This window comes from Rhododendron vialii, chromosome 5a, assembly GCF_030253575.1.
Source record: "Rhododendron vialii isolate Sample 1 chromosome 5a, ASM3025357v1".
In the NCBI taxonomy this organism is placed as follows: Eukaryota; Viridiplantae; Streptophyta; class Magnoliopsida; order Ericales; family Ericaceae; genus Rhododendron; species Rhododendron vialii.
In genome coordinates this window covers 24,493,951-24,554,560 of record NC_080561.1, presented here as the reverse complement: position 1 = coordinate 24,554,560, position 60,610 = coordinate 24,493,951, and the positions used below count along the sequence as shown (strand labels likewise).

The following is a 60,610-nucleotide window of genomic DNA, read 5'->3' as shown; positions in this document are numbered from 1 at the left end:
TGGAAGCATAAAGTCAGGCTGGTGAAGTGTTTTTATGATTTTTACAGATGCTGCAAATGATGGCTTGGAACCAATTGTGGAAAGCGCATTTGAAAATGTTGAACTGGGTGAGCACCAAGTTTTCTTCTTTAACTTTGTCCTCCTTGAGAGTTTCTAGCTATCGTTTAAGAGTCATTTGGTTGGTAAGTCATGGAGGCTCGAAAATGAGTATCTTTAATAGGAGATTGAGACCTTAATCTTTTTATGAATTTGGTGTTTTCCTTCCTCTTGTCACTTCAACAACTACTAATTGCCAAAAAACTATGCAGTTATCTTGGAACATTTTGAGCAGGTCGTTGGGGACTGCTTTATGGATTGTGTCAATTGTCTTATTGGGTTTGCCAACAATAAAAGTTCCCACCGGATAAGCCTGAAGGCTATTGCTCTCCTGCGCATATGTGAGTATCGGCTCGCTGAGGTACTCATTCCCGTGTGAAGTTCTAGTTTTCCCTTGGAAAAATCATTTGCTCTAGATGACATATTGGTTTGCTGGCTATTTCTCATTATTGTTACACATGGATGATAAATGTAATTCATGTCGCCTCGACTAAAGTAGGGCGACTTCTGAATGTCGAAGTAAACAAGACAGAACTTGCTCAACACAATTTTTCTATCTAGAACTGCATAAATTAAGGCGCAGTGAAGTTTGACAGCTGACAATTCCCTAGATTTTGTCTTTCTAACTTTGAGTAATCATTCATCAAAAATAGGGTTCATAAAATCTACTTGAACAATGGAGGAGTTTTGGATGTGTTTCTGAAGTGAATTTTGATGAATACTTTCCTAAGAAATCAAAAGAAAAAGTTATGAGCTGCACGCTTATAAGAGTGTGTGCACCTTATCATACACATGCTGCTGTGTTAGGGGAGTAGCATACTTATGTTAAGTTCGAAGGAAGTGGGTGAAAGTGAGAAAAATCAGCGAATATGAAAACCATATTGAGAATGCAAAGGAGCTCTGTCATATGTCCTTTGGGTTGTGACGCAGGGGATCTTATAGGAAAGGATACACAAGAACAACTCAAAAGCAAACACTGTAGAGAAAGCTCTATATTTTTTCTTATTAATTAATACCCAACCAAGTTATCTGAAGGCTTTTTATTTGGTTACAAATTATAGTGTTTTCAAATCGGGATAGGTATCGTGTATCGTTTATTTTATTTTATGAATCGTATCGGGATATGTACGATACGTTAACAAAAGCTAATATAAATAAAATAATAGTTATACTTAATTACAATCAAAAAATCTATTGCATATATGAAAAATAAGTGTTTTATATATGAAAATAGGCTTTTTAAGATGAAAATTTTCAATTCTCCCAAGTATGGTCTATCACATTGAGGCTTTCTGGTGCTTGAGTCAAGGGAAGAGAAAAAGTGACCTTTTCTGATTCATGCAAAATTAAAATTTATTTTTTATTTTTCATTTCCGTCCAAATTTTTTCCGAGCTAAATTCTGTCCACGTAATTATTTTTAGTGGTGAAAATAATTCACCGATTAGAATTATTACTATTATTTATAGTCGTTCATCAGTTACTTTTTCCCTCAACGGTCAGATTTTTCCAAGTTGTTCCAAGACTCCCAACTTTACTCTCTCTCTCTCTCTCTCAGCACAGCCCAAAGTCCAAACCAAAACCTTACCAGCGTGAAATCACAAATCTCACCCGACGGAACCCAATTGAGCCATGAAACCTCAACCCACATGCACACACACACACTCTCTCTCTCTCTCAAGCCCAGCCATGAAACCCAGTGTGAAATCACACTGGACCAAACCCTCGTTCCACTGTTTCAGTCGCGATTCCGGTGACCCGTCGATCTCCCTCTATCTCACTGGCGAGATCTTTCTCTCACCACCCTCTATCACTGGATTCTGGCGTTGTTTGGTTACTGCGGCAAGGAGTTGCAGAAATTTCCAGATTCCGGCAATAAATTTTGAAATTCCGGCCAACATTCCAGCTAATTCAGGTAACTACGGCCGTCCATTTTCTGGTAGAATCAGTTGGTTTTTGATGATGTGGCATTTATAGCTTTAGTAATTTGGGAATAGATATATCCATACATATCCATCTTTGCCATTTTCCATCCCCATTTGAGCTCTGATGTTTGCATTTGGGGATGGAAAATGACTATCCATCCCCCATTGGACTTGCTCTAAGTTTGATCACCACCGACTCAAAATTCAAAAAGCCTTTTTATGGGCACGTTAGAGTTGTTTGTCATAGAAGCACTCTCTCTTCCACAAACCCTTTGGAATGAACGATTTCCAGACCAAAACCCTTGAATTTTTCCGCATGCAAACCATTGGATTCAACCCTCCAATCACCACAAACATGCAACCATTATATCACCTCTTGCTTTTTGCTACTACTCGGAATAAATTGAGGCCTTTGGGGACTTGACTCGACATAAGTTCAGATGAAGGAGGCGATGACGATTACGACCGGATGGCGGAGCTTCTCGAAGAAGGCTCCGACGATGTCGTGTTGCTAAACCCTAAGCTGATGTCGTTTTGCTAAACCCTATGTAGAGGCCGACACTAACAGCGGCGAAAGATTTGGACAATGACTTTGTGGTACTCTTGGAGAAGGTGAATGTAATTGAGAACAATGCGGCTAGTGAGTCAGACGATGCTGGCGAGAAACAAACTATTGTTTCTTGTGGCGGGCATGACTCAGTAGAGCGAACCAGGTGAAGGCCACGACACGATGACTAGTCAGGTCCATGGACTTAAGGGTTGGATGGACCGGCGGTGCATAGTAGTCACTTTGCCTCTGCCAGGCCAATCTTGCCGGGCCAAGTTTGTTCACCCGTGGAGGAACCATGGACCCGGATGCGGGTTAGGTAGTCATAACTTTTGGTTCGGCGGCGTCCCACTAGACCAATTAACAACTCTACTATAGTTCGAATATAGCCAGGCTATTTCGATCGGCAGAATTGACAACCACCGAGCCACACCTGCTCCCTGACTTGGAGAGGAAGTCAGGAAGAGTCGGGTAGGTGTGGCAGGTGGCGTGGCACCGTTTCCCCTATTGTAGGAACAGATCATGGAGATCATGATAGGGCTTAGACTGCAGGCCTGATTTGGCGCCACGATTGACGAACCAATCATCGAGCGCGTGGTGCGTACGCATGGGCTGGTCTTCGCGTTTCCTTTGCCTTGAGGGAAAGGTAATTGATTCTCTCTCCGAAAACCCTAAACATAATCTAAAAAGCTCCTCTTTCGTCTTTCTTACTTGACCATCGGAGTGCCTATCCCGGACTTCCCACGATCCGGGTTTGGCACTAACATGGGTGCTTAAGTGTGTAGGTATCAACCATGCTAAAGATACACCAACCTAGCCACCATTCAGGAAGGTTCTACTGGAGAAAACACAGCACCACAATTGGCGACTCTGCTAGGGAGCAACTTGACTTAGATCTTGTGGTGAACTCTTTCTCCTCGCTTCCTTTCTCCCTCTCTCCTTGCCTCGTTCAAAGATGACTGGTGCGGACGGACGACTTCTCGGTTTCGCGCACTTTGTTTCGAACTTCCAAGCTCACTAGGCCTTCCCAACAACTCAACAAGTGTGGACAGATTTGGGGCTTGTGGGCACCCTTGCTAGGGGACCCGATGGGTCCATTATGGTGGGGTCACCTGTCGCTGGGACGAGTAACCTTGTTGCAGGAGCGGTTTTGTTCCACATCAACGGGGTCAACTGCACGGTGGGCAGCCTTAACTCTATTGCACCTCCTTCGCGAGAGCTCCTAGTGAGTATGGCAGAGGAGTTATTGCGTTAAAGGACACAGGTGCAAGAGCTACGAGAGCACTATGAGGCACCTCTCGTTTCTAGGTCTGGGGAATGACGCCGAAGGAGGAATGCGGTCCATCCATCCCAGATGGTCAACACTGCTAGGGCCTCCGCCTTTACAAGGCTAGGCCCACTATGTTGCCTCGATGCCCATGGACGCATTATCTGGAGTCCGGACACCGAACGGCTTCTCGTAACGGACCTTCCGGCGATGGCCGCACTCACCAAACACTACAACCTGAGACAAGCACCCCAGTCTCGAGTGCTCGGACGAGAGGATCCCATGAGGGGCAAACAGCGACCGAGGTGGCTCGCCGGACGGGCAACAGGAGGAATGTTGCATAAAATTCCCAAGACAACCATCACATTGGGTCTCAAGACTGCTGGGATGATCGTTACGCACCCAGGTCTAGAGATTGGTGGAATGAAGACTGTAGGAAAGGAGTGGCAACTCATTCCCAACAGCTTTGGAAGTATGGTAAGAGCTTCCTCTTCGCCGTGACCAACGCGAGTGCCAATTTCTCGATTGGCATGTAGCGGGTTTTGTGGGCAATAGAGTCTTGCTGATGTAATAAATTGGCTGCTAGTTATTGCCATGCTCGGTGCCCTCTTGCTGAACCAACACTACACTCGTGGCATGTTCGGATACGGCGAGGTAAAGGTAGAGCTCTTCCTCTTCCTTCGGCAAGACGAGTAAAGGGGCTCGGGACAAGCAAACTTTCAGCTCAACGAGAGCGTGATCGCATTTCGCTGACCAGTGAAAGCTTCTCCGGCTAACCAAACCAAACCAAACCGAGCCTTATGTCCCAATCACTTGGGGTCGGCTACATGAATCCGTTTCCTCCATTGAGCTCTGTCAAGGGCCACTTGTTCACCTAGACCCATTATACTCATATCTTTGCGCACTACAGCATCTAATGTCAATTTAGGTCTACCCCTTCCCGTAACATTACTACCTAGAGCTATCCTATCCACTCTCTTAACTACTGTATCTTTTGGTCTACGGTAGATATGCTTAAACCACCTTAAGCCTATTTTCCCTCAACTTCTCCTCTATAGGTGCTACACCTACCATCTCACGAACTGTTTCATTTCTAATCTTGTTTCGTCTAGTCTTACCACACATCCACCTAAACATTCTCATTTCCGCTACACTCATTTTGCTTACATATTTCTTAATAGGCCAACATTCTGTCCCATAAAGCTTCTCCGGCTATTACCCTTAATTGATTGAAAAATTACTACCCGAGACAAGTACCACGGTCTCGAATGCTCGGACGAGAGGATCCCATGAGGGGCGAACAGCGACTGAGATGGCTCGTCGGACGGGCGATAGGAGAAATGTTGCATAAAATTCCCAAGACAACCATCAAACTGGGTCTCAAGATTGCTAGGATGATCGTTACGCACCCATGTCTAGAGAACAGTGGAATGAAGACCGTAGGAAAGGAGTGGCAACTCATTCCCAACAGCGTTCGTCGGGGCACTCCACGCGTTATTCCCAATAGCATTCATTGGGGCGCTCAGCAGGTTATTCCCGACAGCACTCACCGAGGCATTCCGTGGGGCCGTCCCAAGCGCACAAGAAGGATAGACAGGGGCTGCTCCCGGAGGAACGGTGTGAAGTCAACAGCGGCGGCGAAGCCTTACCAGTGATAAACACCTAGACCGGTGAGAGAACCACCTACTGGGTGGCACAACAGCACATGGTTTCCCCCCCAATGAAGGAAAATATAAAGGCAGCATCAGGGGCCAAAAGACGGCATTCACTCGAGTAGAGTGTCGGCAGTCGAGGACCCTGGATTCTGCTCTCCGACAAGCATTTGAGGGGTGCCATCCCCGAGAAGTATGTCGCACCGTCGGCAGTCATTGTGCCAAACCCTCAAGTTATGGCTGTGACCACAACTGAAAACTGGGATTGCCCTTCTCCCTAGCCAGTGTTTTAACAAACGCATGAAGCACGCGCTATAGCGCGAGGCGCATCGCAGCGCGAGGATTGCGCTTTGAGAATGTGGGCTATAGCGCGGAACCCAAAGGCGCATGAAAGGTGCTGAGGTGCGCGCTTTTTGTTTTGAAGTAAAAAATGATCTCACACCTTGCCAGAGGATGCGATACACTGAATAATTTCTACCTTTAAATCGATCTCAACCCTATTCTTCAGATCGAGCAGCCTTTTCTTCAGATGATTCAGACTAGGACTCAGGATGCTTCTTCTTCTCCCTCGTTGATTGTCGTTTGTCCAGACTTCAGGTAACGTCGTCTTCTTCTTCTTCTTCTTCCTCCTCCTCTTCCTCTTCTCACCGTCTCACTTCTTCTTCTTCCTCCTCTCGCCATCTCACTTCTTCTTCTTCTTCTTTCTATTTTCCACCGACCCACCTGTTTTTTTTCCAGTCACAGTGACACTAACCTGCTATTTTTTTTTCCAGCTCTGTTTAAAGTCTTTGTTTAGTTTGTTGTATTTATTTGTACTTGTTAATTGTAGATGACATCTGAAATTTCTAGTAAAAAGGACCATGGTTGAAAGTATTGTGAAAAGGTTGATCCACACAATTATTTCCTTTAATCATTTTGTTATGTCTCTAAGGCTAAACATTATTATGTTAGCTTTTCATAGATGGTATATTATGTTTAGTGTTTGGTACTTTCGTTTAACCATTGACATGTTATGTTTTATGACATTTGAAAGTTTTACAAACGTTTGTTTGTGTTAAAAACTTGTTCTAATAAAATTTGCCTCGTTGCAAAGTTTTTTTTTTTTTTTTTTTTGCACTTCCCATCAATAAAGCTCGCGCCGCGCCTTGCGCCAAAGCCCTAAGGGACCGTTGCGACTCGGTTCGCCTTTCGCCATTTAAAACACTGTCCCGAGCTGTCGCAGAGGAAGTTCCCCCTTCTAATTTCAAGGTCCCAAAGTTTAATATCTACAATCCCAAGTCGGACACACCTATCCACGTTCAACAATTCAGGTCGATGTCAGCTTTTTGTGGACTCAGCGAGGCCATGATGTGCCGAACGTTCTCCCTGAGCCTACCTGACGCTGCCATGTCGTGGTACACCTACTTAAACTAGGATCTATCAATAGTTTTGTACCTACTTAAACTAGGATCTATCAATAGTTTTGGGGAATTGGAGCGTTCGTTCACGGTCTGGTTTGTAGTGAGCAACCAGCAGCTGAAGACAATTGAAGCATTGACGGATTTATGGCGGAAGGTCAGCAAATCCTTGAAGGACTACTCTGAACACTTCTACAATGTCTACAACTTGGTTGAAAGTTGTAACCAAAAGACCGCTGCTATGTGTTTTAAACGCGGTATGGATCGGTCCTCGGATCTCTCCAAAGAGTTGATGCTCCAGCTGCCGAGCGACATGTCAGACCTTATGCACACTCTGTTGCCCATTATATTGAGCTTTAGGAATATATCGGGGGCTCCGGTGTTGCGGAGGTTGCCGACTCGGCTAAACTGGCAACGAAGGAAATAAAGAAGCAAGTCAACACCGTTGCCAAAAGGGAAGGCACCGGCGTTGGCGTCAAGATGTGGGACCGACCACCGAGCGATGGACTGGATCATCCTGCCATTACCACCTACTCCAAAGAGCCCATTTTTTGTATGCTCCGTGAGTGCAGACGGTTGTCTGGATTCCAATGGCCAACAAGAGCAGCGGAAAAACTAGGGACCGCGGATGGGCGTGAGTCGAATCAACGCGTGTTCTGCTCATTCTAAAATGAGCAGGGGCATTATACGATGGCATGTCAGTCGTATAAACTCTATCTTGAAAAGCTTGTACAACAAAGAAGGATGGATCGGTGGATCGACCAAACCAAGTCGCCAGACGCAGGGGTCCAAGCGCGGGCCAGGGTCCTAGACGGTGTTGTACATTGCATACATGACCCAATGGGTCAAAACCGAGCCAATGAGCTCCATAGTGAGCTTTATCGGCCTTCTACTACCGAGATGATGGTGATACAGCTGTCTATGAAACGTAAGATGGATGTTCGTCACATGTGGGAGATCACGTTCTCCGACCAAGACATGGAGGGGGTGTCTTTTCCCCACAATGACGCTTCGGTCCTCTCAATACCCTTCAAACAGAAGTTGGTTCAGCGAGTGTTGGTTGACCAAGGCAGCTCAGCGCAGATTTTGTATTACTCAGCGTTCAAGGCCATTGGCCTCTCCAAGGATCAATTGTCTCCGATGGATGCCCCTCTAGTTGGTTTTACTAGGATTTCGGTCTAACCGATTGGCAAGATAGTACTCCCAATTTTTGCCGGTTCGGTGCAGCTCGAAGTGGAGTTTATTGTGGTCAACTCGCCGAGCCCTGATAATGCCATTCTTGGCCACAATTGGTTGCACGACATGAAGGCTATCGCATCTTCCCTCCACCAATGTGTTTGATTCATCGGCGAGTCTGGTCGGCAGGAAACCACTAAGGGGGATCAAATGGCTTTTAAAAAATGCTTTGTTAATTCCGTTTGCAGAAAAGGCAAGGCAAAGGAAGTCTAGTGGATTGAGGTCCTCATATTGCCGGACGGAGTATAGCCCGATAATGCCATCAAGGAAGCACTTCAGGGACCAGATGAAATTGGCAGACCGGCCTGTGATAGAGCCGTGGAAGATCTGGTATGGATACCAATCGATGAGGATAGAACTCGGTACTTTTTGGTTCGCTCGGAACTCGATGAAGTCGAACGCGATCAGTTAGTCCAGTTCCTCAAGGATAATATAGAAGTCTTTGCCTGGACTCGTACGTGATGTCGGGCGTGAGCCCTAATGTGAAAGCATTCGTTGAAAGTTGATCCAGGCAGGATGCCCATCATTCAAAAGTTGTGCCGAGCCTCCGCGACGCACGCTGACTCTGTGAATGAAGAGGTTGAATGCCTTTTGGATGCCGGATCAATCCATGTGGTTCAGTATTCAGCTTGATTGGCAAATCCAGAAGAAAAAATGGCAAATGGCGGGTATGCATTGATTTCACTGACCTAAACGAAGCGTGCCTCAAGGACTATTTCCCCTGTCCATGGATAAACCAGTTGGTGGATGCCACCACCGGATACGCATGATCGAGCTTCATGGATGCTTACTGGGGCTATCACCAAATCGCCATGGATGAGAAGGACCAGGAGGAGACAGCCTTCATAACCTCCAACGGCACTTATTGTTACCTGATGATGCCTTTTGGGTTGAAGAACGCCGGGGTCACGTTTCAACGTATGATAGCCATGGTATTCAAAGGATTGCTCGGCCGGATAATGGAGGCATATATCGACGATATGGTTGCCAAGAGCAAGAACGCAGCCGACCATCTCCTCCATCTCAGCAACATATTTGACGTGCTGAAAAGGTTCGACTTGAAGCTTAATGCCGAGAAATGTGCGTTTAGTGTTGGGTCTGGCAAGTTCCTTGGCCATTTGGTCACGCATCAAGGGATTGAAGCCGACCCAAGCCAGATCAAAGCCATCCAGGATCTTAGGGCTCCAGCCACGGTGAAAGAAGTCCAGCGTCTCGCCAGCATGGCAGTTGCCCTTAACCATTTTATCAGCAAATCCTTGGATATCTGCCACCCCTTTTTTCAATCAATTAAGGGTAATAGCCGGAGAAGCTTTCACTGGTTAGCGGAGTGCAATCACGCTCTCGCCGAGCTGAAAGTTTGCTTGTCCCGAGCCCCCTTATTCGTCGTGCCGAAGGAAGAGGAAGAGCTCTACGTTTAACTCGCCGTATCCGAACATGCCACGAGTGCAGTGTTGGTTCAACAAGAGGGCACCGAGCATGGCAATAACCAATAGCCTATTTACTACATCAGCAAGACTCTATTGCCCACCGAAACCTGCTGCATGCCAATCGAGAAATTGGCGCTCGCGTTGGTCACAGCGAAGAGGAAGGTCTTGCCATACTTCCAAAGCTTCACTAGTGTGGTCATCACCAAGTATCCGTTGAAGACCGTCCTCCGGAAGGGGGACTTATCAAACCGGCTTTGCAAATGGTCCATCGAGTTGGCTAATTTCGATACTCAATACCAGCCCCAAACGGCGATCAACGGACAAGTGCTAGCGGATTTTGTCGCCGAGCTCTCTCTCTGCCTAGTCCTAAATGAAGACGAGGGTGAATCCACGCCGATTGATGATTCTGCCGCGCTAGCTCTCGGATCTCGGTCGAGCCACCCAACGCACGCTGAATTTATCACTAAGTGCCCCATCCCCCCTCACCGAGCAAAGATTTTTACTGGCCACGCCTAGCGTCTTCACGTCGACGGTGCGTTTAACAATCGAGGGGCCGGCGCCGGGATAGTGTTGGTATCACCAAGCGAAACGATGCATGAGCATGCCCTCAGCATTGGCTTCCTCGCTACCAACAATGAAGTTGAGTACGAAGCCCTAATCGCTGGGCTTAAACTAGCCTGGCATATGGGAGCCGTAGAAGTTCAGGTTTATAGCGACTCACAGCTTGTAAACCAGCTCAACGACGATTATGAAGCCAAGGATGCGCGCATGAACAAGTACATGAGCCAGGTCATTGCTTTGACTTTGCTTTGACTGGTTCGCTTCAAAATGTGTTTTTTGATCATGTTGGCAGGGATCTTAACTCGCATGCTGATGCTCTGGCTAGCCTCGGAGCGTCTGTGTCGTGCATGACTGCAGTCGAACAATAGTCCTTGGCGAGGTTCCTTCACTGAGCTTTGAGCCAAGCCTAAGTGAATTCATGGACATCCATCCGGTGCCAAGCTGGATGGATCCTCTAATCTCCTACTTGAAGCATGCCACCCTTCCTACTGATCGCAAGAAGGCTCACAAGATGCGCTGCCAATCCGCCTCCTATTTCCTCGATCCCTCTGGCGCTTTGTACCGTCGATCTTATATGGGTGAGTTTTGAGCTTTTCTTTAGATATTTCCCAAATTACTTATGTAAAAGTCATAATTTTTTACTTTTCCGATTCCTCTCATCCTTACTCACCCATATCACATAAAAGTTTGGCGTAAAACTAACAAATACCAAAAAAAATTGAACAAGTTTGAACTAAAAAATTATTTTGCATAAGTTAATCACTAGTGTAAACACGGCGGGCCCAGTAATTAATTTATGTAACATAGTTTTTTGGTTTTGTCCTTATTCAATTTTTTTTTTTTGCGTTTGTTTGATTTACGCCAAATTTTGGGAAAATACGGATGAGCAAGGTCAAGAGGAATCGAAAAAGTAAAAAAATTATGAATTTTACACAAGTATTTTGGAAAAAATCCAAAAATTGACTTTTTGAGTTTTTCTTTTGATATTTCCCAAAATACTTGTGTAAAAGTCATAATTTTTTACTTTTCTGATTCCTCTTAACCTTACTCACCCATATCACATAAAAGTTTAGTGTAAAACTAACAAATGCCAAAAAAATTGAACAAATTTGAACAAGAAAATTATTCTGTATAAGTTAATCAATAGCATAAATAATTGCCACAGTTCTCAGTCACTTCTAAACAAGGAGAATAAAAATGAACTACTAAACTAAAATTATGCTTTACCCCCTATGTTTTATATAGACTTACACTATATTTAATTATTAAGGTAAAATACTAAATTGGTTAAAAAAAATTAATTGTCCTGACAATTATGTATATATATGCATATATATTTTTTATTTGTATAAAATAAATATCTCACGGTTCGGTTTGGTTAATTCACGATTTTGTAATGAAAATTCGTGGACCGAAACACGAGTCACGGTTTTCTAATTTTTCAATCCGTGTCCAGACCATTAATTCATGGACAAAATTCAAAAGGTACGGATCGATTTAGTCCGGACTGATTTCACGGTTCACCAGATTTTTTGCATAGTCCTACTAACGATTGTAGATGTTACTTTCATTTATATGCTTAGACATTTTCAATAGAAACCGTATTGTTTTATGGAGTAATAATAATATGGGCAAATTTCACTCAGACCCCCTGAGGTATCTGACAATGACATAAGGTACCCCTCAGTTTTCAAAAATGACAGAAACCTCCCCTATTTCATAGTTTGGGTTTCGTTCCGTTAGTTTCGTTAGTGAAATGAACGGAAAATGTACGGATATGTACAGAAAATGAAATCTTCAATTTTATTTAGTTCTACAGCTATCTTAGGGCTCTTATTGAAAGTCCTAGAGCAAAAAATTAATTATGACCTTTTAGGATAAAATGATCAGAAAAATAAGATCTTTGCACCGATTCAAACGGATTAAAAATTGGAGCACTTAAGTATCTTCTCTTCATTTGGTTCTATGGCTCTCTCAGGGCTCTTATTGAAAGCTTTGGGGCCAAAAATTAACTATGACCATTTATGATAAAATGATAAAAAAATAAAAATTTTCGCACCGATTCAAACAAATTAAAAATTGGAGCACTTAAGTATCTGCTCTTCAATTGGTTCTATGGTTTTCTTATGGCTCTCATTGAAAGCCCTAGAGCAAAAAAATTAATTATGACCATTTAGCATAAAGTAATCAGAAAAATAAGATTTTTGAACCGATTCAAACGGATTGAAAATTCGAGCACTTAAGTATCTCCTCTTCGTTTAGTGTTACAGCTATATTAGGGCTGTCATTGAAAATCTTAGAACCAAAAATTAATTAGGGAGATTTAGTGGGAGGTCCAGTATAACAGTTTTCTAAACCTTCGGGTCCACAATGTAATTTTGTAATACATCCAGTCCCCACGCAAGTCGTAAAGACAAAAATACCCCGGTTTTTTTTTACAGCAATAAACTCTGTAACTTTCTCAAAATCAATCGACCTACTGTTCATCTGTTCACATCGGAGAAGAAATGACTACGCTAGAGAAGAGACGACTACTCACATCGGAGAAGCTCAACGGATAAGCTCAACGGAGAAACTCAACAGTTGGTTAATCTCTGCCTAGAACGCAAACGTCTGGCCATTCTCTCTCTATTGTTCCTCAGAAATTGAGTTTTTCAAAACCTAGAGACAAGACGTATCAGGTAACAATTAGTTTTTGAAAATCGTGATCTTTCTCCGTGAACTCATCAGCAACTCCTACGGTTTAGGTTTTTGAGTGCCTTTGTAGAGTTTAGGTTTTTAGGGTCACATTTTAGGGGTTTTTAGTGCCTTGTACGGTTTTGAGTCCCTTCCTTAGGGTTTTGCTCAACAACTGCTATTGTCAACAATGTAGATTACCTTTTGGCGGATTTGAAGCTGAAAAATTCATCGTGACATCTCTGAATTTCACATTGTGCAAACTCTTGCAAGCCTTGCTGTATTGACAGTCACAATGAAGAAGAAAAGTATGTATAATAGTTTTAAATTCAGTTTTCATTCATCATTATGTACACTATGCATCAGCAAAGTTTGTGTGTAGATTGGAAAGTTTATGTGTAGATTGCAAATTTGTGTCTAGATTGCAAAGTTTGTGTGTAGAGTGCAAAGTTGATATCTAGACTGCAAAGTTTGTGTGGAGAGTGCAAATTTTGTGTCTAGAGTGCAAAGTTTGCGTGTAGAGTGCAGAGCTTGTGTCTAGACTGCAAATTCCATCAGCTGTCCCAAAAAAACTTTGTTTATAGATTGCAAATTTTGGAATTTAAGTTTAGAATTTTACTGAAGTTTGTGGTGCTTTTTTATTCTTATGTTCTTCTTTGAGATACATAGCTTAATGTTTTTCATGAAGGGAGAACACATAAGGAAAACTCATATTCTGTCATTTAAAGCAGTTTCGTTGGAACGAACTTGTTGTGCCTTAAGGTGAATGAGAATGAAGGACTTTCACTTTTGATTAGTCTTAGTATTGAGAGAAGAAGAGTTTAGATAAAAAGTGTAGATTTTGGCCCGATGAAGTATTAGGATTTAGGGAGTTTAATGACTTTGAGGAGAAAGGAGAATGTTACAAGTTCTTGCCTACTAGGTGGTTAGTCTTACATTTCTACTTCCACAAGCTAAAAACCCATTTAGTCTAATTAGTCTCTCCCTGATTCAACACTTTGAACTTGGCTTGAAAAATTTTCAACATTTGATGCCTGCAAACAACAAAGCCGGTCATTTAACATTGTTAATCAATATTGCATTTACAAAGATACAAAACTACAATTGCTGCACAAGTATTCTTTTCATCGATTGAAATTTTGAACTATGGACCAAGTTTTACACATCACAATTTCTGTCGTGTCCTCCATGTGTGCCTAGAGTGTTCCCAAATCCCAGTAAAACAAGTACAATTAGAAACTAGACACTTAATTTGGCGTGTTTGACGTGTGTCAAGAGAGTGTCGTGTCCATATCCGACGCGTGTTAATAATTGAACAAAATTGTAGAACCTCATTTCAATCCTCCTCCTCTTCTGTTGGTTAACAATGTTAATTGAACAAAACCGTAGAACCGTAGAGAAAGTATTATTCCAAACGGTATTATGAAATTTCATTAACCAGTGTTAGAGAAAAGGGGAAAGAGTGCCAGGCAATTAACACTGTTAATTAAAGGAGAAAGTTATATCATAATATTAATTAACAGTGTTAAATGACCAGCCTGAATTCATAGCCCTTTTTTTAAATGATCTGATCTTCTCTTTTGTAACCATTGGGATTGTATTGCTTGCAGTTTCTGTTTAATCTTAACATTTTTTCTTTCAAAACTCTTGATTAATTTTTGAAAACACTTTGCGATATGCAGGGCTGTAATATGGAGTTCTGAAGCTGACATGCTACACATTGAAGTTGAAGACATACAAAATCTGTTATTTGAAGATGCAACATCTAACCGGGTAAAAATATTAAAACGCTTTTCTTTTTGTGTGTAGACTGTTTGTCTAAACTTGCTCTCCAATACAAAGCTAGATGTAAAAATCTTGACGCGCTATTCTTTTTGTGTAGATGTAAACTGTTTGCCTGAACACGATCAAGGGAAGCCAGCTGGTGGATTGCAAGCACAATGACCCGGTTCAAAAGTACGTATTTTAAAACATATTATCTGTAATTTTAACAAGTTGCATAGTTCTTTGAGTGGTTGTCGTTCGCTAAAAGACTTCTGCAATGTCGTTAATTTTAGGGGGTTTGCATAAGACATGGCGAAGAACATAGGCTTGTGAGGGTTTGTAACAGTGTTAATTAAGTTTCATTCATAAAAATGAGTTATATGCTATTTTGTTGTTCTATTTTCTCTGAACTCCAAATTGGAAAAGATTTTCTCTCCTTCATTCTCATCTATAAGAATAGGGATTTGCCTATGATCTCAGGTTCCTATCAAACTTAAGAAATTTCCATTCAGTCTGTAACTTGACCTAAAGACTCTTGTTATGATCTCGGGTTTTTGTGTAGTCGTGGCAGTTTTTTTTTTTTTACGTACTATCGTTCATCGCATGGATCCCATTGATGGGCTATCCACATTTTTTTTTTCACAATGTGGCCCTGTTAATTGAAGTGATGGGAGAGATAAGATTGGAGATATTAAGCGTTGAGAAAGGTAAGCTTCTTTGTAAAGGCATACGATTAGTGATCAAACTTACTTAAAATTGAGAGGATTTGGAAGACATAGAAATGGCTGTGAAATAGTTATCAGTATCACAGACTTGAATTTGATGTTTTAGTTTGGAATCTGTCTCATATGTTGAGTTATTAATTTGCACCTTGTGTTATTTGTAGCACTGTCATGCACCCATACCTGAAATTCGACAGGGCATGGGATCAATCATCGATTTTTTTAACTGAGTTATGTTATGTTTCACCACTGATTTTATTTTGTGCGTATAGACTTTTTATTATGCTCTCACAAGATCTCCTTTAAAACTATGCAGAGCGGGCAAGGAGAGATCTACATTCAAACAGTAAAAAACCAGCAGAAGCATCAGATTCACAACAATATGACTCGAACTTAGATACACCCGGTGTGATCAAAACCCCAACAACACAAGCACATGTGTACGAGTTGAGGCAAAGAAGGGGTACGCAGCAAGGCACACCAGTTGAAGCTCAAGCAAACCAGCCCAAGTTAGTTCCATCCGTTACCATCAAAATTCCAGAAAAGTCTAGAGCAAGAGGAGCAACACAAACTCAGTATGAACTTAGAGCAAGATCAGAAAAACAATTAGGAACAAACATCGAAGAAGAAGGATTGATAAGCCGGTCACAACCGGTGAAAAAAATGTCAAAAAATGTGGCTGAAAAAGAGAGCACACAACAACGAGTAAGCTTGAATAGGTCCAACTTGCAAGGTATGATTAGATTGATTGGAGATACTAAATTCAGTCCCAAACATATAGCTTGCTTAAAAAAAACACCTTTTTGGTTATTAATTGAAGCAATTGTGAGCAAGAAGTTGGTAAGTAATCATTGCAGAAAGTTTGATGAAGTTGTTGTGAAGGTTATAAAGTCCTATGATGAACGTACAAAAAGTTTTCGATTGGGTGACAAGAAAGTGAAGCTCAAGGATAATCATGTAAAGTTGATTTTGGGAATATGCTGTGGAAATGAAGAGATGGTAGAAACAAACATCAGCAAAGGAGACACTGCATTAGCTAAGAGGTTGTGCATCAAAGAACCAAGGTTAACAACTACAACAATGAAGGAAAAGATAAAAGAACTAAAGAGTAGCAACAAGCCAGAAGATATTGAAGACGTTGTCAGATTGTTCTGTCTTTTCCTTTGTTGCACATTGCTCTTTTCGACAAGTGGAACAACGGTGAATTGGTCGTTTGTTTATTACATGGAAGACCTAGCAAAGGTAAAACAGTACAATTGGGCTGGAGCTATTACAGATTATTTGATGAAGTCCATTCACAAAAATCATAAGGAGGTCAATGAATTGCATAGATGTTCTTTGCTTTTAATGGTATATGCTGATCTTTTACGATTTCATTATTATTATGGATGGTGCTATGTGATATCTGAACATGCATTACTAAATAATTTTCTATTTGTAAAGTGTATTAGAATATATCTAAACATGCATTACTCAATGAATTGCCTAATGTACTTTGATTATTGGAGCCCCTCTATTTGTAAAGTGTATTAGAATATATTTTTTTAAGGTCATTTCTGTGATTCTGAATAATGCAGTTTTAAAATTTAAAACTTTCAGCTATTATGGATTTATCAGTGCTAAACTATGGCATTTCTTTTTGCAGTTTTGGCTTTGTGAGCAGACTAAAGTTCTACAACAAATGAATGCAGATGCAGTTCCAAGATTACTTAAATGGAACATTTCAGAGCTTCGGGACGTACTTAGGGATTTTGATCAATTGAACCAACTTCCGGCTGATCAAGTAATACTTAGTTATTAATCATTATGTTATCACCATTAATTGTTAATTGTCAGTATTAACTCCTTTTCTGTCTGAAAACACTTAAAATTCTCTTTGACATAAGTTAGAATGCCAAATTGTGTTTCACAGGTAAGTGATACCAAGTTGCGAGAAACAGATAAAGAACAAAAGATCTACAGCGATGTTGGAAGTGAACAAGAATGCGGAGAAATAGAACCTGTTGAACTGGAGGTTGAAAAAGTAAGAATGAATGTTGATGGTGAATCTCCTCAACAAGCTAAAGGTTCTAGAGAAGCAAGGGTTGAAAAAAGGGCAGAAGAAGGAAATGGACAAGGGCTAGATGATTTTAACACTCCCTCCAACCCGTCATTGGAAGTTGATTCGCCAATGTACAAGTCCACTATGGTGCATGACAGCATTGGCCTTAAATCACGAGAAGAAGCAAGGGTTGAAAAAGGGGCAGCACAACTCAAACAAGATGTCACATCAGAAAATGGACAAGGGCTAAATGATTTTAACACCCCCTCCAACCCTTCATTGGAAGTTGATTCGCCAAAGTACAAGTCCACTATGGTGCATGACAGCATTGGCCTTGAATCACGATAGGATCATTTGTCACGAACAGATTCCGGTTCAACATTAGTTCCAAATACTTATAATGAGATATCGTTGGATAATATTTGTGGAACAATATTGCACCAATCAAAAAAGGATGCAATTGCAGTTATTGATGAACTGAACAAAAGGATTGAACTCTTGGAGAAGGAAAAGAAGAGCATGGAGAATGAAATCTTGGAAGTTCATGAAGAAAAGCAAAAAACTCTTCAACATCAAAAGGAGAAAATTGAAATTCTGAAGCGGAAACTTGAAGAGAATGATTTGTACATCTCCAAATTATGCAAGAAAAATGAAGCTCTTGAAAAACTCTACAAGCAGTATGAGGAACAAGTTCAACATTATGAAACACATGAATTAACATAAGGATATAATGTTGAAACGGAAAGACAAGTGCATCAAGTGACACAGAAGGCCACATTTGACATTATAAAGGAATTGCGGGAAGAGAGAGATCAGTTGGAAGGGGAATTGATAAACATTAAAGTTCATGAAATAACACAACAAGTAAGGGCTGAAAAAGTGCTTCAAATTTCAAAGAAGAAAAGTCCACCATCAAATTTTAAGAGAGTGAAAGAAAGAGATGATAGGAAGACAAATTTCTGTGAGAACTATGTGTATGGAAAGTTAAAGAGGAAAAGTCCGCAAGTAGAGTTTGTTGATGTAGACGACTTGCAAGAAACTTCTTTGGCAAATCAAGTGCAAAAGCCAAAAAAGAAACTGAAGGACTTGAAGAAGTGCAATACTGAGATGTCAAAACTCATTCGTAGAGAAACTTGGTTGGCAATTGAACAACTTTGGAAGACAGGAAATTCTAGGTAAATTTACCTTTAAAACTATTGCATGTTTTTAATTTGAAATGTTTATATTATGTTAATTGACGACATGACTAAGGCAAAACTAAGTTGGTACCTTTTGTGTTCTATATCTATTGCTTGTGTCTTGTGTGTCCTATGTCCTATTCTACCTTTTGCTCGAGCTGCTCTCATGAAGTGTACACCAAATGACAAAGTTAGTGTGTCTTGTATGTATCCTGTTTCTTGTCCTATTATTAACAGTGTTAATAATTGAACAAAATTGTTGAACCTCATTTCAATCCTCCTCCTTTGTTGGTTAACAGTGTTAATAATTGAACAAAATCATAGAATTCGTAGAGAAAGTATTATTCAACTGTTAATGACTTTTCGAAACAGTTTTCCATAGAGTTTCAAACCTGACATGGAGTCATTGAAGCAGGGTCAGTGATCAGGGTAGTGAAGAATCTGATCATTACCCTTTGCTTTTGCTCTACTTGTTAGTGAAGCAGGGTCAGTGATCAGGGTAGTGAAGAATCTGAGAGTTTGTTGGGATTGCCATATGGCTATAAAGATGATTTCAGAATTGGAGGGGAGAGAGATTATTATTAGGGACAATAACAGATTGCAAAGCTAAGTTGGTACCTTTTGTGTTCTATATCTATTGCTTGTGTCTTGTATGTCCTATGTCCTATTCTACCTTTTGCTCGAGCTGCTCTCATGAAGTGTACACCAAATGACAAAGTTAGTGTGTCTTGTATGTGTCCTGTTTCTTGTCCTATTATTAACAGTGTTAATAATTGAACAAAATTGTTGAACCTCATTTCAATCCTCCTCCTTTGTTGGTTAACAGTGTTAATAATTGAACAAAACCATAGAATTCGTAGAGAAAGTATTATTCATCTGTCAATGACTTTTCGAAACAGTTTTCCATGGAGTTTAACACTGTTAATCGTGGTCTTGTATACTGTAGAGAAAATATTATTCATCTGTTAATGACCTTTCGAAACAGTTTTCCATGGGAGTTTCAAACCTGACATGGAGTCAAGCTTGAATTGATAGCTCTTCTTGGAGATGATGTGATATTCTCTTTTGTAACCATTGGGATTGTATTGCTTGCAGTTTCTGTTTAATCTTTACATTTTTTCTTTCAAAACTCTTGATTAACTTTTGAAAACACTTTTGCGATATGCAGTGCTGTAATATGGAGTTCCGAAACTGACATGCTACACATTGAAGTTGAAGACATACAAAACCTGTTGTTTGAAGATGCAATATCTAACCGGGTAAAAATGTTGAGACACTCTTCTTTTTGTGTTTAGACTGTTTGCCTGAACTTGCTCTGCTATACATTGCTATATGTAAAAATCTTGACATGCTATTCTTTTTGTGTAGATGTAAACTGTTTTAATCGTGTTTCACTGATAAAAAAATAAAAACAGTGTCTAGATGCATATGTAAATGAGCTCATGAAAAACCATTCTGACGTTGTGCCGAAGTTTGACTTGAATACTCCAGTACCGAAATCATTCATCTTCAGCAGCTTCTTTCTGGTAACAAACTAAAAGTTTTTTTAAAGAATTGTATTTTTCACATACACATTGAATACTCCATTACTGAAATCATTTGTTTTTATTTTTGTGTGCAAATAGGACACGATCCGAAACAAATAGCAAAACAAAGTGAAGACAATGCTTGGAAAAGTAATGAGAAAATTTGTAGGGGCAAGATTTCTTATTTTTCCAATACTCATTCAATTCCATTGGACATTGCTTGTTCTTGATACAGATGAAGGACGTTGGAAGTTCTACAACTCTCTTAAACGTAGAAGTGCAAAAGATGAACATTTTAGTGCAACAATACTTTTGGTAAGCAAAACTTGCTAATGAAATATCCTACTCTTAACTCTAAAAGCACTTCTTAAGAGCTGCACATTGTTTGTTTTCTTGTAAAATAGAGGCAAGTTGTTGCGGCATATGTCAACATTGACCAAAGAGAACCCTGCAGAAGAAATATTACTGATGAAGTGGAGATTCAGCAAAACTGCCCCCAACAACCAATGGGAAGGAAAGTATTGTTTATAGCTTTTTATCCAAAAAAAACTCCAAATACTATTAATTCAGAATGTTAGTTCTCTATCTTAATTAACTGAATTCTAAATTCTTGCAGTGTTGATTGTGCGATTGTCGTCTTTTCAATAATCAAGAAGTATCTATCAAATTAAGAACAAACAAGTAAAATAACAAAAGAAGAATGCAAGAAAATCAGAGCAGACTTGATACATTCATTCGTGCACTGTTGAGTATTCTACTGGTGTATTAAGTCTGACTTGCCCATTCCTTTTGACTTGATACATTCATTCGTGCACTGTTGAGTATTTTGGAACTTGCAACTGTTAGCAAGGTTAGAAAGGTTTAATTTCTTGAACTTTCAACTATTAGCATATGTACTTCTGTTTCAGTGCAACTTTACCAAGGCTTAGTAAGGTTTCAAGTTCTGTATATACCTTTTTGTCTCAAGTATAAAATGTAATGTACTATGTTTGTGTCTGCTCCTTCCAATGTATGGCAAAGCTAAGTTGGTACATATTGTGTCCTCGTGTATCCTGTGTCTTGTGTCTAATGCACAATTGATGTGTAAGTTTGAATTTGCTGCAAGTTTTGTTTGGATTCACTAACAGTGTTAAATGACCGGCTTTCTTTTCGAAAGAATGGGTTAACACTGTTAATCAAACAGAGAATGGTATATGACCATGTTGATTACAAGTGTTAAATGACCAGCTTTCTTTTCAAAAGAAATGGTTAGATTTAACACTGTTAATTAAAGGAGAAAGTTATATCACAATATTGATTAACAGTATTAAATGACCGGCTTTCTTTTCAAAAGAAAGCGTTAAAAGCGTTTGGTGTGTAAGGAAGAATAAATTAAGAGTGCAATGCAACTAACATTGTTAATTGATGGAAAAAGTTCTATCATAATATTGATTAACAGTGTTAAATGACCGGTTTTCTTTTTGAAAGAATGGGTTAACACTGTTAATCAAACAGAGAATGGTATATGACCATGTTGATTACCAGTGTTAAATGACAAACTTCCTTTTTCGAAAGAAAGGGTTAAAAGCTTGCGGTGTTTGACTGGGGTTTCAATTGTCGTCCTCTGCGCTTTGCAAACAATCAAAAGTTAGGAAAATGTATATCACAATATTTATTAACACTGTTAATTAAATTGCTCAAAGTTATGTGATATTATTGATTAACAGTGTTAAATGATCAGCTTTCCTTTCGAAAGAAAGAGTTAAAAGTGTGCGGTGTTCGATCGGAGTTTCAATCATCGTCCTTTGCGCTTTGCAAGTAACAATCAAGTGCTAGGGAAAAATAATAGGCACAGAAAATCTTAACAAAGAAAAGGGGCATGACTAGTGTGTAAGGAAGAATAACTGAATAGTACAATGCAATTAACACTGTTAATTAAAGGAGAAAGTTATATCACAATATTGATTAACAGTGTTAAATGACTGGCTTTCTTTTTGAAACAAAGGGTTAACACTGTTAATCAAACCAAGAATGGTATATGATAATGTTGATTACCAGTGTTAAATGACCAGCTTTCTTTTCGAAAAAAAGAGTTAAAAGCGTGCGGTGATCAATCGGAGTTCCAATCATCATCTTCTGCCTTTTGCGAGTAACAATCAGGTGCTAGGGAAAAATAATAGCTACAGAAAACCTTAACAAAGAAAATGGGCATGATTGGTGTGTGAGAAAGAATACCTGAAGAGTGCAATGCAATTAACACTGTTAATTGAAGGAGAAAGTTATATCACATATTGATTAACAGTGTTAAATGACCAGCTTTCTTTTCGAAAAAATGGGTTAACACTTTTAATCAAACAGAGAATGGTATATGACCATGTTGATTACCAGTATTAAATGACCAACTTTCTATTCGAAAGAAAGGGTTAGATTTAACACTGTTAATTAAAGGAGACAGTTATATCAAAATATTGATTAACAGTGTTAAATGACCGACTTTCTTTTCGAAAGAAAGCGTTAAAAAGCGTTTGGTGTGTAAGGAATAATAAATTAAGAGTGCAATGCAACTAACATTGTTAATTGTTGGAGAAAGTTCTATCATAATATTGATTAACAGTGTTAAATGTCACGCCCTCGATTTTCAACATAAATAATAAACACTTTTAATAAATAAAGTCCTCGCTGTAATACAAATAATACCCCAAAAGATCTATTTGCTCACTGTTCTCAAATAAAATTCAAATATTACATTCCAACTCGAAGGCCCTAAATCATCATAATACCAATATCCTAGGGAAATATTATTACAATTTACAAATACTATCTTTCCAAAAAAAATGCTCTTTCAGATCTTGTGCTATGAAATCCTTCTTGAATACTTTTTTAAAGGTTTGGTCACAAATGCACAACATGTACTCCATGTCAACTTCCTTGAATCGTACCTGAAAATGATAGGGTGAGCTACACAAGCCCAGTAGGGAAATCTATACGCAAGCTATATGAAAATGTGATGAATCATACACCTAGACTGAGTGATGAGACGAGATACCACAAAGAAACGTGAGTTTTCCACCACAAACGAGCATACTACAACCAGGAGATCATAATTTCATAAAGGTATTCCTAACAGCTCATACGTCAAACTAGAAGCATAAACCAACTCGAATTATCCTAATTAGACCACAACTTATCCTCAACCGTCACTTGTCCATCGCTACGCAATTACTCCATTTTGCCTCGATCCATACGAATATGTGATGATCATGCACCAACAGTGGTAGGTGAGCAACATTTTATATGTACAACGAACCCCAAGACGCTAATAACAATGAGTATATCTATCAGCAGAACAACACAAACATATCATTGGATTTCCTTTTTTTTAACATAATTGATTTATCTTTCATTTCTCAAGTATTAGCCACTCCATGCAACAAGAACTAGTTTCCTTGATTTGTACCGAACAAGAGGCTCAGTGAGGAAGAATAGTAATCCAAGATACGGTTCAAAGTCGAACGACAAGCCAAACATTAGATTAACAACTTTATCTCTCTTTTCATTTCTCAAGCAACACAGGTCATAAGTCTAGCTCAACCAATCAACAATGCGTGATATGTGATGCAAAGCAATGCACCGGGCGATGTTGGGCCCCGTAACCCCCGCCAAGGTCCCACCAAGAAGGTGAACCGGGCTCCGTCCATATTGACGTGAATTCCGGGCGGTGTTGGGCCCCGTAACCCTCGCCAAGGTCCCACCAAGAAGGCGAACCAAGCTCCGTCTATATTGACGTGAATTCCGGGCGGTATTGGGCCCTGTAACCCTCGCCAAGGTCCCACCAATGAGGTGAACCGGGCTCCGTCCATATTGACGTGAATTCCGGGCGGTATTGGGCCCCGTAACCCTCGCCAAGGTCCCACCAATGAGGTGAACCGGGCTCCGTCCATATTGACGTGAATTCCGGGCGGCGTTAGGCCCCGTAACCCTCGCCAAGGTCCCACCAATGAGGTGAACCGGGCTCCGTCCATATTAACGTGAATTCCGGGCGGTGTTGGGCCCCGTAACCCTCGCCAAGGTCCCACCAATGAGGTGAACCGGGCTCCGTCCATATTGACGTGAATTCCGGGCGGCGTTAGGCCCCGTAACCCTCGCCAAGGTCCCACCAATGAGGTGAACCGGGCTCCGTCCATATTAACGTGAATTCCGGGCGGTGTTGGGCCCCGTAACCCTCGCCAAGGTCCCACCAATGAGGTGAACCGGGCTCCGTCCATATTGACGTGAATTCCGGGCGGTGTTAGGCCCCGTAACCTTCGTCGACATCCGAAGTTGGATACGACTCCATCCATTGTCCATACTCTATGACATGCCACACCATGATACATACAAAGTTCGATGTCACACGTAGCCGTAACACTCGAATCATAGGTCCATTAACATCCTTCATTATGCACAATCCATCCATCATCAATCTCACACCCATTATCGAGTTAAAACGATTATACAACATCATTAAAAATTGCATACTCAATATTTTTCAATGATTCCAACGCCAAATTATCACCAACTTACCAATCTTTAAAACCCACAAGGACCCATAACCAATAGCATCATTTAACCATAACAAACAATAAAAAGAAAACGCAGCCCGATACCCTGCCCAGATTTTCAGATTTTCGTTCAATCTTCTAAAAATTACTATAAATCGAGTTCTTAATATTTTTGAGTGATTCCAGTCCCAATAGTTGCGCGATTGAACGAAGCTTAAAAGTCACGAAGGAACCCTTATCAAATCTGCCCTCAAAGGGTGGTTAAACAGGGGTTTTCCCAGGCTACACGAATCTGTCGCGCAGCATGACAGATTGACACACCTCCACTCAAACGAACATAACTTTCTGTGTACTAAGAGTTTTAAGACGATTCTAGTAGCAAATGAAAGCTGACTTCAAGACCTTCGAATCGATATAAAGTTTGCATGAAACGGACATCGGACGAGGAAGTTATGGCCATTCGAAGTGGGCTGACATCCAGAACACGAGACAGATTGCAGACCAGTTTTCTAAAAATCACCATCAATTCAATTCTCAACGGTTTCGTATGATTCCAGCGGCATTAGAATGGGCTCTAAGTCTACTCTATTTCATACGAAGGAACCAAAATTCAATCATGAGTTTAAGAAGGCGTAAAACCCCAAAAACAAAGACACTGTTTCTGCAGAATTTCGGAAATGGAACAAACAACCTCAAACAACGAAACAAAGCACGATCTAGGTACGTAAACACTGTATAAACGCATAACAAGAGTAAGAGATCCCTACCTCATGGGTTTTGAGCAAAACCCGAACCTTTGACCAAGTCAACCAAGCTCCCACGCGGTCCGATCATGATTTTTCTTGGATATTCGGAAAGCCCATGCGCCGTATAACGACTTTAATTCTTGGGCTTTGTTCGGAATCACGCTCTAAGTAGACGAAATCGAGGAGAGAAGTGGAGGGAGAGTTTCGGAGGGAGGGAGAGAGCCGAGAGAAAGAAAAAAAAGGAAAAGGGGAAAAAATGGTTTTTTTCCTGTACGCCCATATACATATACATATATACTTATCACACTTTCACCCCTGCACTTGCAATTATGTCACATTGATCCCCTAATCTTATAATCATGCCTTTATTCAAATTTCCACAATTTACGTCATTACTCGATAATTTTAATATTTCTTAAAAAAAATACGGCCCTAAAATACGGGTCTCTACATTAAATGACCGGGTTTTTTATTGAAAGAATGGGTTAGCACTATTAATCAAACAGAGAATGGTATATGACCATGTTGATTACCAGTGTTAAATGACCAACTTTCTTTTCGAAAGAAAGGGTTAGATTTAACACTGTTAATTAAAGGAGAAAGTTATATCACAATATTGATTAACAGTGTTAAATGACCGGCTTTCTTTTCGAAAGAATAGGTTAACACTGTTAATTAAACAGACAATGGTATATGACCATATTGATTACAAGTGTTAAATGACCAACTTTCTATTCGAAAGAAAGGGTTAGATTTAACACTGTTAATTAAAGGAGAAAGTTATATCACAATATTGATTAACAGTGTTAAATGATCGGTTTTCTTTTTGAAAGAATGGGTTAGCACTGTTAATCAAACAGAGAATGGTATATGACCATGTTGATTACCAGTGTTAAATGACCAACTTTCTTTTCGAAAGAAAGAGTTAGATTTAACACTGTTAATTAAAGGAGAAAGTTATATCACAATATTGATTAATAGTGTTAAATGACCGGCTTTCTTTTCGAAAGAATGGGTTAACACTGTTAATCAAACAGAGAATGGTATATGACCATGTTGATTACTAGTGTTAAATGACCAACTTTCTATTCGAAAGAAAGGGTTAGATTTAACACTGTTAATTAAAGGAGAAAATTATATCACAATATTGATTAACAGTGTTAAATGACCAACTTTCTTTTCGAAAGAAAGCGTTAAAAAGCGTTTGGTGTGTAATGAAGAATAAATTAAGAGTGCAATGCAACTAACATTGTTAATTGTTGCAGAAAGTTCTATCATAATATTGATTAACAGTGTTAAATTACCGGGTTTTTTTTTGAAAGAATGGGTTAGCACTGTTAATCAAACAGAGAATGGTATATGACCATGTTGATTACCAGTGTTAAATGACCAGCTTTCTTTTCGAAAGAAAGGGTTAAAAGCGTGCGGTGTTTGACCGGGGTTTCAATTGTCGTCCTCTATGCTTTGCGAGTAACAATCAGGTGCTAGGGAAAAATAATAGCTACAGAAAACCTTAACAAAGAAAAGGGGCATGACTGTGTGTGAGGAAGAATAACTGAAGAATGCAATGCAATTAACACTGTTAATTAAAGGAGAAAGTTATATCACAATATTGATTAACAGTATTAAATGACCCAGAACGAATAATTGCACATCATTTGCACCAGAATAAATAATTGAAGTAACATCCACCATAGCAATTTATACGAAGATAGCATAACCAAAATATACAGAGATGACCAACATAAAGTTTCATAAAACTGAAGATACTCATAAAGTTTCATAAAACTGAAGACACTCATAAACTGCATAAAATTGAAGACACTCATAAACTGCATAGTACTAAAAATCTTCTCAACCAGTATCGCAATACTCGACTTATTGGAAACGCAATATAAAACTAAACAAACTCTCAGTTCATAAACTTTTGTGAAGAAGAATGCAGAAAGACTTTAATGTGTCATTCTAAGAATCAACTAAGAAGAGGTTCCTTGCAAGTCCTTTTGTTGTGCCTCGCAATGGTCCTGCACCTAAGAACAATTAAGTAGTCTCTTTACTTGTATGGATATGAATTCCAACAAAACAATGTACTATTAAAAATGTAAATAATCAATCATCCGTAGCCCATTTGCATGTCCTGCGGTTGTGGTGAGAAAGCTTATGGCACCTTGCACATTTCATTGGCCTAGCAGAGGATTGTTCTTCACCCCTAGAACGAATGCGCTTTACGCAAGGTCTTCCAGCTTGTCTCCTATTTTTTGGAGCTTTGATAACCTGAGTACTTCCTTGTGTGAAATCAAGAATATCCATAGCTAGAATTGGATGGATATTATCTTGATATGTGAGCCGATATGCCTCAACATGATAAAACGGATCAATGTAACCAGCCAAAGATCCCTCCTCTCCACAAGTCTTGACTAACACCGTTGCGACATGAGCACATAAGAAACCATTGTATTGCCAGGCTCCACAAGAACATGTCCCTTCCTCAAGATTTACTAGAACAGCAGGTACAGATTTCACCTCATACAAGCCGGTTTTTGATTTATAAACCCTCCACGACCTCCCCTTGTCAATCCTTTTAGCTAACTTTGCATCCATGTCTGGACAAATCTGAGAAACCCAACGCGATGCTTCTTCTCTTCTACGCAACATTTGAATCATAATTTTGGACCTCAACTCTTCAACTAAATTCATTATCGGCATAAGCCGTGCATCAAGTATCCAGTTATTGAAGGACTCAATAGCACTAGAGCTCATCTCTCCGTATCGATGCCTTTGAAAATAAGCATTAGTCCAATGTTGTTTTGGAACACTTGCAATAAACGTCTTGGCCTTATCTCCCCCATGCTAGTAGAACTTAGCCTCACATATCATATAAGCTGATACCGATGGAGCATAAGCGATAGCATTAAACAATTTAACCAACCTATTTCGATAACCCTTTCGAAACCGTCCAGGGAAGTGATCCTTCAAATTGAATTGAAGATGATACAAACAGTAAGCATGATGACAATCAGGAAAAACAGTTGGTATGTTACTCACGAGACCATGGTTGTGATCACTAATGAAAGTAATAGGTCGTGTAGACAAGATAGTCTTTAAAATCCGAAAAAACCACAACCAATTACAATCATTTTCTGCATTCACAATAGCAAACGCCAGGGGAAATAAACCTGCAACACAAAAAAGAATCCCAAAACAAACAAAAATAAGATGGAACTCCACTTAGATGTAGTTCTAGTTAAAGAAACATTAATCTACTTAATAAAAATAAATACTGATACAAAATTTGACCAACCCCAAAACGTCACACAAAGTGCCTATCTAGAGACAAGGTGCTCACTTCTCAGGCCAACCATTACTAGAATAAAACAAAAACCGCGACCTTTTAAAACTATGGAAAGCTGACTGATATGTATGAAAACAAATAGATATGGATATGTATGGAAACCTAGGTTCTGTCTTATACCAATCATAGAACAAGCAGATAAATAGATATGAATATCTAAGGAATACATTCAAAATAAAAAAATAACACAAAAAAGTACCTTGATCTGCATCTTTTCCTGTGGCAGCAAAAAGACACCCCTTGAATCTGCCTTTGAGATGTGTCCCATCAAGGCAAAGGAATGGTCGACAATGATTAAACCCTGTGATACATGCATTGAACGACACAAAGAGCCTTGAGAATTCCTTGCTGACAGGATCAACTTCAAGCTTTAATAAGCTCCTTGGATTTGCAATTTTGGCAGCTTCAACGTACCACCTCAACTTATCAAATGAACTTTCATAGTCTCCAAATATTTCCCCCCTAGCCTTCTCCACTCCTAACCATGCATGGTGGTATGATAAATCCAAACCGTACTTGTCCAGAAACAAATCCAACAGATCCATAGGTGATGTGTTATTCTTTTTCTAAACCATACTAGTAACCTCACTAGCAACTAAACTAGATGTCACCCGTTTATGTTTGTTCGTTCGATAGGTTGAACCACAACCATGCTCGTTTACCAGTTTCTTAATCCAAAACTCTGTGCTTGAGCGATCCAAAATGGCATGCACATACCATCCACAGCTAGAAATCGAACACTTTGCAGTCACACGATACTTGTCATTTTTAACAAGATCATACATAAAACCATTTTCAATAGCATATCGCTGCAAAGTTGCCATAAGCTCTTTCACACCACCAGCAAATACTTGCCCAACCTCATATATCAAGTTGGCCCAACCCGTTGTCAAGTACTTAGTTTCAGCATGGCGACAAAATTCCTCCAAAGGTTCTTCTCTTTCAACAACAGCGACAGCACCACTAGAACTACCAACTTCTACTCCACTACTAATACTTCCAAGTGTTCCTCCACTACTAATACTTCCAACCGTTTGTCCACTACAAGATTTAATCACCTCAACCTTAGCATCTATTCTATCAGTAGTAGGATACAAATACAACATATTATCAAAAGATTCTTCATTGTCAAGCTCACAATCACTCCCATCCAACACATATGACAATGAGAAACTACCAATGCATAAGTTGTTCCATCTATCACAAATCTTTCTTAAAATATGCTCCAATCGAATGCCACCAGATATCCTCACAACAAGAACCTACGATACATACCTACACAGCAATATTTTGGTTGTATCCATCGCACAAAAAAACACACCTACAATGATATTTGTTTGATATAATCAGTCGATTTGTAAATCTAATGCCTCAAAAACACTATTTATACTCATAATATTCAAACAGATTTCATAAATAGTCTGGTGTGTGTTTAATATTCATTTACAGTCTAAATGCAAAAAGTGACCATGTCCAAAATCCTTAAAGCTGCAGTGTGAATTCTCCAATTTGCAGTCTAATTTTTTTTCAAAAGTGCGCAAGCCCTAGGTGCTTAAATTTGCAGTTTATATTCTCCTTGGTGTTTGTGATCATCTAATCTAAACTCTGTCAACATTGAAAGCACATACCGAACATTCAACTCAAAGGTACAATAAAACTTACATTATCATCAAAGGCATAAAACAAACGTTATCATCAAAGTCACAATTGAACATTTAATTACAATCAAAACATTTTCTGTAATCGATTAGAACAAATTAGAACAAAAAGAAATCATCAAAAAACGAACCTTTTCTCAGATCGATTCAGTTCGAGCTCGGATCAACGGAGAAAAGGATCCTGTGTCTTGATCTAGAGTGCACGAAAGAGGTTGAACAAACTAGTGAGAAATCCTGATCGATCTACACTGCGCGATCTCTATCGTGATCTCTCTTTCTCTCTCTCTTTCTCTCTCTCTCTCTCTCTCTCTCTCGTAATCGTCGTTTATGCACGTACAATTTGAAGTTTATTAAAGAAGGGGCAATTTTGTCCCACTAAAAAATGAAGTTGGACCGGAGGAGTTAAAAAAAAGGATGGGCTAGACTAGAAGTGTTGTGGAAAAATGAGATGGACTGGGCCTGTTACAAATTGGTATAATGGGCCTTACAACAATTTTTTAAATTAATTATTGCACTTTAAAATCAGAAAAATAAGATCTGCGCACCGATTCAAATGGATTGAAAATTGGAGCACTTAAGTATTTGCTCTTCATTTAAAGCCCTAAAACCAATTGAAGAGCAAAAATTTAAATGCTCCAAATTTTAATCCGTTTGAATTGGTGCGAATATTTTATTTTTTAAATCATTTTATCCTAAATTATCGTAATTAATTGTTGGCTTTAGGACTTTCAATGAGAGCCCTAAAATAGCTGTAGAACTAAATAAAATTGAAGATTTCATTTTTCGTACATTTTCCGTCCATTTCACTAACGGAATGAAACCCAAACTGTGAAATAGGGGAGGTTCCTGCAATTTTTGAAAACTGTGGGGTACCTTCTGTCATTGTCAGATACCTTAGGGGATCTGGGTGAAATTTGCCCTAATAATATAGATTTCTACGTATGAAAACCTATTCCTATTCGATAATATTAAATAAGTTTTTTTTGGGTGGTGAATATATTAAATAAGTTTGTCTCTTGAATCGAAAAATATCTCTATGTTTGATTGTGCCAATCAAATCCATTGTAAGACTTCGAAAAAAAAAAAGTTTATTAAACCCATTGAATAATGACTATCCATTATTTTGATATTCAAATCTCATAGAGATGAAAATGGACCCTTGTGTAACAGTTAAGGAATTATAAAGAAATTTAATAATAAGAGTTTCATATTCAAGTTAAACTAAATAGTGGTACGAATTATGTGTACTCAATTTATGAAGTTTGGTTAATTTGTATCCAAATTTTCCGCATATCTTAGAAGGAAGGGAAAAAAAGGGTAAAACACACCAGTCTTTTTTCTTTAAAAAAAGAATAAAAAGAATAGATAAAATGCTTGGCCGGTCCTATTTTTGTAATTCACGGCTGGGGAGATCCTTCTCCTATAAGTCCAATTGCTGAGAAGGTCCTGTGCATGTATTTTTATAATATTGCCCTGACGAAGCCAGACGGCAGATGCGCACAACACACCAACTATTGATTGTCCGTCCACTTCTCTCTTTTTTCAACACACCAACTGTGTACTTTTCTCCCGGCTGTCACCAACGACGCCACCATCCTCACCGCCGCCCATCCCTCCACCGCCGCCCTCCCTCCACCGCCGCCGTGGTTTCAACCACCGCCCAGGAGCCCGTCAATTTGGTTTCGATCTTAGTCGACCGTCGACGAATTCCGAGCCATGGCTTCTTCCTTGGTTGCGAGGGCGGTTCGTCGAGCTGCAATTGTCGCTCCTCTCTCCTCTCTGCCGTCGTCGGCTCAAGCTACTAGCCTAGTCCAACCCGATCGACTAAGATTGTCCTGTTCCTGTCCCGGTTGTACATCTTGAACGCGTCGCCAATCTCCTTGCTGTTGTTGTTGCTCTCGCCTCCGCCGTCGCGGGCCGCGAATTCGGTGAACTCCTTGAGGCTGATCGCACCATCGCTGTCCTCCTCTGATATCAACCCATTCCTTGCTGTTGCTCTTGCCTCCGCCACCGCGGGCCGCAAAGTCGTCGAACTCCTCGAGGCCGATCGCGTCATCGCCGTCCTTGTCGATCTCCGTCACGACATCGGTCAGGTCCCTCGAGGTGATCAGATTAGGATCGAAGGAGATCAGATTAATCTCACCTTATACATAATTTGCTTTGTTTAATATTTTTACTTTATAATTTCACTTTATACATAATTTTTTCTTATTTTTTATTTTTTTAATATTTCAACGTACCCCTTGGCCATGTGTGTGGGTGATTCATATTCTGACAGCACACATCATTTGCTGCAATACATTGATTGTTGCAACATATAATTTAGACAGAAGTTAACACTGTTAATCATAAATTTAGACATAATTTAACACTGTTGGTGGTAAATTTAGACAGAAGCTAAAACTGTTAATCGTAAATTTAGCTAGAATTTAACACTGTTAATCGTAAATTTAAACTGAAGTTAACACTGTTAATCGTAAATTTAGACAGATTTTAACACTATTAATCGTGGCGTGGTGGTGATGGTAGAGGTGTGGTGGTGGTGCTAGTTGTGGTGGCGGCGGCATTGTGGCGGTGGCGGAGAGTTGGCGATGTTGGTGGTGGCAGCTTGGATAAATTTAGATAGAAGTTAACACTGTTAATTGTAAATTTAGACAGAAGTTAACACTGTTAATCGTAAATTTATACAAAGTTAACACTGTTGATCGTAAATTTAGACACTGTTAATTGTTAATTGCGTTTTTAGATAAAAATTAACAATGTTGATTGTTGTGTGAATTTGATAGAAATTAATATTGTTAATTGTGGTGTGAATTTAGATAAAAATTAATACTGTTAATTTAGATAAAATTTAACACTGTTAATTGTGGTGGTTGTGAAGTGGTAGTGGCAGCGGCGGCGTGGTGGCGGTCATTGTGATGGTGGTGGCGGCAGGGTGGTGGTGGTGGCGTCATGGTGGTGGTGGTGTAGGAGGTTGTATGGGCCAACTGTTAATTAACATTGTTAATTATGATGTGAATTTATATAGAAATTAACGTTGTTAATTTAGATAAAAACTAACACTGTTAATTAACACTGTTAATTAACACTATTAAATTAGACAAAAATTAAAACTATTAATTGTTGTAGTGGTGGCGACGGCGTGGTGGTGATGGTGGAGTGGTGGTTGTGGTGCGGCATTGTGGTGGTGGTGGTGGTGTAGGAGGTTGTATGGACGGACTATTAATTAACACTGTTAATTGTGGTGGTAGTGGTGGCGGCGGCGGCGGCGTGGTGGTGGTCATTATGGTGGCGATGTTGTCAGTGATGGTGGAGTGGTGGTGGTGGTCATTGTGGTGGCGTTGGCGGTGGTGGCGGCAACAAGGCGGTGGTGGTGGAGTGGTGGTGTGGGTGGTGGTTATGGCGGTGGTGGCGGTGGTGGTGGCGGCGTAGTGGTGGTGACGGTGGTGGCGGTGGTGTGGGTGGTGGTTGTGGCGGTGGTGCTGGCGTGGTGGTAGTGGTTGTGGCCATGGTGGTAGTAGTGGCGTCGTGGTGGTGGTCATTGTGGTGGCGGTAGTCGTGGAGGTGGTGGCGGCGGCAGATGTATGGACCAAAGGGTATTAACACTGTTAATTGGGGTGTGAATTAACATTGTTAATTGTGGTGGTGATGGAGTGGTGGCTGTGGCGGTGTGATGGTGGTGGTGATGGCGACGTGGTGATGGTGGTGGCGTGGTGGTGGTGGAGGTGGCGTGGTGGTGCTGGCGGCGAAGGTGGTGTAGTGGTGGCGGCGGTGTAGTGGTGGTGGTGGTGGAATCGTCTCAATCGTTTCTTTGTAAATTGTCTCTTTTTTTTTGCAATGGATATTTTTGTCAACAAAATAATGAAAAGAACCTATTGAGCTATGAATTCTTTGAGCAGGATCTAGTGGACTATTCTTCTACCAACCCGCTTAGGCCTTGCCTGTCACCTGGGGCTTTTTCTTGAACTTTTCGGTCCCGAACCGCCCATCAATCAAAGACCGTGGGCTTCCTGGGCTTGTATTTTTTCGGGACAGCCCGATAACAGCCCTTACTCTAGTGCGCTCGCTTTCTCTCTCTCTCTCTCCGAAACTGAAACGGTTACCCCTTCGTACAAAGAACGCTAAAACCAGCTTCAAAATCCAGCTACTCTGTATAACACACCCTCATCCTCGCTTTCTCCCACTATATATATATATATATATATATAGACACACACACACACACACTCACAAACAATCACACAGACACAACACTCCAATTTCACTCCGAATCTCTTCCTCGGCGCCTTTTACACATCCATCTTTTTCGCTTCGTTGCGGCAGCAGAATCAATCCAATCCCCTTATTATTCTCGTCTTCTTGTCGGAATACTTTCCTCAAGATGTTCTGGTCGACCACTCGTAAGTTCTTTTCCTGGAATCTCCTCCGTATATTTCCTCTGTCTAATGGAATATTGCATGTTTTTTTTGGTTGTGTGGTACCAAAGGAGTTTTTTTTTTACAAAAATTTTTCCAAGCAATTTCGAATTGAAAAATTCCAATTTTTATTAATGAGAGATTTTACGCGGGGGTTGAAATTGATTGTGTGGGGTTTAACGCAATCATATATGTAGGTAGCTAATTGAAGTGTATCTGTTTATGATGATTTTCGTGTTCTGTTTTCCGGTTCGATTAATGGACAGTTGCACGTTTTTAATATTTGGGAAGCGAATGTATAGGGGTCGGGGGTTTGTCAAAAAAATTTGGGAAGATAAGTTACTTTGGGAAAAAAATTGACGTGGCAAACGGGTATAATAACTTGAAACAAGTTATCAAGAATTTTGATAAGTAATCGATAACCGTCGTCTAGCAGCCTCCCCCCTGTCCATGCCTGCTTTAATGTGATAATGCTAGTTGGTACTTGGTGCATGGCGATGTATTAAAGTACTTAAAATTGATATCGGTTTATGGATTTTCTTTTGGGATTTTGACATATTAGGTTTAAACTTGATTTTGCTTACGCATCTTGGAGTTTGATATAGCCAATGGACTTGTAATGAAATCGTTGCTTTTCATTGATTGTTTTGAAGTTGCTTTCCCCCCTTTGTGCATGTGCATGTGTCTTTTTGTTGATTTATTCCCTAAAGAACATTCGGGTTGATTACCATCTTTTATGCTCCGGTTTTGCAGCCTTTGGGCAATCTTCCAATGGGCCATTTGGGTCCTGATCGAGTTTCGGACAGAACAGCAATGCAAGTATCAACCTATTTGCTTCCAATCCATTTGGGAGTTCAACTCCTTTTGGTTCATCTACAGGAGGTTCAGTATTTGGTGGAATTTCCACCGGTGTGTTTGGAGTAATTCTCCGCCAAGTCAATTTCGACAGTCAACATTTGGTTCCCCATCGCCTCCTGCTTTTGGAACTTCAACAGCTGCTTGGTGCTCCCTCAGCCCCTGCTTTTGGGACCTATTCATCGTCATCCGGTGGTTAGTACTTCAATAAAGTTCCTTTTTATTTGATGTTTTAGCAGGATAACTCGCTTGTTCTTTATTCCTTAGTTTGGTAATGGTACAGCAGTTCAGTTGGCATTTGTTTGTACTCAGACCTCCACACTGCAATGTGCAACCTTTAATTGTAGCAGCAGATCTGTTTGGCCAAATTATAGGAATAAAGACACTTGCTAATTCATTTTTTCATGGTAGAAGGAAGATGAAGCTGTGCTTTGCCCAAAGCGTAGAAGCTCCGCCTGTCTTTGGTCCTTGAAAAGCCTTGTAATAGTGCCTTCTAGCTTAGCCACTGAATTATATTCTCAGATTTTTGTGAAAATCCCCACTCTGAGATCTTTATTAATTTGGAAACCTAAAAGATTTCAGATGATATAAAGGTGTGCAAAGATATTAAGGGACAGATTCATGGATAGATGACTGGGGTGAGACTTGCGGATGACCTAGAGGCCTGGCTTTGGTTTGCAAAAGGATGTAATACACTTGTAGCCTAGGCATAGGATAAAGTCTTCAGATTTTAAACAAATCTCCACTCCGGCGCTCTGACATCTTTATTACGTGGAAAGATAAAAGAGCTCAAGACGATAAAAAGTGTAGGACGTCTATTTGTAATTTGATGGATGTACTTGGACAAAGCAATAAATGCAATGGCGTACACATGATTGGAAGTGCTCAGTAGCTCACTAGCCAATCTCACCTCTCATTTATTGCCAAGCTCAGAGTGCAACGGAATTTTCTTATTGATCACATCATGTGGACTTAAGCTTTTAGACACAAACGTTTAAAACATGATTAGAAAATGAAAATCTCCTACAATATCTGTACCTGCTTATGTATCTTGAAGTTGTGGTACTTCTGACTATTAGATGAACTTGTAATCCAACCATCACTTTTGAGAGATTGTTTTGATAATTTTTTAAGTTGCTTTTTCCCCTTCTTGTCTTTATGTTGATCAATTCCTTGAAGTTCATGGAGTTGTTTACAGTTATTTTTGTTTACTTGTGGCAGCATTTGGACAGTCATCTAATGTCCCATTTGGGGCCTCATCAGTTTTTGGGCAGAACAGCAATGCAAGTACTAATCCATTCACTGTCAAGCCATTTGGGAGTACAACTAGTTTTGGTACACCTACAGGAGGATCAGTATATGGTGGAACTTCAACGAGTGTGTTGCGTAAACTCTTCGTCCTTAGGTCAGCAGTCAACATATGGTTCCCCGTTGCCTCCTGCTTTTGGAACTTCAACAGCTGCTTTTGATGCTCCTTTTGCCCCTTCTTTTGGGACCTCTTCATCATCTTTTGGTGGTTAGGAATTCATTAAGTTTCTTTTTAAATTTTATTTGTTGCTTGTGTTAGTTATTTAGTTGATAGCTCAATAAGTCGTCGTTTCTTTATTCCATAGTTTGGTCATGTTACAGCAGTTCAGCTAGTATTTTGTTTGTATTCAACTCCAAGTTTATGGGGAAAAAACCCCAAGTTTAAGTTACAGGCTTTTGTTTTGGAAACCAAGGTTGTGCTTGGCCCGATTATAAGGTGCCTGCAAAAGTTCTCGTTGTGTCACTGTAGAAGAGATGATTTAATGTTCAATCAATGAAGTTCCATGTACATGCTTTTGGAGAATATGTAATTTTTTTTTGGCTAATCAAGTGTAATCAGACAATTAGTTGTGATTGTAATGGATAAAGACCCAGTAAAAAAAACCATGACCAGTTTTTTTTTAACTATCAAAATATTATGACCAGTTTATTTGTTAAAGACATTGCAGTTAATTTACATATTCTGGTCTACGATGGAAGTGATAGTAGGTAGTACTTTTGTTCTATAAGGTTCCATTGGCATTCTTGTTTATCAGAAAATATGCTTTTTTTCTGAATGCTGTTCTCATGAATTTTCTTTTGAGTAAATTTTTTTTTTGTCTCATGTTTGTAGGACCTTCTATATTTGGTGTGAAGCCTCCTTTTGGAGGATTTGCATCAAGCCCCAACCAATCTACCTCATTTGGGAGAGCGTTTCAACAAGCCCAAACTACTTTTGGGACCAATCCATTTGGTTCGTCTTCTTCCTTCGGTGCATCAACCCAAAATGCATTTGGCTCCTCATCTACCTCAGGCAGCACACCTGCAACATCTTTTGCATCTGGGACCGGTGGTGAATTCAGTGCTGCAAAACCATTGGGACCATCAAGTACCAGGGGTTGAGGGGTATCAAGCACTCCAACAGTTGGGCTATCAAATTCAGCAACTGGTAGCAGCACTGGTCCATCCTTTTTTGGGACTCAAAGTTCCTCTGGTGAGTATTATCTGTAGTACTCACAGGTTATCCTTTGTGATTGCTTAAAAATCCTTACAATATATAAATATTTTGCAATTATGAGGATCTATAATACCCCCTCCGTCCCTAATTAGTGGTCCATCTTTCCATTTTGGGATGTTCCAAATTGTTTGTCCTTCTAAAATGTCAAATCGCAAAATGAGTAGTTTTCCAAAACTCTCGTATAATTGGCTAGGGCTCTATTCAAAAGTTTGAATAAAGGGGCTACGATGGAAATACGTGTGTTTTTGTTTGAATTCAAGCTCAATCATTGGACGTACACCCATAAAAGGTTGGAACTCCCAAAAGGACCACCATTGAGGGATGGAGGGAGTTGTTCTATACTTACATCATTTGTTTGTGCCATTTTATGTATTATTAACTTTGGGTAAATAATGCAGGAGGTCAGTCGACAACCTCAACATTTTCTTTTGGATTTCAACAAAGAGGAAGTAGATTAGCAGCGTACACTGCAACTGCATCCGAAGCAGTTGAAGACGGCAGTCTGCAGTCCATTTCAGGCATGCGCATTAACGAAGACAAAAACCATGAAGAATTGAGGTGGGAAGACTATCAGTCTGGAGACAAAGGTATGCTTTTCCTATCCAGTATCCACTAATGGGTTCATTTGTCTTTCCCTTGCTTTGTTACTGACTGTTCTTTCTCATTTTCTTCGAAATTGCAGGTGGGATTGGAACTGGTGGTTTCACAATTCAGTCAAACTCCTTTGCTCACCCGCCCCCTTCTCCATTCACTTCATTACCTTTTAACACATCCCCATCTGTTAGCTCTGTGATGACAGCATCATCCTCTGCACCTTACCAATTTGTAGCACCGCCAATCTCAGCATTTTACTGGAATCCTACTTCAGGCTTGATGTCTGCTAACACACAACCATCCCCAGTATCTCTGTCTGTTGTGATGCTTCCAGAGACTTGTTCCAATGTTCCTCCAGTTGGATTTACCTTTGGCGTGAGTTTTGCCAACACACAACCATCCCCGATATTATCACCTGTTGCGCCGCTTCCACAGACTTCTTCATTTCAAGGCCTTGTTCCTCCAGTTAGTCAACCCAATGTATTCAGTGAATCATCTCTGCCTCCTGCGAGCAATCAACTTGGTCTTAGTCAAACAACTGTAAGTCAGTTTAAGATTGAATAGACTCTCTTACAATATTTTCTATGCGTCAACTTGAACAATGATTTCCACATTGACATACTGGAATGCAGCCATTTTTAACCACTCCTTCACAGCCAACTCAAACATCTCAGACAGGTGCTTTTGCTAATAGCAAGTTTCCTTGGTCATCAGCAGGTAAATTAGACTTGATTATTCAAGTCTCGTGTCTTTCGGTGGATGCTATACAGCATTTTGTAGTTAATTTCGGACATTTGACATTTTCGTTGTTGCGTTGGAAGGTTTAAGTGGATTCGCGGACACCACAGGAGTTCTTGGATAGAGCACCTTCAGTCTACCGTATGTTTCGTCTCTATCTTTTCATCTCCGTTCCTAGATAGTTGGAGTTAAAGATGCATCTTTGTTTTTAAAGAGTCCCAATTTTGCCGAGGGAGAAATGTTAAGTTTGTTCACATAGGCACTAGATCATGTGTTTCTTTCTCCACGGTTGGGGTTAGTGTGGCTGCGTGCTCAATTGTGATCTCTGTATGGGTCATCAGAATTGGATTTCTTAAGTGTCCCTTATATGGCCTTGGATGTTTTAACAATCAAGTTGGTTGTCTAACTTTAATACTAATGCATGTAAAATCCTGAATTCATGATATTTTTAAATTGTTAGCAAAGGTAACTCACTTATGTTATGTACCTAACGCCAAAATGTGATGGACCATTTTGTACTACATCACAATGCATACAAACTTAACTCTTAGAACCTAACTAATATCCATGTTTTAAAGGAAGAAACCTATATTTATCTTTCCTCTCCCATCTACGTTATACTAGGGGACATACAGGAATATTTTGAAATCCTTTGGTTCTGAATCCCATGTTATTTCCACTGCTTTGATATCCATGGTTATGTATTCAGGTCTTGTACTCAGAAAGCACAGCCAGTACCTTGTCAGCTGTCAATTGGTCACCTTGGTTCCACGCCTCCAATTCGCTATGGGATTTCTAACATGCCTGTAAGTCTTACACTTCTGAATCTTTAATAAGACATTATTCTATTGCAAATTTTACTTCTTACTGATGATTTGTGGACAAAAGACATTGCACCCTTTTGGCACCTGTAGTCATTCTATTTATCAGAATTGACACCTTGTGATGTATGCTCTATGTAAGCCCCATGCGCATATCCTTAGGATAGAACTTTGGCAGTGCTAAATCCAATACGAGTTTAAATAATTCTAGCAGTACTAGAAGTATTCTAGAAGGGATGTGAAATGTACAACACATATATATTAATAAATGGTTGGTGGAGCTAAATGGAAATATAACATGCGTTTGCAAATTTATGTATGGACAGAGATAGTTTGATTTTTATTCATCAAGAGTTTTAATACCGAGGAATGTTGAGTGTGAAAAAAATTCAGAAGTTGCATACCTTTTACCTTCTGTTAGTCTTCTTGTGATAGTTGTCTCTTACGCTGTTAATAATATTGGTGCATGACATCATTCTTCAAACAGGTGCTTGATAAACCTGCTGCTACTGTCAGAGTGTCGTCCTTGCTGACATCTCGACACTTGTCTCACAGACGGATCAGGCTACCAGCCTGAAAATATGATCCTAAAAGTGATGGCCCAAAGGTGAGAAGTGGTAAAATAACAAGTTGCGTATTGTGTTATTTCTTTTTTTCTCTCTCTCCACCAGCAGCCAGATTTTGGTGATTGATTACAGGCTTTTTGACATTTTTGGTCCCAAAGTATTTAATCGGTTCCGTTTTCGTCCCCCAAATATCGATTGCGCAAATTTAGTCCCCAACGTTTGAAATTTGAGTTTAAAACTGTAGAAACTTTATGTTCATCTCAAAATCAAATGGCTATGAGTTGAGAGGTCCCAGATGTTATCAAGTGATCACCCATTCCGCTCCCAAGCAATGTGGGACTCAATTTCCTTAACATCCCCCCTCATGTGCAACCGCGTTTGAGGTCTGTCACGTGTGGTCACTTTTGGGTCCTATCATCGTGCAGCCTTTTTGCTGGTCTGTCATCGTGGGGTGTGGATTGTAAATTTTTATAAAATGTGGGGTGGAACGGGCCGCGTTCTGATACTATGTAGAAATTTTATATCCATCTCAGAACCAATTGGCAATGAGTGGAGAGATCCCATATGTTATTAAGTGGTCATCCATTTCACTCTCAAGCAATGCGGGATTCATTCCCTTAACATCCCCCCTTCATGTGCAGCCGCGTTTTGAGGTCTGACACGTGTGGCCACTTTTTGGGTCCTATCATCGTGCAGCCTTTTTGCTAGTCTGTCATCATGGGGTGTGGATTGTAAATTTTTAAAATGTGGGGTGGAATGGGCCCCGCTCTGATACCATGTAGAAACTTTATGTCCATCTCAAAATCAATTGGCAATAAGTGAAGAGATCCCAAATATTATTAAGTGATTACCCATTCCACTCCGAAGCAATGTAGGACTCGATTTCCTCCCCCCTCACATGTAGCCGCGTTTGAGGTCTGTCATTGTTAAGGAAATGAATCCCACATTGCTTGAGAGTGGAATGGATGATCACTTAATAACATCTGGGACCTCTCCACTCATTGCCAATTGGTTTTGAGATGGACATAAAGTTTCTACAAAAAGGTCTCCGGGCCTCATGCCATTCCACTTTTCCGTCAAACTGAGGGGCAGCCATGGTATTTCACCAGCCCCTATCACGTGCACGAAAAGATATTTTGGCCCACCATCCTAGTACTCTATCAGAAGCAAAAAAAAATCCCAAATTGGACCAGAGAACTCTTTCAATCGAAGTTACAATGGATCTTGAGGAGTGGAATGCAGCAATAAGAGGTACGAATCTGGTCTGAATCAAAAAGTTTTGAGGCCTGAGTGTAGTTGGTTTGGCTATTAAAGGTTTAGTAAATGAATATGTGAAAATCTGTGTCCACACACACCACACATATATATATATATATATACACACCCGTATGCATGCATTGTTTTATCACAGGTTAGTTGGACTTTTTAGGGCATAAAAGAATCTTTGTATTGATAAAGGGCTATGAAGCATCGACACTTCTAGAGGTCGAAGAATCGCAGTGTCAGGACACAGGGACACGGTGGGACACCTCGGAGATACGTACGGGACACGCCACGTGGCGTGTCCCATATTTTAATATTAAATTTTGAGGGGGACACAGCGGGACACTGATGGGGGCGCTGCGGGGACACCGATGGTGACACGGCAGGGGCCAAATTGCAATTTTTTTTAAAATTTTGGGGGCCAAACTGCAATTTTTGAAAAAAATGGGGGTCAAACTATAATTTTTTTTAAAAAAATTTAAGGCCAAATTATAATTTTTTTTAAAATTTCTAGGTGTTATATATAAATAAATAAATATACACGTAGCGTGTCCCCCGTCGTGTCCGTGTCCCTATTTTTTTAGAATTCCAGTGTCCTGGTGTCGGTTTCGGTGTCCGTGTCCGTGTCAGTGCATCATAGATAAAGGGTCAAATTATTTTTTTTCCCTGGGCATTGTTGCTTTCCCTTTTGTTTTCTTATACATAAATGGTGGTTTGTGGTCCTATTCTCTGTTTTGACTGTAGGTGGTTTTGCAAGACCAACTGACTTTCCTCGAAGTGCATCATGGTGGTACTTTTACTTGTGGGCCCATGAAAGTGTATATTGGGGGTAAAATAGACACAATATATGGACTAGATCCAGATTACATTTCCATGCTTGAATTGGAAGCCATGGCCCAAAAGTTTGGGTATGCCCCTCCTGTGATTTTTTACTGTAAGAAGCCTAAATGCAATTTGGATAATGGGCTTGTACCAATTACCACTAATAAAGATGCATATGGAATGATGGAGCTTTTACACAAGGACAGGACTGCTATAGTGTATCTAGAACATGTAGGAGAAGTGAACTTAATTGAGAGCCAAACAGGCAGTTCTAATTTAGGGCCTACTACTGTGGCATCCCAGGTTGATTTTAATGCAGAAGAACATAATGAATTTCTGGATTTTGTTTTAGAACCCTATTTTGGGACTGGGCTTGTTAATTTGGAATCTAGTGTTGGATGGGAGTACGATAATATGGAAGTGGGTATGGGGTTTGATACTGCTTTTGGTGTTGGTGGAGTGGATGGTGTGAATGAAGAGGAGGAACCTAGGGTTGTTGATTTGGGAGATACGACTGACTCTTCGGGGGTGTTTGAGAGCCTACTTTTTGGCTTTTCATTTTCAACTTTTTGCCTTTTTGACTTTTGAAATTATGATAAGAATGTATTTTATATTTGGTAGGGTGTTTGGATGATATGTGCAGAATGCATTTTGCAGCAGGAGTAGTGTTTGGGAGATATGGAATGAAAATGAATTATGGATTGGTTTTTTACTATGTTGCCCCCGGTTATTAATAATGGTTTTCAAAACTGTCATTTTTTTTTACGATGCAGTACTGAATTGAAATTTAGGAGTACTTTATTTTCCTGATCTCAAACAATCAATTAGGACCACCTTCAAAAAAAATGAAGAAAAAAAACACAAAAAACCAAATAGGCGGCCAGATAGATTTTATCCGAGGAACTATTGAACAGAAGCCAGTAAAGATTTCATCCTCTGCAAATGCAAGCCGCAATCGCAGCCGTGGCCGCCCACACAATCCTCTTCTCGTTCACCCCATCCCAAATTCTGCTCAACCCAGTTGCATTCTCGACCCCTCATAATAAACCACAACTCCTCTCTCCATTCCACAGAGTTTTCCTCAATAAACTCACCCACCAATCTGTTACCCTCGCCGCCGCCACTCTGAAGCCCCTCACCGTCGTCGCCTCCGCCAAGAAGGTTCAAAACGAGGGCTTTGTGGGATTATCCCAAAAGGGAGAGGGTAGGGATGTCTTTTTGGCATGGCAAGATTCCAAAATGAGAAAATGAAAATTGAAAAAGCCCCTCTTCACCTTTTTCTGCGTTTTATTTTAGAAACGTGAAAATGGAAAACCCATTTTGCCTCTTTCAGCCAAATACCCAAAACCCAAAAAAGAGAAGTGAAAAATGGGAAAAGGGGCCATCCAAACACCCCCTTCAAGTGATAGTGTGTATTACAGTGACCACTCTTATCATGAGAGATGATGATGGATTGTATGAAGCATTTGTAGATGAGGAAGCAGAGTTTGTTGGAGTCCCATTTACTAATGAGAAAAGGGCAGAAGTTCAACATAATGATGGTGAAGTGGTGCTCAGTGATGAAGATGCAAAGTATGATTCAGACTATAGCTTTGATACTTCGTCTGATGAGGAAAATGGGGGGAGAAGGAAGACCCCATTTGAGAAATTTAGGCCTGACACAGACATGGAAGACCCTAAATTCAAGGTTGGCATGTTTTTCAGTACAACCAAAGACTTTAAGGCAGCTATAAAGCAACATGCAATCAAGCACCAAAGGAATGCCAAACTTGTAAAAAATGACAAGCGAAGGGTCAGGGCAAGGTGCGAATTGCCTTGTGAATGGGAGATATATGCAGCTAAGGTCCTCGCAGAGAGTTCATATCAGATGAGGACCTACACTAGTACACACTCATGTACTAAGACTTATTCCAATAGAAATGTGACTTCAACCATCATAGCAAGGAGGTACATGGAGGATCTGAGGGCCAATCCATGGATTCTCATTTCTGCATTCAAAGCTAGGGTAAGGAAAGAAATGAAATGTGATGTCTCTAGGACTCAGCTGTACAGAGCTAAGAGAAAGGCAGCCGACTTATTTATGGATCTGATCTTGAACAATATGGGAGGCTTTGGGACTATTGTAAGGAATTGAGGAGATCAAATCCAGGTTCAACAGTGGTCATGGATGCACTAGTTGATGAACAAAGTGGGCAGCCAATGTTCAATAGGTTGTACATTTTTCTAGCAGCTCCAAAGACTAGTTTTTTTAAATGGTTGTAGGAAGATTATTGGTTTGGATGGCTGCCACCTGAATGGGCAATACAGTGGTTAGCTTCTAACAGCAGTAGGGGTGGATCCAAACAATGCAATGTGCCCTATGGCATACTCTGTGGTGGAAATAGAGAGTAAGGACATATGGACATGGTTTATTACACTACTAAAGATGGATTTGAATATTACAAATGGAAATGAGCATGAGTGGACTTTCATCAACGATAGACAAAAGGTATCTCAGTCCATGTTTATTCATTGTCATATGTTATATTAGTTCAATTTTAACATGGTTTACTCATTCTTATATTGTTTTATTGTAGGGTCTGTTGCCTGCAATTCATGAGGAGGTCCCTAGAACAGAGCATAGACACTATGCTATGCATTTGCTCAGCAATTTCCAGAAGATGTTCAAGGGAGTTTCACTTGAGGACAAGTTTTGGGTATGTGCTAAAGCAAGCCATGTACCCATGTTTGAAGATGCCGTGGAAAAGATGAAGGCTAAGAGCCCAGAGGGTTATAACTATTTGGCTAAAGAACCCCCAAGGTATTGGAGTAGGTCTCATTTCAAGGACATTGTCAAGTGTGACATGGCGTGCAATAACCTATGTGAGGCATTTAACAAATCAATATTGGAGGCAAGAGAAAAGCCCATAATAGAAATGCTAGAGTGGATCAGATGTTATTTCAGCAATAGAATGTTGATTAGAAGGGAGTGGATTAGAAAGTTTACCAATGAGTTGTTACCCAACTGCTATAGTAAGTTGGAGGAATATCTGAATGAGTCAGCATTATGTGAAGCAAGATGGTTTGGGGATCTTCAGTTCCAAGTATGGTGTGGGGAAGGGGAGCAGTATATAGTTGACCTTAACCAAAGGACATGCACCTGTAGAAAATGGGACCTAAATGGGATACCATGTCCCCATGCTATTGCTGCAATCCAGGAAAAGCATGATAAAGTTGAATGGTACATCAGTCATTGGTACTCCAAGACGAGTTACATGAATGCTTACCAACCACTTGTCAACCCTATCAATGGGTATAACATGTGGCCCAAGACTGGATTTACCCCAGTTATATGCCCAGCTCAGAGGAGAAAGCAATGAAGACCGAAGAAGAAGAGAATTCTTGGGGCAGAAGAGTACCTCAATCCAAAATATCCCAACAAATTGAGGAAAATCAGACAAAATTCAGTTTTCTGTGGGAGATGTGGTAAACATGGGCACAATAGAAGGACATGCACAACTACTCTGCCAATTGAGAGTGGTGATACAGATAGGGCTGGCACCAGTGCTGATGTTGGAGGTGGAAGGGGAGATGTGCAAGGTAGGGATGGTTGGACTGGTGGAGGAAGTAGAGGGAGGGGTGGTAGGAGTGGAGTGCAGATGAGGGGTGGAGGGAGAAGTGGTGGGACTGGTGTGGAGGTGAGGAGTGGAGGGATAGGTGGTAGAACTAGAATGCAGGTGAGGGGTGGAGGGATAGATGGTAGGTCTGGAGTGAGAATGAGAGGTGGTGGTACTAGAGTGCAGATGAGGGGTGGAGGGAGAGGTGGTAGGTCTGGAGTGAGAATGAGAGGTGGTGGTGCTGGAGTGTAGATGAGGGGTGGAGGGAGAAGTGGTGGGACTGGTGTGCAGTTGAGGGGTGGAAGGAGAGGTGGTAGGACTGCAGTGCAGGTGAGGGGTGGAGGGAGAGGTGGTAAGACTGGTGTGCAGTTGAGGGGTGGAGGGAGGGGTGCTGGTGCTGCTATGCCAATGAGAGGTGGTGCACAAATGGGAGGCCATCAGGTATAAATCCTCTGCTCATGCTATTATATAACATTCATGCACCATTGGTATCCCATTTAGTTACTTGCAAATACATGTCGCTTCCATTTTCAGGTCAATATCCCAACAAACTATGATCAAGCAACACAAGCCTCTCAGACATCAACCATCACAGCAATAAACAAAGACAAAAGGTTTGCAAGTAGGCCATAGTCTAATTGCAGGTGCTGTTTCTGGGCATATTTTTGTAAATGGTGCACAAATAGTTGTCTTTTGTAAATTGTGCACAAATTAATACTAGTAATAGGCTTATTAATGGCTAGGTTTTTGGCAAGTGGCCCACAGATATATGGTTATGGTGGGCTATTTATGGTGCAATGTTATGATGCACGTTTGGTATTATTTTGTTTGAACAACTGGTTTGGCCGATCTGGATGGCTATGGATATGCATGAACATTTGGTGGTACCTTTTTTGTAAGCACCAATGGTTTAATTAACTTGTGTTATCACTCCTTGAATTGCTATTATACTTTTGGATTCAATGGTGGATTGGGTCTGTTTTGTGGCTGCCATAGTTAATGCTACATTTGCTCTATTTTAGACTTGCTCATTTGGTCATCTGTTTTTGTTTTTTCTGTCTGACATTGCATTCTTTTTTTTTTTTGATCCACTCTGACTTTGCATTCGTCTTGTAGAATTTTTCTTTGATTGGAGTTCCCCTGACTGCAAGTGTGAAACTGGAAATTTTGCTTTGATTTTGGAGGGAAAGTGTTGAGTCTAAAAGATTTTGGTTTTGTTTTGCCAAAAAAAAAATGCTTCTAAGCCAGTATCCCAAAAAAAAATTTATTCGTTAAAAGACAACTGAAAAGTCAATATTACGCATGAAACATGTAGGTGTTAAAATGTACTAAGATTGAAAACCAGTATAGTCCTTTTCATTTGCTCTGATTTGTTTTTTTGTTTTTTTTTTGAACTTGCTTTGTTTTTCTTTTTCTTGTGCTTGGAATTTAGGGGAGAGAGAGGGTGCATAGTGTAGCAGGTTTGGCGGGACATTTTCCCTCCAATAAAGGGGGTGATGAAATACCATGGCTGCCCCCTCAGTTTGACGGAGAAGTGGAACGGCGTGAGGCCCGGGGACCTTTTAAACTCGAATTTCAAACGTTGAGGACTAAATCTGCACAATTGATATTTGGGGGACAAAAATGAAACCAATTAAATACTTTGGGGACCAAAAATTTCAAAAAGCCATTGATTACACTTTACATTAATGCTTCTCTTTGCTGAATGTTTTATACAGGTACCATTTTTCAGCGACAACGAAGGACTGCCCCCTGCAGCTAAGGGAGGTGCTTTATTTTTTCGAAGGGAGAATCCTAGAGCTTTGGTGGTTCTTCCAGCTGAATAGTGGCCCCAGAGGTTTGACACCGAGAAAATGGTGCATGCATCCTTGCATGTACAAGAATGGTGAGTGCATCTTCTCTGAAGCACAAGAGTCTAACAATGTGTTATGTCACATTTGTATTTTGGGGTATCGTACTTTATATTGCAACTTGGTTTTCGGTAAGAGCACTACTGCAACATCCTCGAACTTTTCTAATGAGTATTTCTGTTTAGGTACAATCTCCGCAGAGGTTTCTGCACCTGCTTTAGTAAATGGTTCTTTGTGTCAGCATGAAGACGGTACGCACTAAGCACTTGTTATCCACTTTTTTTTTGAACGGCAAAAAGCATTTGTTATCCACTTACTATTTGATGGACTTTTTCCAAAGTCTCTCTCGGTATAGTGAAAAAACATATCTTCTAGGCTTCCCCACATGGATGGGTTGTGTTGGAGTAGACCTTCTGTCTAACAAGCTTCTTTATTTCTTAACAACAATTTACATTTCGATTGAGGAGCATGTTGCCTGCATCTTTTTGCCTAATCTGCTAGGCTAATGTTCTTAGTTACTACATTCCATTCAGCATTTTTGACTTTTGCTAAGTTTCGTCTCCTTTCCAACAATCTTGCAGATCATTTGGTTGAAAATACCAAATCCAATCATGAGCGCAAGTAACACGTGACTGATGTGGAGGCATCAATGCCACGACTCAATTGCTCTGATTACTTCACAGAACCTCAAGTCCCTGAGTTGGTGGCAAATGAAAGGGCAGAACCAGGATTCTGCCGTCATGTGAAGAATTTCGTGGTGGGACATCACGGCTATCTATCTATTCTAATATCTATTCTAATATATAAAGGGAGAGCACCCCTTTGGTGTCTCCCCTGTCATGTATTTCCCTTTCCTAAAATACCCTCTAAAGAGAAAAACCACACAAAACAAAATAGTTAGTTTTGGGGATATATTAGGCATTTTACCACACAAAAAAAACTCCCAAAAACAGTTACCACCCTTTTTCCCTTCAACTGCTCCTTCTCCAGCAGTTCCCTCTCATTCATTTCACCACTCTTTCGGCTGTTCCAATGCAAAACCTGCTCTGTTCCAATTAAGGTACTCTCTCTCTCTCTCTCTCTCTCTCTCTCTCTCTCTCTCACACACACACACACACACACACACACACACACAAAAGCTGTAGTCAAATGCTATGTGACAATTGACGTGGTTCAGCAAAAAGTCTTCTATTATATGGGTTTTGTTTCTTTAGAAAGTGAATCAGTGGGTTTTGTTTGATAGTGCAGAGAGAGAGAGAGAGAGAGAGAGAGAGAGAGAGAGAGAGCATGTGTGGCATGTGCCTGTGCCGTGAGAAGTGGTGGTGCTGTGTGTGCGTGGGTGATGGGCTTGGTAGGGTCATGACTTATTGGGAGGTAGACTTATAAAGTACATAATTGTTATTTAGACATATTAGTAGTAGCTGTACAGTAGCATTTTATCTGATAGTCTTTAATGTAAGTACTTATGCATTTTACCTTCATTGTGATTCAGATTAGTAGAGGTGAGTGGTTAAGTATGTGATCCCTTCTTTTGAAATCCTCTTGAGCCAATCTATCATTGACAATTCGATATTCGTTGCAATCCGATAATTGAGAATATTTGTGATTGATCGATTGCCCTTACTTTTATTGTCGTCGATTTGTTGATTCCATGATATTATTGTGATTGATCGATTGCCCTTACTTTTATTGTCGTCGATTCGTTGATTCCGTGATATTATTGTGACTATGCAGTGAAGCATGAGAAACTTTTCCTGCATTAGCATGAGAAACTTGCGTCTAATTTCAATGTTTCATAGCAAACTGTTTTGTATTATAGCAAACTGTTTTTGGGGAAGATTAGTTGGAAAAAAATAAGTGATTTCAATTTTGTTGGACAAGTGCAGAGAGTGGTCGCCGGAGCCAATGGTGATGGTGGTCGGTGGCATCGACGGTGAGAGGTGAAAGTGAGTTAACTTGAGAGTTTGTTTGGTTTGGAACTGAGTTAGTGAAGTTGGGTCAAAATTTCGGGCAACATGGTGAAATTTTGAATTGAAAAATAAAAGAGACCAGAGGCTGGGGCACATCCGATGCGTGTGCAAGTCGGATTGTCACAACGTTTTTGTAAAAATGCTTTTTCACTTATTGTTTGATCAAATTTTCACAAATGTTGTGAAAATCCAATTTGCACATGCATCGCCTGTGCCCAAGCCTCTAGTGGAAGCATAAAGGTTTTGGGCGAGACGGATGTGAGGCACCTTGATTTGGATTCACATGTCAAGTTTAATAACCATGAAGTGATGGTATATATGGATGAGTAAGACAAACCACCGGTGGTAGGGGTGTGCACAGGTTGGCCCGGGTCGGGTTTGACCCTAACCCGCAATCCGACCCGACCATTCTGGTTGACCATTTTTGAACTCGTAACCGATCCAACTGTCCGATTGTTTTGGTTGGTTCAGGTCCGTCAGGTTGCCACAACTCATAAATCAAATCTCACAAAAAATTAGGAAAGAGAGAGGGAGAGCAAGAACTGGACTGATTTTCGAGAGAGAAATGCCGGATGCGAGAGAGAAGCAAGAGAGATGGTGTGTGTCATTTTTCAGATCACGGTGGTTTCTCCTCTTCATTTTTCAGATACGGTGGAGTGCGGACGTGGGACGGTGCGCGAAAGAGAGACGGTGGAGTGTGGACGGACTGGAGTGGACGCCGGTGTGCGGCGGAGGCCCTTGCCGGCAGCATTTTTAGGATCTGGAAATTTTGGTCATGGGGTTTTGGCCCTTTGGGGCGGCTGGGTGGGAAAGTGGGAAATGAGTAGTGGGCTAGGGCTGTTAGAGTGTGTGTGTGTGTGTGTGTGTATATATATATATATATATATATATATATAGCTGTCGGGTCGGGTTCACCCGTTTCACCAGGTGCCGACCCGTAGTCTGACCTGAAAATCAATTTTTCACCAGCTTTCAACCCGTACCCGTCCGAACCATCTATTCAAAACCGACCGAAACCCTTCGAGTTGGGTGGGGTCGGGTCCGCGGGTTGGCGGGTATTTTGCACTCCCCTTACCAGTGGGAGAAGGTCTCAACAAGGCCGCGGAGGTGACACTTCTCAATGGCAAGTGCATTGATAAGATGGGGAATCGGTATATAAATGGTCCAAAAGTGGATAAATACAGAGAGATGCTAATCAAGATAGCCAAAGAGCAAGGCGCTGAGTTTGTTTCTTATGATCCTGTGGAAGGGGAGTGGAAATTCAGAGTCCAGCACTTCAGCCGATATGGATTTTGATAGCGTTTTTCTTTTTTGGTGATTTCTGATGCAAAGGAGAGATTGGCACTTTTTCTTTTACCAATATGTTGATATTATTCTTGAAATTATTAAATGTACCAAAAAAGCTGTGGATTTTATCTAGTGTTTCAGAGCCATTTGTTTCAAGATAATAATGTTCGGATGAGGCGCTTAATGATATCCGATCTATCTGATGTTTGGTACATTTGTTTTACTCGACGATCTTAACGAAGTGAACGTTTCATATCGTCGGAACGAGATCGGAGCGACAACAATTTACCGTGCATATCACGCTGCGCAGCACGGAGCTACGCAACACCTTCCTCAAGTCCATTTTGCACGTATGAGATATCCCCAGCCATAGAGCCCCAAGCAAACTTCTTCTAAAAACGTTCAGCTTTGTCCTCCATCTATATTCTCTAAAAAATAGCCTGTAAGTTTAATATGTACGTGAAAGTCTTGGGCAAAGTGTAAGAGCGTTTCATTTGTGGAGCTTTGGGTTTTCCTATTTGTACAGAGTAGGTCCGAACCAGACGATAAATTATCGGGCTGTTTTATCCTGGAGGAGACAAGTCAAAGATTTTCTACTACATCGGTTTGTTACCGTAGAGGGCTTGAATCTCCTTAAAGCGAGCGAGATACTCAGCATGTTAATTTGTCCATTGTAATTTTATTTTTGGTGTAAATTGTTGTAATATCATCAACAGAAGGTGTATCTTTCGTCTCTTTCTCGGTTCCGGTCAACAATCAGGCTACAAATTTTTTCATTTCTTCTTGTTGCATTCGTCAAGGAGGTCGACCTCCCCATTGTTTATTCTTTTGGCTCGAGGATATTGGTGTTAGTAATTTATTTTAATCAACGGGTATCTGTAATCTTAATATGGGGAGATTAATAAGTATTTAATATCATGGAGCTCGTAATATAATTGAGATAAGAACGGGAGTGCAATTATAATTCTGTAGTGGGGTGAATTATAATTAGTGAAATAAGAAATAGAATCCTGGTGGATTAGGTTTTCTTATTTACACTGGGAGTCCAGACTTATTGCTCCTTAGGTCCTTATCGTAACCCTATATATACACGTTATGCTTTCTAGGTCAGGTTGATGTTCTTCTATTATTCAGTAAATAGAGGCAGGGATAAAGAGAGCAAACAGATCATGAAAGAGTCCACACTTGGTTCGTGCTCTAGATGTGGAGGGAATACGATAGAAGATCGTAAGGTACGGTCGAGCAGTATTCGTGGTTTATAGCAAGGCGTGCTATAACTAGTTCAACCAGCATTCGTGTCGCATGGAATTGAGGTAGAACCCTACTTCCGCTTTATAGGGTTTTACAATTTATGTTGTCTAATCTGTACGCGTCATTACTGGGTCTTGGGGATTCAGTTTCCCAACAGTGGTATCAAAGCCATGTTGTAATCACGCGTATGGATTAAACAGGCCATGTTGTCCGTAGGTTATAGAGGGTAGAACGTAGAACTGTGCTAACCATTGTTTTGCAGCGTTCTTACCTAGCTATTATGGTCACATGATTTTTGTTGATTTTATGTGATTGGATCCCACGATAATTTTTTCGTGGTTATTGTTATTTATTGGGTACCACGATTATTTTTCGTAGTTGTAATAATTAACGTAGCATGTGTTATTTATTGGGTACCACGATTATTATTCGTGGTTGTAATAATTAATGTAGCATGTGAACTCCAATGGAGGCATAAGATCAATGTTTGTATGTTTCTTCGATTGTAATAGCATTCGACGGTTATTCGGAGATCGAAGATGGTAGATACAAAAGATACAGGTAGTTTGGCTTGCAACAGATTTTTTCCAGATTCGTAGGGTCTGATTGCAGAGCTATTTCGACCCAGTAAACGTTGAAATTAGAAAATCTGTTCTTCACAAAAGTTGTAGATAATTGAATTTCGAATCCAACCCAATTTGAATCACTTAAATTGGAGGTCGGATGAGGAATATAAGGCCAAAATACTAAAGGCTGTGCAGTTTACGCGGGAATATGTTAAATCCGAATTTTCTTGCCTAAGCACGATTGGATTTTGGTTTCCTTGATTGATTCAAACTATCTAAGTCTTCTACACAAGTATAGCCGAAGGATTTCAAGTTTGGAAGGACTCCTTATTGCTTAAGGATTTCAAGTTTGGAAGAATTCCTTGTTGCTCAAGAATTGCATCTTTGACCATAATAGTTGGGATGCATATTTTATTATGTTTCCTTATTTATGTTTATGCATGTTTCCATGAGTGTTTGCAAATGTGATAGTTTTACCATATTGGACAACATGGTGATAATTGGCTTTGACCTAGATCGCGGTTTTGCAAACTCAAAAAATTTTGATAACCCTCATAAATTGTTTTTAAATAACTAAGTGGGAGAGGGAGTTTATTTTTATAAATCCCACGGTCTCCATTACTAGTATGTAGATGATGTAATTAATTTTGTGTGATGGTTTTAGAACCTTCCCCCTCATCGGGCAAAATTAATTATGGCCTCATTGGTACAGACTTCCTTAAAGGATAGGTCTATGATAATTGTTGTGTGGATTATTTCACCATCTGAGGTAATTCATAACGGAACAATGGGTCATGGGGCTAGGTAATGGTATACACTTAGCTGTAAATAATAGTATCATCACCATCAGAGTCACTATTATTATTTATAGGACCGAAGCTATATTGGTTATTTAATTTTGCTTGGCACGGTATAATGTCTAGATAGTAAAATTAAAAGGTTGTGCATATCTACACGAATGATAAAGAGTAGAGACTTTCCATCGAGGCATGCTATTCACAATGTGTAGGGTTGCCAATGTTTTTCTTTTAACATGTGGTAGAGGGAACCAATATTAAAATGAAAAGTTTTTATTGTCCTTCATAATTGATTGTTATGTTATGTGATTCTCATATTCAAAAATGGGCTTTTTCAATCCACTTGTTATATTCTCAAAGAAAATAAATTTTCTGGATCGAATTATATTGACTGAAAAAGGAACTTGGATATTGTGTTAACTGCTGAGGGGCACAATTTTGTGCTGTCTAAGGTGTGCCCTCCTAGACCTAATGAGAATGCCACAGAACAGGAAGCAAAATTTTATAAAAATTGGTGAGTATCAACCATGTTGAAGAGACCCCGATTGGGGATCATGTTCTAAAGATGATAGCTCTTCTTAATGAACTAGAGATCCTTAGAGCTGAAATTGATGGGGAAACCCAGATCGATTTCGTTCTCAACTCACTATAGTTTGAGAGTTTTAAGTAATTTCGCCTGAACTATTATATGAAAAAAATGCATTTATCTTTGGCGAAACTTCTTAAGGAACTCCAAGCAACTGAGGGTCTTTTAGTTGTGAAGAAACCACCATCAGTGTTAGTGGCAGAGAAGGTTTCTACTTCTAAGCTGATAGGCAAGAAGAAGCAGAACAAGTCTCAGAAAAACAGTTGTGGAGGCAGTTTACGCGCCTCAAGGTAGAGTGAAAAGCCTGCGGGCAAGTGTTTTCACTACAAGCACAAGAACACTGGAAGAAGAAATGTCTATTCTATCTCAATAAAGTGAATAATCAAGATAGATCTTTTCGCTAGTCGTTGAATCATGTTTAGTGGTGTTATCTACTAGTACCTGGTGTTTAGATACAGGAGCCACTTATCATGTTTGCAATTTGTTGCATGGGTTCCAGGAAACCAGAAGACTAGGTGATGGAGAGATTTATCTGCACATGGGTAATGCTACGAGAGTGGCAGCAGTTGTAGTAGGAATTTTTTTGCGTTTAATTTGGAGAGATTATCTTTATGTTCTCACACTTAGAAGAAACTTGTTTTCAATTTCTAAGTTGATTAAAGATCGATGGATATTTGGTTTATTTTAGTAACTTTGTGGTTATTAAGTTAAATAAACGTTTTATCTATTCTGGTTCATTGGTGAATAATCTCTACATTATTAATCCTATATTTCTTACAGTGCAACTGCATGAATTGAATAACACTAATAATTTACCATGTAAGAGAAAAGAGCCTTCTAAATTGAACCAAACGTATCTTTGGCACTTACATCTTGGTCATATTAATCTAAATAGGATTTCTAGACTGGTTAGCGATGGACCTTTAGGTTCATTAGAAGTTAAGGAACTTCCAGTCTGTGAATCCTATTTGGAAGGTAAGATGACTAAAAGGCCTTTTTTCAGCAAAAGGATATAGAGCCAAAGTGCCGTTGGAATTGGTTCACTTTGATTGTGTGGGCCTATGAATATCCAAGCAAGAGATGGTTTTGAGTATTTCATCACTTTGATTGATAATTACTTAATGTTTGGATACATTTATTTGATGCACTGTAAGTCCGAATGCTTTGAGAAATTCAGGGAGTATAGAGCGGAAACGGAGAAGCATCTGAGTAAATGTCTTAAGACACTGCGATCTGATCGTGGTGGCAAATACCTCTTGGGAGAGTTTAGGGAGTACTTGTTACTGAAGGGATTACATCCCAGTTATCAGCACCAGGTATCCACGTCAAAATGGTTTAGCAGAAAGAATGAATATGACTCTTATAGATATGGTGAGATCAATGATGAGTTATTCAGATTTACCAATTTTCGTTTTGGGGACATGCACTAGAAACAACAACATATATTCTTAACTTGGTACCATCTAAGTCAGTACCATCTACACCCACAGAACTATGGACTGGGCGTAAACCTAGTCTGCAGCATGTTCGGGTTTGGGGTAGTCCAGCACATGTGCTGAATGGAAACGCAAATAAATTGGAATTGAGGACAGAAGTTTGCTTGTTTGCGGGGTACCCTAGAGGAACGAAAGGTGGACTGTTTTATAGTCCTACGGATAAGAAGGTCATTGTTAGCCATAATGCCCGGTTCTTAGAAGAGGACTATGTAATTGAACACAAGCCCAGAAGCAAGATTGTTCTAAAAAAATTGAGAGGAGTGGGACCGATAAAGACTTCTTCAACACCAATAGTACAGGAGGTTACACTGCAAGAAAGAGTTATTGACACACCGGTACCTCATCGTAGTGGGAGGGTTGTTGTCCTACCTAATTGGTATACGTTCTTGGGAGAATCTTATGATATGATCCCTGAAGAACAACATGCTGAACCCTGCAACTACAATGAGGAACTAGAAGGTAAAGATGTGGAACTTTGGCAAAAGACTGTGAAATCTACGTCCACATAATGGAACCAGATGGATTCATAGCGAATGGTCAAGAGCACGTGTTGTGCAAGCTTAAGGAGTCAATTCATGGACTCAAACAAGCATCTAGATCTAGGAGTATCCGTTTTGATCAAGCAATCAAGTTTTTTTTTGATTTTGATAAATGTTCGGATGAGTCATGTGTGTAGAAGAAGTGCAACGGAAAAGTGGTGATGTTCCTGGTACTATATGTAGATGATATTCTGCTAATTGAAAACGATGTGGGAATGTTGTCTTCGGTAAAGGTGTGACTATCTAGCCAGTTCGATATGAAAGACTTGAGAGAAGCCGGTCACATCCTTAGGATTAAACTTGTGTGAGATTGCAAGTATAGGATGTTGGGTTTATCATAAGCTACTTATATTGTTGAGATCTTTGCTCGTTTTAGCATACAGGATTCCAAGAAAGGGATCCTCTCTTTTTAGACATGGAATCAATCTATTCAAGGATCAGTGTCGTAAGCACCTGAGGAGATGGAGAAGATGAAGGCAGTTCCTTATGCCTTGGCAGTAGGAAGTCTCATGTATGCTATGATGTGTACTAGACCTGATATTTGTTTTGCCGTTGGCATAGTTAGTAGATTTCAGTCTAATCTAGGGCAAGAGCATTGGACTGCAGTGAAACATATACTCAAGTATCTGAAAAGAACTAGAGATCATATGTTGGTGTTCCAGTCGATAGTATGGTACCTCATGGGTACACAAACTCAGATTTTATGTCAGATAGGAATTTCAGAAAATCTACCTCGGGATATGTGTTTACCTTAGGAGGTGGAGCCATAAGTTGGAGGAGTATCAAGCAATCGTGCATTGATTGATTCCACCATGGAGGCCGAGTATGTGGTAGCTTCTTAAGCAGCCAGAGAGGCCGTTTGGCTTAGAAACTTCTTGATGACTATAGAAGTGATTCATTTAGTGCAATTAGCTATTACATCTATTGTGACAATAGTGGTGGAATTGCTAACTCTAAGGAGCCATTGACTCATAAGAAGGAAAACACGTCGAGCATAAGTATCACCTGATTCGATAGATCGTTCAGTGAGGTGATGTAGCTGTGTCCAAGATCGCATCAGTAAATAACCTAGTAGATCTTTTTACATTCAGCTTACAGACTAAGACTTTTAATAGTCACGTAGAGGGAATATGTGAGTGAGATGCGTGGCAGCATGACTTTGAGTCTGAGTGGGAGTTTGTTAAGAGGTTATGTAAAAGTTATGATTTTATATGATGAATTAATATTGTTATGTATTAATTAGTTTTATCCCTTTTTGATGAGAATCTTTTATGGGCAATATTTGCATAATATTATTGTATGTTGTGCATGGGTGTCTTTTATTTTACAAAGTAGATGATCTGGTGTGTAGAGTTCGGCTTACACATAGAAGATCAAATCATCGGGTCTTGTGAAATATAAGATATGGTTCACAGTCTTAGATGGAACTGGACACACCATCGGTAGAACTGTAGTACAATGTTTAGTAGGTCTGTCTTGACTACAGGGAATGGTCTAGTTCTAACTCATTGTACTAGTACACTATGTGTGTATTGAACGGGACCGCATTGAAGTAATTGTCTTTGTACTAACTTTATAAGACAATTGGAACCTCATGGCTATTATGAATGCTTATACACTTAATCCAAAGATAATTATTAGAGGTATATATTTAATATTATTGACTTTGATTCATTAAAGAATGAGATCTTTATATGGTCAATAGTCTCGGTGAGTTGGGTCGTAACATTATGTATATGACAATTATTAATTATTAATGGAATCCACGTCCCGATAGGGATTAATGATACCCCTTGAGTAACCTTATAAGTTTTGAATATGTCAAACCCTGCAGGTGGATTTTTTATCCGACATATCGAATAAGTTAAGCGGATAGTCTCAAGATAAGATGTTGATTAAGTGAGAAATTGTTAGTAATTTATTTTAATCAACGGGTATCTGTAATCTTAACATGGAAAGATTAATAAGTATTTAATATCATGGAGCTCGTAATATAATTGAGATAAGGACGGGAGTGCAATTATAATTCTGTAGTGGGGTGAATTATAATTAGTGAAATAAGAAATAGAATCCTGGTGGATTAGGTTTTCTTATTTACACTGGGAGTCCAGACTTATTACTCTTTAGGTCCCTATCGTAGCCCTATATATACACGTTATGCTCTTTAGGTCAGGTTGATGTTCTTCTATTATTCAGTAAATAGAGGCAGGTATAGAGAGAGCAAACAGATCACGAAAGAGTCCACACTTGGTTCGTATTCTAGACGTGGAGGGAATACGATAGAAGATCGTAAGGTACGGTCGAGCAGTATTCGTGGTTTATAGCAAGGCGTGCTATAACAAGTTCAACTAGCGTTCGTGTCGCAGAGAGTTGAGGTAGAACCCTAATTCCGCTTTATAGGGTTTTACAATTTCTGTTGTCTAATCTGTACGCATTATTACTGGGTCTTGGGGATTCAGTTTCCTAACAATTGGTCTATGTTTACAGGATGGTCGTCCATGCAATTGGATTGTGTGGTTACAAGCATCGCAATATGAAGCCCCACGCCACATGTGAATAAATGGTGTACACAGGGGCGGCCTAATTCAAGTGTCACTATCCTTTTTGAGCCGAATTTTGTCAACGAAAATAAGTAAACGCATCGAAGGCAGTGAAGTGGTTGTTTTGCAACTTGCAACTCTACCTCGAAAGGCTTTGAAAAACGTATCACGAGACATACTCCATAAACCATAATAAGTATTGTGGGGGAGGATTTCTTTGTGATCTATCCTGTGTAGTCGTCTTCGTGTATGGAGCCGTGAGTGATGACGTCGGTCTTGATGTACCTGCACAACCGAAGGGGGGTGTTCCTCCGGGGAGAAGCTCCGACGAACTAGTCAGTAGGTGGAGAAAGAAAAAGAAAAAGTTTAGTCGAAAATATGCTAAAAGAGGAGAGTGTGGTTCTGAAGAAGTTTTTCTGATCCCCCTTCTTGATGGTGGTACCCTTCTATTTATAGGTGAGGGAGTAGAGTGTTGAGCAAGTTAGCAAGCAAGTTGGCTCTACTTTCCACCTGTTGCGTAATGCTCGGATAGCGTCCTGCAGTAGGGCCATTTAATGAGCACCACTTCCCAGATCTTACAGAGTTACATGGGTCGACGTCAGAAAGGTCACTTCACTCAGAGATGTCACTTCGAATATCAGATCGGACAGCTTACTTATCAGAAGATATTTACTGGAAGGTTCCATAATTGACTGTAGTCGGTGGAGCCCATTTCTGACACATGGTGAGTATCCGAGTGATTAATGTTCTCTTCCGAAGAACAACTTAGCCGAACGAGAGGACGTCCCTCCCCGGACGTTTGGTAAAATCACCGAGCGAGCTCATGTATATGTACGTTCGGATAAGGCATACTACGTTCGGCGAAGGACTCGTGGTTCCGTCTACCCTTCGGATAACCAATGGCACATCAGGCCGAAGCCCAGACTTATTGACAGATGAACTGAGACAGCTAGACGACGGATCAAACAACGTGTGAACCTTTATTCCCCCGTCTGGACTTTGTGAACCCTGTGATCCTTCGGATATTTCGGCCCCCTACAAGTATGAATAACATATCATAGTTTTGTGATATCTCAATTCAAAGGAGATTATTTGGCTCGAGAGTCTTCGTATCTATGGTTATGTTTTGTGGAGTTTTGGAAAATTTGCTTGGTCCTGTTCTCTTCTTCTTCTTTTTCATCCGCAGTCTGTATAATTTTTTTGTTTTTGTTTGTGATGCTCTTCTGGAGTCTGTAATTGATGACT

The 60,610-nt window shown here is 40.1% G+C and overlaps 7 protein-coding genes and 1 pseudogene across 11 annotated transcripts; 6 read left to right on the top strand and 2 right to left on the bottom strand.

Moving 5' to 3' along the window:
* The window catches only part of LOC131327708 (brefeldin A-inhibited guanine nucleotide-exchange protein 5-like), an 11,389-nt pseudogene extending 10,750 nt beyond the window's left edge, over window positions 1-639 (top strand).
* Window positions 640-12,978: 12,339 nt separating this feature from the next.
* LOC131326548 (uncharacterized) lies at window positions 12,979-17,786 on the top strand. Its single transcript, XM_058359365.1, has 6 exons — window positions 12,979-13,090; window positions 14,465-14,555; window positions 14,665-14,738; window positions 15,585-16,618; window positions 16,914-17,051; window positions 17,181-17,786. Exons 3-6 carry the CDS (start codon window positions 14,723-14,725, stop codon window positions 17,655-17,657), a joined length of 1,665 nt encoding a protein of 554 aa, XP_058215348.1. The 5' UTR covers window positions 12,979-13,090; window positions 14,465-14,555; window positions 14,665-14,722; the 3' UTR covers window positions 17,658-17,786.
* A 9,602-nt stretch (window positions 17,787-27,388) lies between these two features.
* On the bottom strand, window positions 27,389-28,039 carry LOC131327707 (uncharacterized). The gene has a single exon (XM_058360848.1). The coding sequence runs from the start codon at window positions 28,037-28,039 to the stop codon at window positions 27,389-27,391; it is 651 nt and encodes a 216-aa protein (XP_058216831.1).
* A 90-nt stretch (window positions 28,040-28,129) lies between these two features.
* LOC131327706 (uncharacterized) lies at window positions 28,130-29,176 on the bottom strand. The gene is made up of 3 exons (XM_058360847.1): window positions 28,831-29,176; window positions 28,734-28,787; window positions 28,130-28,455 (listed from the first exon to the last, which is right to left on the bottom strand). The coding sequence occupies exons 1-3, from the start codon at window positions 29,174-29,176 to the stop codon at window positions 28,130-28,132; spliced, it is 726 nt and encodes a 241-aa protein (XP_058216830.1).
* A 5,319-nt stretch (window positions 29,177-34,495) lies between these two features.
* On the top strand, window positions 34,496-41,395 carry LOC131326550 (nuclear pore complex protein NUP98B-like). Of its 5 annotated transcripts, none has more exons than XM_058359369.1 (10): window positions 34,500-34,689; window positions 35,458-35,754; window positions 36,781-37,075; window positions 37,700-38,059; window positions 38,482-38,670; window positions 38,766-39,217; window positions 39,334-39,394; window positions 39,499-39,556; window positions 40,125-40,221; window positions 40,724-41,395. In XM_058359369.1, exons 5-8 carry the CDS (start codon window positions 38,604-38,606, stop codon window positions 39,537-39,539), a joined length of 621 nt encoding a protein of 206 aa, XP_058215352.1. In that variant the 5' UTR covers window positions 34,500-34,689; window positions 35,458-35,754; window positions 36,781-37,075; window positions 37,700-38,059; window positions 38,482-38,603; the 3' UTR covers window positions 39,540-39,556; window positions 40,125-40,221; window positions 40,724-41,395. The 5 variants fall into 5 exon arrangements, with proteins under 5 accessions (XP_058215353.1, XP_058215354.1, XP_058215352.1 ...); XM_058359368.1 differs by having other exon boundaries at window positions 34,502-34,689; window positions 36,781-37,072; window positions 39,310-39,394; window positions 40,724-41,392; XM_058359367.1 differs by having other exon boundaries at window positions 34,502-34,689; window positions 39,310-39,394; window positions 40,724-41,392.
* Window positions 41,396-44,257: 2,862 nt separating this feature from the next.
* On the top strand, window positions 44,258-46,496 carry LOC131326549 (uncharacterized). The gene is made up of 2 exons (XM_058359366.1): window positions 44,258-45,375; window positions 45,464-46,496. The coding sequence occupies exons 1-2, from the start codon at window positions 45,238-45,240 to the stop codon at window positions 46,244-46,246; spliced, it is 921 nt and encodes a 306-aa protein (XP_058215349.1). The 5' UTR covers window positions 44,258-45,237; the 3' UTR covers window positions 46,247-46,496.
* Window positions 46,348-46,735, top strand: LOC131327705 (uncharacterized). Its single transcript, XM_058360846.1, has 2 exons — window positions 46,348-46,352; window positions 46,420-46,735. The coding sequence occupies exons 1-2, from the start codon at window positions 46,348-46,350 to the stop codon at window positions 46,733-46,735; spliced, it is 321 nt and encodes a 106-aa protein (XP_058216829.1).
* On the top strand, window positions 46,723-47,398 carry LOC131326552 (rRNA 2'-O-methyltransferase fibrillarin-like). The gene is made up of 2 exons (XM_058359372.1): window positions 46,723-46,924; window positions 47,018-47,398. Exons 1-2 carry the CDS (start codon window positions 46,736-46,738, stop codon window positions 47,114-47,116), a joined length of 288 nt encoding a protein of 95 aa, XP_058215355.1. The 5' UTR covers window positions 46,723-46,735; the 3' UTR covers window positions 47,117-47,398.
* The last annotated feature ends 13,212 nt before the right edge of the window (window positions 47,399-60,610 follow it).

What these genes read in the sequence shown, in the direction of transcription:
- LOC131327706 (XM_058360847.1), bottom strand. Translation starts at nt 29,176, where the DNA reads ATGGATCTGTTGGATTTGTTTCTGGACAAGTACGGTTTGGATTTATCA. An exon ending in AGGAAAAGATGCAGATCAAG is followed by an intron (nt 28,788 to 28,830) that starts GTACTTTTTTGT and finishes TGTATTCCTTAG; the next exon opens with ATATTCATATCTATTTATCT. An exon ending in TGGTATAAGACAGAACCTAG is followed by an intron (nt 28,456 to 28,733) that starts GTTTCCATACAT and finishes TTTGTGTTGCAG; the next exon opens with GTTTATTTCCCCTGGCGTTT.
- LOC131326549 (XM_058359366.1), top strand. Translation starts at nt 45,238, where the DNA reads ATGTGCCCTATGGCATACTCTGTGGTGGAAATAGAGAGTAAGGACATA. An exon ending in TCATCAACGATAGACAAAAG is followed by an intron (nt 45,376 to 45,463) that starts GTATCTCAGTCC and finishes GTTTTATTGTAG; the next exon opens with GGTCTGTTGCCTGCAATTCA.
- LOC131326552 (XM_058359372.1), top strand. Translation starts at nt 46,736, where the DNA reads ATGAGGGGTGGAGGGAGAAGTGGTGGGACTGGTGTGCAGTTGAGGGGT. An exon ending in CACAAATGGGAGGCCATCAG is followed by an intron (nt 46,925 to 47,017) that starts GTATAAATCCTC and finishes TTCCATTTTCAG; the next exon opens with GTCAATATCCCAACAAACTA.
- LOC131326550 (XM_058359368.1), top strand. Translation starts at nt 38,604, where the DNA reads ATGCGCATTAACGAAGACAAAAACCATGAAGAATTGAGGTGGGAAGAC. An exon ending in TTGGTCTTAGTCAAACAACT is followed by an intron (nt 39,218 to 39,309) that starts GTAAGTCAGTTT and finishes ACTGGAATGCAG; the next exon opens with CCATTTTTAACCACTCCTTC. An exon ending in GTTTCCTTGGTCATCAGCAG is followed by an intron (nt 39,395 to 39,498) that starts GTAAATTAGACT and finishes TTGCGTTGGAAG; the next exon opens with GTTTAAGTGGATTCGCGGAC.
- LOC131327707 (XM_058360848.1), bottom strand. Translation starts at nt 28,039, where the DNA reads ATGAGCTCTAGTGCTATTGAGTCCTTCAATAACTGGATACTTGATGCA.
- LOC131326548 (XM_058359365.1), top strand. An exon ending in GATGTTCTTTGCTTTTAATG is followed by an intron (nt 16,619 to 16,913) that starts GTATATGCTGAT and finishes TTCTTTTTGCAG; the next exon opens with TTTTGGCTTTGTGAGCAGAC. An exon ending in ACCAACTTCCGGCTGATCAA is followed by an intron (nt 17,052 to 17,180) that starts GTAATACTTAGT and finishes TGTGTTTCACAG; the next exon opens with GTAAGTGATACCAAGTTGCG.